A 67,697-nucleotide genomic window follows, 5' to 3' on the forward strand; every position below is an offset into this window, starting at 1 on the left:
TGTTTCTGTCTCTCAGGTTATATCTTAAAAGGGAGGGAGGGGGCCATTGTGGAGCATATGTTAAACATTCAATCCTGATCATTCAATCTCTATGCCTGAAAACATAGCCTCATTTGGTGGTAAATCTAAACTCTAATCTCTCCAAGAACGTGAGGCCCAGGCCCAAAGACCCTCTGGCTTCACGTCCTTTACACTCCCCCCTCTCCCATTTCCAGGTCTGTTGTATTCAGACAGACCTAGGCAGGGAGAACACCTGATTTTACTGAGGTTATTAGGGGGAAACCTACAAATTCCTGCTGAATAGTCCTTTCCACCTCACACACTAGTATAATCATTGAGAGACCACCACGGTACTTTATTTGTCTGGAGGGGCCAGGGCACAGGGTCTAAGGCCCTGGGCTTTGGAGCTGCTCCAGAGTTTGAATCCAGCTCGACTGCAGACAAGCTACTTTTTGTATCTGAGCTTCCATTTCCTCATCTATCAAACAGGGATAAAAGTGGCAGCTCCCTCATAGAGACATTGCTATGATTAAATAAAATAGCGCATTTAAAGTGCTTAGGGTAGTTCCTGGCACACAGAAGTGCTGAAATCATGTTAGTGCTGACTGCTGGCCCTGTGCGTAGGTCCAAGTGCAAAGCTAGGTGCACATGGCAGGCACCCCATGAAGATGATATTGACCCCTGGATTGAGGACGCTTGATTCTAGTTCTCATTCACGATAGAGGGAACCTGGAATGTCACTGGACCTCTCTGTGCTTCCCTTTTTCTCCTTTATAAAATGGAGATGTACCCTTCCTCTGACACAGACTGCTATGTGTTTGAAAATGCTTAGAAAAGTATGAAACAGCATAGAAATACAGAAGTGGTCATTTCCATTACTCTGACACTGCACTTTTACCAAGCTGACCACTCTCTACTGAGCTTACAAAGGTTCACGGTAGCTAAGAATTTGCGCTCTAATTGGCCATCACCTCCTAGGGCAGAATGTTTCCACCCCCATCCTGCATTGACGCCAGACACTTGCATCAAAGGCACAGTTCCACAGCTTCCAGGAAGTGTGCATGCAGAATTCCAAACTTTCATTCTTTTTTCTCTCTTCATTCTTTTTGCCTCTCAGGTACATTAGAAATGATTCAAATTTCTGTACTATGCATTTAGCATAATAAAGACGGAAATGGCTTTGAAGACTGTAAGCTGTCTGGGAACAGGGAACAGGCAGGTCTGTCTAGTTCATCGTTATACCCCAGCACCCAACACGGCCCTTTAGCACATAGGAGACACCCAATACGCTTTTGTTAGATGAGTGAATGTGGTAGAAATCAAGACTGTTTGCCCAACAGCCATTCTTAGTTTCTTCCATGCTGACTGATCCTAAGTTTCAGCTGAAAGGCAATGTGCACAGCCTCAGTTCCTCTTGCCTAAGGGTGGGCCTGTGACCCAGTGAAATATATGCGGAGGTCTTCTGGTAAACTCTCTGAAACATTTCCCTTTTTGACAAAAGATAAGTGTCCTATTAGGGGAAAAGTCCCATTTCCCAACTACCTCTTCCTTCCTGCTTGGGATGCGTTTGTGTGACGGCATAGTAGAGCTGCGGCAGCCATCTGCAACCGTGAAAGAAGAGTCAAGGAAAGTCACTAATATCTCACTGCCACCTAAAGAATGTCACTAACCACCTGGCTCTACGAGGACTGAGTGATGAGCCACCGTAGCTGCCGACCTTCAACACACCCTGAAAGAAGTTCAGGGTGGAGATCAGGAATGAGGCACTCTGTGCTCTGGGGAAAAAAGCAGAACAGGCCTTCAGATAGTTCGATATTTTCAGAAGAAAACTTTTATGAACCTGGATTCTTGCATCTTCACATACTTAGAAAAACACTAAAACCATTAACTATCTGTTCCTTGTGACTAGCAGCAAACTTCTACAGAGATGTGAATGTACTTCCTTGGTTGAACATATTCCCTTCACCAAATTCACATATATACAGCGTCTCCCATTATATTTAGGTACCGGAGGGCAGAGAGTTGCCTTTTGACCAAGTTCCTTGTTCTGCAACAAAGGTTTCCACTTAACCCATCCTCCATGTGTCTCTTTTCACCTTGGTACCATCTCCTCATTATGCCTCTGATACCTCTGAAGAGATTAATAGCACTACCCTGTCCCTCACCCAGACATTCCTTCTCTGTTTACCTTTTCTGTTTTCTCATTATCACTTTCCACAAACCAAATATTATATCTTGGTTTTTAATTACTTTAATGGGCCTCATGTCCACAGTAATTGGGACATTGAGGTCATTATCTTGTCTCCTCAGATCTTCTTGAGCAGTTTTATTGATCATTTCTTGGACTAGACTCACATAAACCTATAACTTAGGCCAAGAGTTAACCTGATTAATTAGCAACATTACTTTCTGGTGCAAAGCTGTCCTCCCTTTAAAATAGTGGTTTGCAAACATGGCCGTATATTAGAAGTACCTGAGGTGCTTTAAAATCTCCTGAAGCCCAGGTCTCCCCCATTCCAATTAAACCAAGAGTGCAGAGGGAAGTCCAGTTTCAGGACTTTTTTAAGCTCCCCACAAGATTCCAGCATACAGCCAAGTTTGAAAATCAGTGGTTTAGACAAGTACTTCCCAATCTTTAATGTGCATGTGAATCACACAGAGGCCTTATTTAAATGCAGATTCCGAGGGTCTGGGGTGGGACTGATATTCTGCATTACTAACTAGTTCCCAGGTGATGACAATATTTGTCTGAGGCCCACAGTTTGCACAGCAAGAGTCTAGAATCTAGATTTTGCAGTCTATTCTAATGCTGGATCTGAAATTAAATTCCCCTTGGGTCCAATTGCAAAGTCACAGAAAAAAAAATAATCCCTGCAATAAAGTCAACAGTAGGGGCAGTGAATGAAAGAACTCAGAGGGTTGTTGTTTTTGATCTCTAATTTAGTTATGGACTTGGGTTGACAAACCATCCCAGTTTGTCAGGGACCGAGGGAGGTTCTTGCATGCAAGGATTTTGAGTGTTAAAACTGGGACAAGTTGGTCACCCTAGTTAACGGCGGCGTCCCTAAGAGAGCAACAGCCAAGCTTTGCACTTCAGCGCTCCGATTCCTCTGAGATCAGGAGTCCGCTTCAGGGTCAAGTGTGTGCTGGGAAAGATAGCTTATGGAAAAGAAATGCGGAGTTGCATGCCCAGCAAGAACTTAAAGAATGTGACTTCAAAGGGTAACTAATCAGGCAGGTGAAGCTAGAAAATTCCAAGAACAAGGTTATAACAGGGCCATAGAGGTAAATCTAGGGTTACATGGTTTAGGTCTCTGCTCTAGCACTGGTTTCCTGTGTAGCCTGGTGGTAACTCATTCCCCCTCTCTGGGCCTCAGTTTCATCAGCTAAGAGATGAGAGTTGAATCCAAGGGTGTGTAGGGTCTTTCCTGCTCCCCCATCCCCCGACTGCTTATGCAACACGGATAAAGCTACAACTGCAGAAGTACACTTTTTCAGCGCAATTAGAAAGTGAACCCACCTTCTGTTTCGCGAGCAGCCATCTCCAGGTCTCCCCAGCCTCCTCCACAGCAGCGTGAGCATTCATCATATTCGGGAACACTTCCCTTTGCGGTCCTTTAGTGCTCAGAGAGCCCAGAACTCACGGTGCTTTTTTTTTTTTTTCTTAAGACTGCAACATGTTGACAAATCTAAATGAAACTCTATTTCAGATCCAGCCTTTTGGTTACAAGTGGTTTCTTCCCTCCAAGCTGGGAGACCACTTAACTTTTCGTTTTTCTTTAGATACAAAGAGCCTCAGCCAGCCACCCACTGCCGGATTCCTGTTAACCTTTCATTAAGCGCTGACAGCTGACTTCAGCTCTTCATGACTTCGTTCAACACATTCCCACTTCAGTGGGTCCACCTGGCTTCATTAAGGTTCCTGCCAGCTTCTCTACTAGCAGCTTCCTCTGCAAATGCAAATAAGATCCTGCATAACTAATATGGGGGGCAAGGGAAGATTGAGCTATAAAGGGGTTGGCATTGGAGAACCATCCCAACACTCAGGTTGACGTGGATCTGAGTAAACTAAAACCCATTTCGGACCAACACGGGTCAGCGTCTCAGTTTCAAATGCCTGAAGTGTTAAACGAGGCCCGTCCCTGTGAAGTATGGGGTAGTGGTGAAGAGTGTGGAGTCCTTCAGGCCTGGTTTCCAGACACGGCTCTGTCACAGAGGGTAGGACTATGTGACCTTGAGCAAATTTCTTCACCTCTCTCTGCTTCTGTTTTCTCGGGAGTAAATATACTGTTTCATGGGGCAGCTGTGAGGATTCAGTGAGAAACTGCCTTGACGCACTTGGTAGAGGAGCACCCAGAAAGTAGCAAATGCTCCTTAAGGATGGGATGTTATCCATTTCTTTTAGTCTAGAAAGGCCAAGGTCGAGGTTGCAGAATTAGGTTGCTTTAAAGCCTCAGGGTTTGACTGTGGTCCCACCATGTAAGCATCACCTGTAAGAGCCCTGTCTCCATCAAAGTCCTTCCTTGTGGAAATAAAAACACGACTCTGATTCCCTTCTACTGCATTTCCCTGGTGAGTTTTGTCTCATTTAGATTTTTAGGCTCCTTAAAGGGAAGTGATTCTCTCTTCTGGGCCCCCTACGCAATAGATACTAGGGAGTTGTTTGTAGACAGCTACCAATTCATCCTGATTGCACGGAGAGGGAAAGAGGAACAAGTGCCCCAGCAAACTCCTTGGATCAAGGAGTCTCAGTATAAGAATTATATATTTATTAATTCATCATTCTGTGACTTCCACTCCCCACCCCCTAAACCTGTGAGTCTCAAACTAGCTGCCTTGTTCTAGTTCCTGGCCATGTTCTGCTTGCCTAGGACATTATTTTAATACTACGTGTGAGTGTTAGTAGTGCCTGTAAGTGGACACACAAGCTTCCATTTCAGTAGAGGCCATGTCACTTCCCCCTGCCTCACTCCTCCGCATCAGCTGTCTGTCCTCTGAATTCGCCACCCTAGCCTTGGGCAGAGCCTAAGGGTGCTTATTCTATGCCCCCTTGGGTGCAAATCAGGAGATAGGAATCTCACATCTGCATTGGGAAGATTCCTCTGTCACAGCATGGAGAACAAATTGGAGACGGAAAGGAGTGAAGTTGGTGAGGATGGTTAGAAGCTACCGTAAGAGTCCAGGCAGAAAGTAATGCTAGCTTAACAGAGGGCTGACAAGGAGTCCACCCAGACCTTGGGCACTGGCTGCTGGAAACTCCCACTCCTCCCTCCACCCACCCCAACCCCCGCATGGCCACACCCACCACCACAGAGCCCTGGTCACAGGAGAGTATTTTCTTAAAATCTCCATCCTCCTCTTAGGGATTATTATGCTTCCATAGTTCTCAAACTCTAAGGTGCATCAAAATCACCTGGAAGACTTGTTCAACTACAGATCACGGGGCTGCACTGGGGAGTTTCTGAGTCACTAGGTGTGGTGTGGGGATGAGAATGTGTACGACTAACAAGGTCCAGGTGATGCTCAGGCTGCTGGTCTGAAGTGCCCCGTTGCTGTTTGCAGCAACAGCAGCGGTTCTCAACCCTGGCTGCACATTAGAACCACTTGGAGCATTAGAAAAAAAAAAAAAAAAAAAATCAGATGTCCAGGCCACACCCCAGACCAATTACAAAAGAATCTCCTAAAGGGTAGGACTCAGGAATTGACATTTAAAAAAATTCCCCAGATAATTGCAGCGTTCAGCTAAGGTTGAGAGCTACTAGGCTAGAGGGTCCTGGAGGCCATTACCAGTTGTAAAATACTACAACTACTCATTTAAATGTTTCTGAATCTGACCAAGGAGCTGCAGAAATATAGTTGGGAAAAGACTGAAGATGGCCCCTTGCAAAACACAAAGATACTCATTGAGCTGAGCTGTTCTGTTTAGGGGGCATGGGATTTGCAGTCGGCTTTTCTAGGCAGACCCGAGTTGGTCATGGCCCAGGTGGTGGTCGTTTGGGAAAGTGGGTAGGCAGCATGAGCTAAGTTAGGACGGGGAGTCTCAATGACCCATGAAATGTTAAAATCTTTTTGCACAAGGTCACCTAGTCCCACTCCATTTTCCAGATGGGGACACTGAAGCCCTGCACCTGACTATATTGCCCCACACCAACCCACCCCCAGTTTCTAAATTTAAATGTAACAGGCTGGTCAAGCCATTTCCAGGATTTTCAGTTAACACAGAGGAGAAAGTCAAGCCAAATAAAGAAGCAACCCGTGTGCTGCTAATTATTTCCTTCACTTAGAACAAAACTGCCACTCACCTTGGCACCAAAAGAGTGAGGCAGAAGGCATGCTGCCCTGGGCAGGTAGTTCTGCAAGTGCTCAGGTAAGAGGGAGATGTTTTTATTAACTGCTGGACCCGTGTGAACTCACAGTTCGTGGAATCTAGAGGCTGTAGCAGTCAAGTCGTAAGACTGCTTTTTTCCCCTCTCTTAAAAGTAGTGTCAAGAGAGTCGAAATATAAAGTATGGTTACCTGGAAAAACCGTGCACTTATTTCATTAAGGCGGTTACTGCCCCAAACGTACTACCAGGAAGTATTTCAGACAAATTTCTTTCAGCTCTGGCTGACTTTCCACATTTCTGCCCAGCCAGAGGCTTCTCACTCAGGTGCACATTCTTTCCATTCAGTCAACAACTGCTTGTTTTAACCTCTCTCCCATGGTTCCTTATGCTACTGGCTCTCAAAGTGTTTAAATAAACCTGTTCTTATTGAGGAGCCAATTCCCATGAACTTTATTTAGAGAAACTGATCTGGACCGGCTCACTGTCACATCCATGTGCCGGCCCTGCTTGGACATCCATGTCATTCACCACAATTTACTCTGATGAACTCTTGGCTGTTTCCAACATTAAATTCCCCAAGCAAGAATTAAGATGTGACACTATGGCCACCTCTAAAGATACTCAGGTGTGAACAGAAAATAATAGAAAACCTAGACGTTTTAGAGGTGAGTCAAAATGATGGTGGGATTCCATGTCGTTTCCTTCATTATTGATGACAATCAATACATAATATATCATCAATATGTTATTGATGACAATTAATAATGCAGGGATGCCCATACCATACCCAGAGCGGGGCACTGAATTCTTTTTTTTTTTTTATTTTTTATTTTTTATTTTTGGCTGTGTTGGGTCTTCGTTTCTGAGCGAGGGCTTTCTCCAGTTGCGGCGAGTGGGGGCCACTCTTCATCGCGGCGCGTGGGCCTCTCACTATCGCGGCCTCTCTTGTTGCGGAGCACAGGCTCCAGACGCGCAGGCTCAGTAGTTGTGGCTCACGGGCCCAGTTGCTCCGCGGCATGTGGGATCTTCCCAGACCAGGGCTCGAACCCGTGTCCCCTGCATTGGCAGGCGGATTCTCAACCACTGCGCCACCAGGGAAGCCCGGGCACTGAATTCTTAAAGCTGGGCATAAAAGGAGAGATACAAATGCATGCAAGGCAAAGGCAACTACGGTAGGGAAGGGACCAGAAATCATGTCCCAGAAACAAGGCAATTTAGAGAAACATGAGGTTCTCCTTTCGGTATCTGGAGCACTGCTACCAGGTAGAAGAGAGTTTAGACTTGTTCTGTGTAAGCACAAGGAGTTCAGCTAGGACCAGCAGGCAGATGCTATCTGGACACAGACTTTGTTCTAAATATTTCTAAGTCTCAGAAGTGCCCTGAGATTGAATGGACTTCCTTGGGTGTGACAGTAAGTTCACCATCACTGAAGGTGTTCAATTATACTGTGGAAGATCACTTAGCAGTGATGCTACAGAGATTAAACCATGAGAAGGTGTGGTCTCTAAGGTAACTTTCACTTGTGAAACTAAGGCAAGACTGGATCAGTGACACCAAGGCAACAGATGGTTTTTTAAAAAAAAAAACAACAACAAAACATTCTAAGACTTATTTTGATAATTCACACATCATATCCTCATCCTCAATCCTAAGAGAAAGGGGCACTTTAGAGTGTGAAAAGACCGTCTTCATCTTCTCTTCCGTCGAGGACATTTTTACCTTCTCCAACACTGTCTAGCCTGTAAAGAGAGAAGAGAGGCTGATGTGATGAGAAACACCAAGACCAGGAATGAATGGATGCTGCTAGATTATAAAACAACTAATCAAGGGCTGTTAGAGTTAAAAGGGCTCAGGGTCCATCCAGTCCAAACCTCACATTTCACAGATGGGAAAACTGAGGCCACAGGGGATAAAGGGCTTTTGCCAATCTATTATAATAAGGGGATTTAAAGTTTCTGTATTAGCAAAGTATAAAATCATGATCTAAATGTATTTATTTACCAAGAGGATCTCCAAGTATGACTTTGAAAAGTTACCTTGCTAACCTTCAGTTTCCCTACTTGTTAATATTTACTTGTTAATATAGATATTGTGGTATTGATGCAATTATTAAGTGAAAGCAAGGTCTTCATCACAGTTCACACCAAATCTTTTCATTTCTTTACCAAAAAGCTATCTAACAGGACAGATATCCAAAATCCCTTTCCAGAGACTTCAAATTATTTAAAAAACAAAACAAAAAACTGCTCCCATGGTCTAATTTGCCAGAGGAATTAAATCCCAGGAATGATACTATACATGTTTTCTCATTTTCCATACTGCCAACTCACCTCTCAGTGAACTCCAGTTTAACAATGACCTTTTAAAGTGAGTCACCCAGAGTGGAACAAATAATGGGTAGAATGACATATCACCTTCTTTCTTTTGCATGTCATACTTCTGTTAATGCAACCTGCCACTGTATTTGCATTTTGGACAAATATCACAGTGTTAACCAAGACGGAGGTTAACGTGAGCTGAATCGCCACATCTTTTCCACCTCTAATGCCACATTTCTCCAACCGTGTATTTAATCAGAATACAAACACAAGTCCTTAACCACTGAGTAGTATCTAATCATTTGTAACAGCTTGTACAATCATTACAACAGTCAGTCACGCAAGATGAATTACCTGGTGTGTTTCTGGACACAATTGGTTTCCATGACTTTCCCTGAAAAGACAAGGCCAGGTTAGAAGCAGAGTAGCTGTGTTTATGTGAAATGCTGGGGGAAGGACGGAGCAACATTATGAAGAGCACAGGTGGTCCAAAGGTGGGAACTTAGGAACTGGATTTGGCAGAGAAAGCCACTCCTTTCCCCAGATCAGATGATTGCTTCTTTAGGCCCCTAGTTACTGCTCATCAATCACAGCTGTTCCAACATCGTGGGCAATGGTGTGAAGCTGCTTTATCCTTTTTTTTTTGGCCGGGCTGTGAGGCTTGAGGAATCTTAGTTCCCTGACCAGGGATTGAACCCAGGCCCCGGCAGTGAAAGTCCTAACCACTGGAGTGCCAGGGAATTCCCTAAGCTGCTTTATTCTTGAGTTATTTGAATTCAAGTAATTCACTTGGGTTTTAAAACACTTCCTTAGGACACGTACCCATAATTTCCCAAGTTGTAATATGCCTTTGTATGAAGGTTAATGGCAAACTTCCACTAAGCTCCAAATTTCCTTTTGCAGTGTTCACTAGGGATAGATGTGGAGACACACGACTTTCACTGTTGCTCAAACAGGCTGAGATGGTTACTACTAGTCAGAGCTCCTCACTTACTACCAGTTTCTGTTAATGACTACAGAACAATTTTTTCCCCATTTTTACAGGACCAGGTGCTACGTGCCTGTACTTGGCATGAAAACTGTAAACCCTGGTTCATGATTTCTTTTTGCAATGTTTTAAAACTTTTTTTTTTTTTGAAGGCAGGGGAGGGCAGATACAAGGTCATGGACCAGCTCAAGAATCTAATGACAGCTATGGACCCTGTCCTCTGAAAACTGCAGATATGAATGTACAAGTGCTTTTGCACACGATTTTAAGGGATTCACTGGTCCCCTGAGGTCCATCTGTGGACCCTAGGTTAAGAAGTTTTACTTTAAGGGAACAAATAAGAAGACCGGGATGATTCACGGCTCTCTTCCTGGGGCATTCCTAGCCAGAGGAAGAGGCTGGGTCAGGGTTTCCTCCACCCGAAGACAGTGATGAGAATAGTACTTCCCACTTAAGGCAGTCAGGAGCATGAAACGAGTTAGATATGTCAAGAATATAGCATCATGGGACTTCACTGGTGGCGCAGTGGTTAAGAATCCACCTGCCAATGCAGGAGACACGGGTTCGATCCCTGGTCCGGGAAGATCCCACATGCCGCAGAGCAACTAAGCCCGTGTACCACAACTACTGAGTCTGTGCTCTAGAGCCTGTGAGCCACAACTACTGAGCCCGTGAGCCACAACTACTGAAGCCCGTGTGCCTACAGCCCGTGCTTTGCAACAAGAGAAGCCACTGCAATGAGAAGCCCGTGCACCGCAACAAAGAGTAGCCCCCGCTCACTGCAGATAGAGAATGCCCCCGCACAGCAGCAAAGACCCAACGCAGCCTAAATACATAAATAAATAAATAGATAAAATAAATTAAAAAAAAAAAGAATATAGCATCAGGACTGGCACAGAATAAGTGTCCAATAAATAAAGGTGCTCTTCTTTTACTTTTCTTTCCCCAAATATAAACCCTGTCAGGGGGATGACGCTCAAAGCCTTTAGCATCTTGGGGAGGATGAGCTTACCTCTAACCTCCTTGACGGGGATGATGAGGGCAATGACAGAAGTGGGACTCTAAGGAATGGGGAAAACGGGCAGGAAGCAGAATCCATCCACTCCCAGATCCCCCCTGGAGTTTCCAAAGCTCTGAAGGGCTTCATTCCACCTGGTCCTGCCCTCCTTACCTCGAAGGAAAAATGCCAGAAGCAATGCCAACAGCACAAATCCCAGGGAGGGAGCAATGATCTTGAGCAGGTTGTAGTTGTTGGTCATTTTTATCTGGTGAGACACAGGGAAGGCGACCGGGTCACTCATTTCCTAACAGCATCTTCCCGTGAGTTTCCCATCACTAGCACACCATCCAGTGACCGGCAGCTTCACTGCAGCTCACCACCTTGTGCCCAATGTGTCTCAAGATCAAAACAAAGCCAGCCTTACGAATTAGACTTAAAAAAAAAAAAAAAGTGGAAAATCTGAAACATTTTACCCAGACCCTTCCCTCACATTTTCCTAAGTCTTAAACACCAGGCAGCTGGGCTGTGGGGTGTGAAGATTAAAAAAAAATAACTCCTGTAAGCTGTGGCCTCCACTGTCAAATCTCTTTACTGGCCATCACCTAAATCCTTTCAGCTCTACCTACACCTGTGTGTTAGTTCTTTTCCTGGCTGACTTAGACTTCTAGAGGCAATAAGATGAAAGAGAAAGTGGAACTCAATTTCAAATTTTCTGCAGTGGTGGTTCTCAAAGTGTAGCCAGGGGACCCCCCCCCCATGAGATCAAAATGATCTTCAGGACACATTATTTGCCATTTTTACTGTCATTCTTTCACAAGACGTACAGTGAAGTTTCCCAGAGGTTACGGTTATGTGACATGTGATGTGAAGGTGTCAGTGCTCTGATAACATAATATGCAAGATATGAGAACCTCTATCTCCTATTGAGCCAGACATTAATGAGACTTGCAAAAATGTAAACCAATGCCACTTTTCTCACTTATATTTTTTCATTCAGGAAAATGTAGTTATTTTTCATAAAGTATTATTTATGTTAACATCTGATGGGTTTCTTATACTTTTTAAAATGAATTCATATTGTTTTTAACTTCTCAGTTTTAATTTTTATGAATATAAAGGGGTCCTGACACCAAATAGTCTGAGAATCACCGCTCTACAGGCAGCATCTTGTTCCCTGGGGGCTACGCCATCTCCCATTGGCCAGGCCAGGCTCTATCCCCTCAGCTTCCTATCCCTTCTCTTACAAGGCAGCAGAGGCAGGGCAATAATCTCTCTCTGAGGAGAGAGAAGGGGAAGAAGGAAGAATGAATGAGAGCTTCACTTTTCCCTTATACGTTGTCTATACTACCTGACGGTTTTACATGAAGCAACTTGAATCACTTTCATAATAATACAAATGAATGAAGGATAAGCTCAGGAAATAAGAGGAACGCTGGTGACAGGTGTTGATTCTGTAGAATGTCACTAATTCTGGGGCAGCAGAGGGACCACATAATAATTTCAATGTTTTTGTTTATCCTTCTTTTCTCTTTTCAAAGCGTCTGCACATATAGAAGTAACGATATCAACATTATTTCTGCCAAGAGTACAAGTCTACAAATTCCTTCACTGTTTCATAACAGTTGCAATGTATTTTGCCCTTAGATAGATCTGCTTCCCCAGTCTATTTCCACAAACCTTTATTGTGGATTTTAAAACTGTAGGTCACGTACTTCAAAATACTTCTTACCTGTTCTGATTCAAATCCATTTGGCACAAGAAATGGCGTCTCAGATGCTGGGAAGGAGAAAGAGAAGATAATGTTTATATTTCCTGTGGGAGAATAAAATGCCACATCCTGAAATAGACACTTCAGTTGATGTGTTTAATCTTTTAATCCCAACTTTCCTTTTTTTGCATAATTGATTTATGCACATTTGTTTTGGTATGTTTTTATCTAAAGCTCATCTGCTGTCCAGTATTATCCCACAGGAGCATCTCCATTTTACAGATGGGTAGAGTGAGGCATTAGGCCAGCAGGCAATTGAATCTAAATTTTCTTTAAACCCCAGTAATGCATTCAGGACTTTTCTCCAGCAAGAAAACCTGTCAGTCTATCAGTTAACAAATATTTATTAAGCATTTATTATAGGCCATGCACTATTCTAGCTGTACCATCGACCTTCTCGATGGAGTTTACAACTTAGTACAGAAAACCAAATTTAAACAAATAATGTAAATAGTTGAAAAAAAGCAATTGTGCAAAATTCGGGGAAGAAATAGTATAAGGTGTCAGAGGTACATCATAAGGATGGCTGACCGGTTCTAGAGGGTCACATCCTTGAGAATGTGAAATTTAAGCTGAGACACGGAGTCATGGATTTATAACTGATAGCTGAGTTCAACAAGGGAACCATACTGAGAATCTACCAAGTACTAAGCACGGTTCTGGGCACCAAGAATGCAGAGATGAATATGGCATGGTCCCACCCTCATGAAATTTACAGTACACTAGAGGAGGGAGACCAGAAGCTTATTTCAGCCTAACAGGCCAAAGGTAAGGGTGCAGGATGGACAGGCTGCTGGGGAGGGTGGGCAGAGGGAGAGGCACTTAGCCCCACGGTAGTTCAGTGAGTGCTATCAGAATTAAGATCCATGAAGACACTGTCCCTCCGTGCCCGCCCAACAGTGGGACTCCAATACTGCCTGGCACATACTTGGTGCTCAGTAAATGTTTGTTGAACGAGTTAACACCTGAACTGAGTTAAGGTTGTGTAACAATGAACAAAGCAAGATGGTAAAGGCATTTTAGGTAGAAGAACATCAGCAAAGCTATGGAAACATGAAACAGGGTGGGTCCCATTCAACTGGCAAGCGTCTGTGAAGGTGTAAAATGAGAAGTGGGGGGGTGGTAGGGGATGGCATGGAGATGGGCAGGAACTAGTCACCGAAGGCCTTTTGTTTCATGCTGCTAAGTCTCCCTTTAGTTCTGTAAGCAGTGGGAAACCACAGAAACGTTTCAAGCAGGTTATGATCCAGTTAGGAGGATAAGAGAACAGCCAAGAAGAGATTACTATCTATCTGATTCCAGGTCTGAAATTCAGAGCTGGAAGTGAAGGGAGAGAGACAGATTCCAGAAATGCTTCGGAGGGAGATCAAGAGGATACGGACATTGAAGGTGGGGTGAGAAAGAGCTGAGTCTTAGATAACTCGAAGTTTCCTCCTTGCGAAAGTGGGCCATTGCCTGAACTGTCCCCCTAGGACTGGGAAGAGCAGATGTAGCAAGGCAGGGGACAGAAAGGCAAGGAGCTCAGATTTAGAGTCACTGAGTGTCAGGTACCAGAGGGACACTGCAAACCCTATTTGCGTAATAAGCAGTTGACTGATTTGAATCTGAATCAAACTCGGGAAAAGGTTGGAGCTGGAGATACTGATTTGGGAGTCATCAGGATCCAGGCAGCAGACAAAAACCTCAGAGTGTGTAAGAAACCCAAGGGCTACATGTCCAGAGAAAGAGGGGAGCAGGAATCCTGAGAAACCCTAGCACTTAAAAGGTAGGCAGAGGAGGTGGAGGAGAAGGAAGAAGAAACAGGGCAGGGAGCAGCGAGTGAGAGCAGTGTCCCGGGGCCAGGGCGAATGTCCAGGAGGGATACAACGTCATATGTGCAATAAAACCTTCCCACAGAAGCAGAACACAAAGCCACACACAGAGGAGGCCCGAATGTAACAAATAGCTAGGGTAATAATTATTGAAATTGATCGCTGTTTCCCCCAAGCTACTCTGCACTCAAGGCAAAAGGAGAAAAGTGACAGGTTTTGTAAGGCTCATAATTTGGTACAAGAGAGCTTACTTGTTCTACAGGGAAAGTGACTTGTTGAATGCCTAGGAGCATAAAACTCAGAGGGGGAAATTCAGCATATTTTCATATCCTACAACTTAGTTAATGTTGTTTTTCTCTCAGCTATTATCCCCTAGAGCTGGAAACTGCAGGAAAGTATTCAAAATTCCTACCCTGTTCTGTCAAAATCCTGCTGTATCACAATCATTTGTGATGGGTAAGCCTGAAATTGAAACCATCAAAGAGAAAAGCCAGCCTGGGTCATTTCTGTCAGAGCTAATCTGTATTTTAAATGGGAGTCGTCTAAAGGGAGACACATTTTGCAAACACAAACCCTGCTGAGTGATACAAGACAGCACTTTTTCTTCTCCTTCTCCTCCTCCTTCTTCTGAAAATGCCAGAAGCCCAAATGGAAGTACTCATAGGGCTGTAGTGTTATACACCAAAGAGCAACAAGAAATACACATTGGTGGTTGGCTTTTCTTCCTTGTGAAAAGTAGCAATGCCTGCGGCCGGGGGATAGGAGTTAGACAAGTCCAGGCTATTGGTTTTTGTGTCCTCTGTGTTCTGCTGGCCATTACATTCTCAAGGCCCTGAACGCTGCCACGAGCACATTCAGGCAAAGGCAGAGCCTCCCAGAACTTGCAAGAAAAGCACTTCTGTGAGAGAGGAATTGTAGTGGGTTGAATATTGTCCCCACGCCCACCCCCCGCAAATCATGTCCAAGTAGAACCTCAGATTGCAACCTTATTTAGAAATAGGGTCTTTACAGACGTAATTAGTTAAGGATCTTAAGATGAAATCATCCTAGATTTAGGATGATCCTAAATCCAATGGCTGGTACCTTTACAGGAACAGAAGAGGACACACAGAGCCACACACAGAGAAGGTCATGTGAACACGGAGGCAGAGATGGGAGTGATGCTGCCATAAATCAAGGAATCCCTGCGGCACCAGAAGCTGGAAGAGACAAGGAAGTATTCTCCTCTAGAGCCTTCAGAGAGAGTAAGGCTCTGCTGACACCTGGATTTCAGACTGCTAGCCTCCAGAACTGTGAGAGAATAACTTTCTCTTGTTTTAAGCCACCTTGTTTGTGATAATTGTTACCGCAGCCCTGGGAAACAGATACAGGTATTAAAGGAAATTGACATATGAAGAATGAGAGTGGCCTTCCATGGGGGAAACCAGCCTAAGAAAGAATAAGGAAATGGGTGCTGAGCACACATAAGATGACTAAATGGAATCGAAAGGCCAGGCATTAAGCTCAAAGGAGCATTAATCTAATATATTATTACTAGCATTCCACTGAACATTTAATCCTCAGGAACAACCCTATGGGGCAGGCGTCAGCCCATATTGCCAGTGAAAAAACTAAGGTTCGGAGGGTTGAGCAATGTGATGAAGGTCAAATAGGTTGTAGGTGGTGGAGCTAGAATTTGAACCTGTCTGACTGACATCAACACCTATGCTCTTAACAACCTTATTATACTGGAGTTCGAGCATAATTGTACCACGTAAATAGCATGTCCCACTGAGGCAAGAAGGAATGCTCAGTATAATGATTTGCACTGAATCTAGAAAAGTGATGGTCCAGAGCCGTGGTCTCCAGAGAGGGCTCAGCGCTCACCTTGACTGTGCAAGGCCATCCACTGGGAGTGGGGAAAATGAGAGCTTCTGTTTACATTTAATTAAATTGAATCCTTGCAACATTTATTCTGGAGGGATATAGTCCAACATGTACATGTTAGTATGGAGGTGTATTTGAACAAATTATCAATAAGTGTTTTACCACTAATAATACATTTTTAGCCTGGTCAAGAGAGGAAGAATGAGTCACTTGGAGACTATGGTAGACAAAGTAATGAAACCCAAAGGTGTCCATGTCTAATCTTTAGAATTTGTGATATGTATATGTATGGCAGAAGAGACTTTGCAATGCGATCAAGTGAAGGCCCTTGAGATGGGAAGATTATCCTGCATTACCCAGTGGGCCCAATGCAATCACAAGGATTCTTATAAGAGGGAGGCCAAAATGTCAAAGCTGGGTAGGTGAGGATGGAAGAAGAGGTCAGAGAGAAAGAGAGAGTTGAAGATCCTACGTTGCTGACTTAAAGATGGAGGTAATGGGCTGAAAGCCAAAGAAAGCAAGTGACACCCCAAAGCTGGAAAAGGCAAGGAAATTGATCCCCCCCCCAGACAATTCAGAAGGAATACAGCCCCACCAACCCCTTGATTCTAGGACTTCTGACCTCCAGAACTGTAAGATTAATCTGTGCTATTTTAAGCCACTACCGTTCAGGTAATTTGTAATAACAGCAACAGAAAACTAACACAGAGACACTGGCCTCCAAGATCTTCCAAGACAAAAGTGGCTCTGGGGATGGGCACATGGGATGAAGGGAAGATTGCCTTTTTATTTTAAAGTTTTTTGTACGCTTTGTAGTTTTGTCATGTAGGTGTAGTATCTATCTTAAAAAAAATTAGTTAAATTGCAAGAACAACAACAAAAGAATCTTAAGATTAACCATGCTTTTCCCAGGTCCATGCACTCACAAATGCTTCTGATGAATATCAGATTTTCCTACAAGGTGAGAATGTATTTACATTAAAAAAAAAAACAAACCAAAATAGGGACCCCTTGGCAGCTAGAGTTCTCACTGTAAATTAGTAAATTGGCTTGCTGGTTTAATTTTAGGCTCTTGAGTTCTGGGTATACATGGGTACTCTGAAAAATGGAATTTTTGTAAAAAATTAACCCCAGACCTCAGAGCACAGTGAGTCTGCCAGTCTGCCTCCCTCATGCTTTACCCCACTAAGTATTTCCCCCCAGACTTCCTGGCTCTGTGACCTTGGGCAAGACATTTCCTCTCTCTGAGCCACAGTTTATTCATCTGAAAATGCTGCTATTTCACCAACTGATCTCCTATGTCTTTTTTAACCTTTATATCTCTGGATAACTTTTTACAAAGTATTTGAATGACCTGAGAAAATTATCATTACATAGTAATTTTTTTAAGGATATAAAGCTATACTTAGTGTAGGGAATGAACATGTAAATACTTCAAAATATATATACAAACACATGCATACCTCTTGTTCCCCAAAGAAAACTAAAAAGAAATCCAGGCTAAATACGCCTGACTTTGAGTGGAAATATTGTAGGCAATTCAATTTTTTTTATTAATACTTTTGTATGATTTCTAATTTTCTCAAATGTGAAAACTTTAAAATATTCCGTGTATCATGTGTTAATTACTGGAAACTCTGCAGGATGACTTAGTCAAGGGCAAACTGTTAGGGGTGTGTCATTTCTCTGAAGCAAGGCCACAGTGACATTCTAAGTGAAACTTTGAAGATAGCTGTTAGAAACTCATTCACCCGCAGCCAAAGAAGGGTTTTGTGGTGCTATTAGAAAAAGACACCTCCTAAGATCTAAGAGTACTGAGGTATGAAGATGTAACAGGATATATATATTAGTCATTTTTAAAGCTCAAAAATGGTTTGTTTTTTAAATAATGAGTGCATATAAAAACTGGTGAAATCCAAGTAGAATTTGTAGTCTAGTTAATTGTATTGTACTGATGTAAATTTCTTCATTTTGATAATGTACCGTAATAGTGTAAGATGTTGCCACTGAGGGAAGCTGGAGGAATGTGTAGCTCTCTCTGTACTATTTTTGCAAGTTTGTGGAAGTCTACAATTATTTCAAAATAGAAAGTTTTTAAAAATTAGTTTAAATATCAGCCATTTCATATAGTTCAATCTAATCTATGCATGACACGTAGTAGCTTTGCAGTAAAGACTTGTTGAACAAAAATGTTGAATGAACTTTAAAGCAAGTTTTAAAAGACTATAGAGAGAACGATTTTGTAAACAATTTGAACATTTTTATGAAAAATAATAATAGATGTGACTATGCTATTAAGAACAAAAAAATGACCTGACAGGATATAGCCCAAATTGTTACAGTATTATCTCTTCATCTCAATCATTTGGGGCGGGGGCTGGGTGGAATGTTTGGAATACAAGGAACTTCAACTTTATAGTGTTTTAACTTTTTATTTTACAAGAGCATGTATTTATTTCGTAACATGAAAAATAAAGTTTAAATGTTAACAGCACGGCATGAAAACACCATCTTTCCCTTCAGAGGACTTCTCATCTAGTAGGGTAGGGGGCAATGTTCAGTGTACACTCAGGAAAACAAACCTATCCAAATAAATTCACATCTGCCCTTTCTAAGGAACGCATCCGGTATCTGGATGGTATAGATCAAGGGCTGCAAATGACAGCCTAGGGGCCAAATCCAACCTTGGCCTGTTTTTGCACAACCTCAGAGCCAAGAATCCTTTTTAGATTTTTAAATGGTTGGGAAAAAATCAAAAGAAGCAGAAGAACTCATAACACATGAAAACTGCAGGTACTTTATATTTCATTGTCCATCAGTACAGTGTTATTGAAGCCTAGAGACACCATTTGCACGTGTGTTATCTCCAGCTGCTCCTGCAGTGTTAGGGCAGGGTTGAGTAGCTATGACAGAGACAGCACGGCTTGTAAGGACTGAAGATGTATTATCTGGCCCTTCACAGAAAACGTTTGCTAACTACTGGTAAGTGAGTCCACATGCAGAAACAATGCCCATGGAGTCAGGGAATTAAATGTGTTCTATCTGAGTATAATTTTGAAAACCTTCAGACCTTCACACCCTAGGGTGATGAGAGACTTCCCTTCAAGGTGATTTTATACCTGAGGGAGTAGACTGGACACCACTCTCTTACTCAAATAAAACCATGTGCTTTGTGCAATTCTGGAATGGCACTGAATTTTTAGGGTAGAAAATCTTTTAAGAATCTGTTTTGAATATTGCCCGTTTCCAGCCCATTAACAGAAATGTGCTTCAAAACTCCTAGAACCTCCCTCTCAGAATCAGTTTACTGAGCACTATCACAGGCCTGGCATAGTGATGAGCACGTCATGTAAATTATTTCACTTTAATGCTTACAAAACCCATTTTACGGATGTATAAACTGAGGCTGAAAGTTTAAATCACTCATCCAAGGTAACATGGACAATAAAAGGAAATTTGAACTCAACTCAGCTCGGAATGACTCAAAAAATCATGATGGTAACCTCTCTGAGAGAAAAGAAAAAGAGCATATTAAAATCCTATTTGAAAACGTGAACTCCCTAACCAATGGGTTTCATGCCAGAAATCACCTGGAAATAAGAGCACTATCTTCTCAGTGGGTACATTTTAAAACTCATATTACATATGTTGACTCATCACTAAATTCATAGACACTGGGACTCATCGGTCTCTACTTTTAAAACAAATTTAGTTTTGAAATAAGTCAATTCAATGATACAATCTTAACACAACCTAGAATTTTTAAAGTCAGAACTTCAAGCCTTCAGAGAAGTTTCTTTCCTTTCCTAGGTAGCAGCTGGCTTATGCTGTCCCCTTGTGGATTACTTGTGGTATGGTCTTAAAAATCCAAAGAACGGCAAAAGGATCCAAAAGTTTGAATGTTTTAGATTTGAAAGGAATTCAAAATTATCCCTTCTGATTCCCTTTTTTTAATCAAGAGAAAAATTAAAATCTGGAGAGACAGTTTCATTTGCTCAAGGTTTCACAGTAATAAGTAACAAAGGAAGTGGCCAGAACCCATACTTCCTGACCTCACCTGGCAGCGCTAAAGCAGTTCTGGAATTTCAAAATACCTTTTGAAAATAGAAACAGGCATTTACTGAATTCACATACTTCCTTTAAATTTTGGAGACCCCTGCATGTTTTTGATGTGGAATGATTAAAAAGAGTAGATGCACTTCAATCAATCAATCAAGAGAGCATTACATACATGAATCAGGTGTTCCTTAGCTCCAAGAGCATAATTGGGTAGGGTCCATTTAACTTTGAAAGGAACCAGAGAGCAAATTGTGTTGGCACCCAAAGTGGTTCATAAAGGGGGAGGAATGATGCGATGACTTCACGTCTTACACAGGTGAGGTAACAGAAGGAAACCAGAGACTCAGAACACCATTGTTTGAGAGTCACCCAGTTCTAAACTGTGTCTCAGCTTTCCACTGCCTCCAAGGATGCCCAGAAGCACAATGTCCTCATCATTGTGACAGCCCAGAGTCACCACCTCAGGCTACTTCTGCCGCGTGCCAATCTCTGCGTGTCTCGGTGAAGCACAGACAAGACCTCATCCCTAATCCTTCCCCACTGGACTCCTCTCTGAGGGGCAATGCCTAGCACTGCTCTGCACACACCAGCTGATCCCTATGTTTTAATTGAGGGAGGGGGCAAGGTGCACATTTCACAAAGAACCCTCTGGATTATCAACAACAATAATAAATGGATACCATGTACCAAGCACTTACTCCATGGCCAGCACAGTGCAAAGCGTTTTCCATGTTTGATCTCAGAGCATTCTGCACTAGGTACCATGACTGTCCTCATCTCACAGCGGGAGTCCTGTGGGCTAGAGACGTCAGGCAACTGGCTCAAGTGACATAGCTAGGAAGGGAGAGAGCAAACCTCAGAGGCAGGATTACCTACCTGTAGAGCCCAAGCTCTTATCCTCTGGGCTCTATGGCCTTTGGGAAGTGTACCAAGAGCTCACATACACTTGCTCTGAAAAGATCAGTGCTGGAGGGTGCATGACCATGCTATTTCATGGTACAGTGGGAAGTGGTCCTGTTGGAATGGAACCCTAGCCCTCCACTGCCTAGGTGAGTACAGTTTCTGAAAAGACATTCTAAAAATTATTATTATTGATGACAATTTTAAGCATAATGGAAGCAGCTAAAAACGCACAGAGTACTTTCACATTTATTATCACATTTGAACTTCAAAATGAATCTATGAGGTAAATAAACTTGGGCAGAATTATTGAAATGGGAGGAAACTGAAGCCCAGAGAGGTCTCGTATCTTGCCCAAGGCTGCAAAGCTAATGCTGATTGCTAGTAAATGGTAGAGCAATGATGTCTGATTCCAAGTTCCACTTCTGTTTCCCTCTTCTGCTTCTGGGTATCACAGGAGTCAATAGTCCACAAGTGTGGGTAGGTTCTTGCCAAAGGGCAATGGTACCTTTATTCATTGACTTGTTCGTAGTGGGGAGAACAGCTACCTCACCTCATCACAGAGCTCACTGAGGTTTATCTATTGATCCTACCCTCCTGTGAAACCGGAGATGTCTCCAGAGCCTGACTTGGTGTCCGAGGGACATTTTGGTCTGCAGAGCGGTCACCCAGCTCACCTGGGTAACCATCAGTGAGGACCCATCTTAGGGCCAGCTCCGAGTTCTATTTTCAGTGGATGGTACCTTACTTCACTTTCACTTTCTGTTCGCCTTACCATGGACATGCCTCTCCTAAAGCGTGGCAACTTTCTTTCGTCTTATTTGGTTGACCTTTCTGAAGGAGAGCTGTTAGATGCTAGAATTACACAGATTCAATCCCAACTTTATTAATGGAAAAAAAAAGCATTTGTACGGTTGATAGATGTAACACTATTGTGAGAAGCATCATGAGAATTCACTTTTTGTCCTTTTCCTTCATCCCCAGACTGCCAGCCTACCAACTGATTCCAGCCTCCGAACAGCACTGGGCACGAAAGATAAAACAAATAGGCTACTGCCTTGCGAAAGATGTTGACTTTGAAATCAACCGCATCCAATTTCTTTCCTCCTAACAACGGCATTTGTGAGTGAAAATGAGCTTTGCGTCATTCCCCTGCCTTCGTCTGTTCCTTCTGCTGAACTTGCACAGAGAATGGCGACTCCTCCTACAAGTTCTCTATGCCCTTGATCAACTGAGGACCCAGAAAGTGTCAAATTCTGACAGGACTCAATTTTGACTTTAATGAGATAGTGCAGTGCAGGGGAAAGAGCTCTGATTTGGGACCCAGAAGAGAGTCCTACGTAGGACTTACTTCCTCTTCTCTTTGAAATTTTTTCGTGCTTCTCTGCTTCAGTTTCCTTCCGTGTAGAATAAGGAGAGTCGACTACACCAGCAATTCCTAAATGCCTTCCTGGGGCTACGGCTGGGCTTCAGGTTCTTGGACCCACCCCAGAGGTCCTCATTCTGCAAGTCTTGGATACAGTAGGGCCATCTACGCTTTGACTAAGCTCTCTATGGTTCCAGCCCATGGCCAGGTCTGGCATAGACAGACTGGATGATCTCAGAGTTCAAGGTCTTGGTTCCCCAGTCTTCTCCTACCTCCCTGGGAGGTCAGTGTGAGATCTGATTGCTCTCCCACCTTCATTTATGCCAACCTAACTCCCTTGTCTCCTATCTCCATTTCTAGACCGAACCCTACCTCTCCCATTTTTGACGGCCCCCCCTCCTCCTATAACAGTACTAGCCTCCTCCTTCTACCCTGCCTCTCCTCTAAATATTCACCCTCCAACTCCTTGAAAGAACGCCTAGCATTTATTCTCTCACAATCGCTCAGAGTTGGACTTCAGGGTGTCCATCCACAGAGCTCACCCTGTTCGCTTAGCGGTCCTCCTGCCACAGTTCACAGACACCTGTCTAGATGCCACATCCTACCTGACCGGTATTTAGAATTCCCTCATATTTAAGTACACACTCCATAATCTTTGTCTCCTGGACCACTTCCTACCTCTGCTGTCTCTCTAACTGGCCCTCCGGGCCAGCTTTTCTGCCTCTACTACACCCTCTCCCAATGGAGTCGTTCCTGTAAGGAGGTGGGGTGTCTGCCTTCATCCCACCCTTCCTCTCCCACAATATCTTCAGACGATGCCACAGGAGCTTCAATGACACCCTCTGCTAATGAGACAATAGAATCAAGTGTTTAAGAGCTAATTTTCAAGAGCCAAGAGACCTGGGGTTCCAACTCTGGCAAATGTCTTAACCTCTGCAAACCTCAGTTTCTTCTCCTTTACAAAGAATGCAATAATTGAATCTTCCTCACAGATCTGGACGATGCCTCATGATGAGATAATGCACTGAAAGCATGGAGCCCAGCCCTGTCCTATAATAAGCACTCAGTAACTGTCATATTATATTGATAGGCCTGAACTCTCCCTCATGAGATAGTACGTGTGAAAGTTTTGGCATAGGGGCAACTCCTTATTCAGCACAGTAATGATTCTTTGATCACAGGAGGTGACAATCATCAGACACCCAATCCCCACCGAGGCATCCGTAAGTCCGCCCAGCCCCACATTTCCAACAGCCTGTTAGACATTTCCCAGGGGCACGTCAAAGTCAAGATCGCCCAAATAAATTTCACTCTTCCTCCTGGGATTCCTTTACCAGTGAATCCATCACATCGAGCTGATCTCCCAAGTGCGGAGAATCAGTCATCCTTCCTTATTACTCCAGTCACCAAGTCCTCTCAGTTCAAAGTCCTAAATGGCTCTGACTCTGTCCCTTCGCTGCTGTCACTGCTGCCATCATCCTAGTCGAGACACTCACCTCCTGCCTGAGTTATTGCAGGAGCCTCTCTGCCTCCAGCCTGACTCCCCTCGAATACATCTTCCACACTCTTGCCAGAGCAATTTTTCCTAAAACAGAGCTGAAAATGCCATTCCCGACTCCAAAAACATGACTGGATCCGTGTGACCCTGGAATGAAATCTAAATTCTTCAGCCCATCAATCAAGTCCTTTAAGAACCTAGGCCACTCCTAGCTTCCTGTCTCCATTAGATTAAACTAGACTCTTAAACAATCGCCAAAGATTTCATGCTATTATAAGTCCCCCTATTTCTGCTCATGCTGTTCTCCCTGCCTGTTCACCCTACTCTGCTCAATGAGATGTTCTCATCCATGAAGAACCAATTCAAGGATCATTGAGTGAAATCATCCTGGCCTTTCTTTACAGGTTAGAATCCTTCTCTCTCTTCTTTGGGCCCCCAGGGCACCTTTTCATACTTCTATCCCAAAACCAAGCTCACTGGATAATTGTTTGCTCTACACAAGCCTGTCTATCCCACCCCTTTAAGAACAGAGGTCAAGACTTCCTCATTTTTATATGTTCTGGGCCCTGCACAGGGAAGCACCCAGGTAAGCCATGTTTAATGAATGACAGATTTGAAAGGCCTTTACCAAATACCATGTGACCTATTTCCATGTATCCAAACCAAATGCCAAGGTAAGGATATAAAATCTCATCTCCAACCACTTTTCCCTCTGAGAATCCTTTGATTCCATGGCAAGGCCAGCTTGCTCTGGACCATGAAGCTTGGGCTGGTTTTGTAAAACAGAAAGATACAGTAAGAGAACAAGAACTCCTAAAAGCACCCCATCCCCACTCCCCCACCATCCAACCCTGGGATGGAGAAAATGCTACTGTAAGAATCTCAAAAAAGGAAATTATGACTATTACCAGAGCAATGTTCATTTTTTTTCTAGTTTTCTTGGGTTGACAGCCAAGTCCTCATGCATATTTGGGGGCATTAAATTTGAAATTATTTCACAGCTTGGACTTCATGCTGTTGATGAGTATAATGATCCACCTGGGGGTTGAAAAAAAGTGAATCCTAGTACTTGAGGAGCAAATAGGAAAATCTGCCCTCAGGGAAGCTCTGTTGAGAGATAGTGGCTGATAGTCTTGGGACAAAGGTTAACTGTACGTGGGATCAGGAGAACTGGCCTCTGGTCTCAGCAGCCTCCCTATCACTGCAAGCCCTCTCTCAACTTGCTGGCCTTTGCTGGGCCTCAATTTCCTATCAGTTTTCCACTGACAACACCTCCCCAAGAGTTCACAGGCCCAAATTTAAAACCTCTGAAACCCGTGTAAGAGTCTCAGCTCTGCCTCTGCCTCACTGTGTGATCTCAGAAAAGTCACTCCACATCTCTGAGCTCCATTTCTAGGCAGCCACAGAGTGGAGGTGAGGATTTGACACCCTTGCAAGGGCTTCTTCAGGTGATGTCTGCAGACCAAACACCTTCAAAGCAGAGAAGGGCACCGGAGCAGGAGATACATACTTGGAGGTGTCTAATCTTGCTCCCCAGCCAGCCTGGCCACAGAATGAAGATGTGTGAGTAGGAAGATCAGCAGAGATGCAGCGAGCAGAGGGGATCAGAATCTGTCACGAGGACTGTCATTTACTAGCCAGTAATTATGGACCAGACATTTTTCTAATGCATTGCCCCACTTAACAGCCCTATGAACCATGTACTATTATCTCCATTGTACATTTTGAGGAAACTGAGATTTCAAAAAGGCTAGAACAAGAACCTGAGATTCTGAAAGAAAAAAATAAAGCATAAAACGTTAGAGCTGGTATATAATCCTGAGCCTTCACATTCCCCAAATGAGGTCTTTTAACCCCCACCTGAGGCTACCGAGAAGAATGTGAGGAGAAAGGACTAGAAAAAAAGGATTTGGGATGTTACTGAGGCACTAAAAGTGAGGCTGAGACATAATCTGCAGAGGATTTAATCCCAACCCACCCAATTTTATTTGGGAAATGACATGGTGATGTGGGTCTCCTCACCCTAGCTTCAGAGTCCTTACCCAATAGAGATGTTGGGTCACTAGGGAGCAATTTGGGACCATTTTACACATTCCTGCGGCCAAGCAAGAAATGAAATTAATCCTCAGGCTAGAGGGACTGATTTGAGTTCCCAGCTACCTAGAGGCATAAGGGTTCGTATTCCCCTAACAGACTGCCTTTAGCTGGGGGGAAGAAACCTATGAGAATTTTTATTGTTGTTATTGTTGTTTATGTTTGAATTATGGTTCCTAATCATTTGGAGCTTTACAGAATTCTTGGAGAATCTAATAAAAGTTCTATACTTTTTCCCCAGGAAAATGTGTGTGCACATATACACACACAACTATATATATATATATATATATATATATATATATATATATATATATATATATATATGTATATATATGTATATAATTTCAGGGGGGTTCTTGTCCCCCCGCCAAGTTCATCCACAGACAACTCCATTTTAGGAGTCCATGTACACATTTTAATAATATCCCTGGAAACTGGGTGTGATCCCACGTCTCTCTCTGCACTGCTGTGTGATCTTGGGCAAATCACTCCACATCTCTGAACTCTGTTCCAGGCAGCCAAAGAGAGGAGGTAAAGAATTGCCATTCCAGGTAATGCTAGTTTTAGGGAACAATAATTGTAGCAAGATCCACTTGAACAATTAAAAGCAGCCCTCAACCATGGAAGCCTGGCCATCCAAAAATTACATGAAGACATGAGGAAGGAATTGGGAATATTTAGCCAAGGTAAGAAAAAGCCCACAGAAGCATGTAGGTTCTCTGAAATGGGTTGAAAGCATTTTTATGCAAATGAAGAAGTAGTTTTATTCTCTAAGTGCTTCCAGAGGGTAGATGGGGCGGGGGCAGCCTAGCAAGGGGTCAGAATGGCATCAGAGTTGAGCAGAGAAGGATTAAATCCAGGTCCATCATCTACCAGACAAGATATGTAACATTCATGGACTCTAAAATGGAGGTGATAATGGTATCTATCTCATAGGATTTTGTGAAAAATCAAATGAGGTAATTCATGTAAAATGAAGAGTGTTGAAACAAAGACAGACCTCAGTAGGTGTTAGCTTCTCTAATAAACTTCCTGACCCTCCATTTCTTTATCTGTAAAATGGGGATAATACCTATACCTGGCTAGAAGGTCACTGTTAGATTTAAATAAAACAATACAAGTTAAAACCCTTATGCAGCACCTAACACCTAGCTAAATCCTCAGTATGTATTATAAATGTTTCATTACAAAAACCGCCCATGCTCCGCAACAAGAGAAGCCACCGCAATGAGATGACTGCGCACCACTACAAAGAGTAGCCCCTGCTCACCGCAACTAGAGAAAGCTCATGCGCAGCAATGAAGACCCAACGCAGCCAAAAATAAAATATAAATAAATTTATAAAAAAATAAAAGCACACATTTCTTTGAACCTAGCATTTCTCCTTCTTGGTCACCACCCTAGCTAAAGAAACACTTGCATGAACACTAAGGAGACACCTATAAGGATCCTCACTGCAGAATATTTATGATGTGAAGCTTTGGAACAACCTTAGTGCCCCTCAATGGGGAATGGATACTATAAGTACCCATAGTAGAAAATACTATACAGCAATTTAACACAGTGATGGAGATCTACATGGACCAAAAAAGAAAGTGGTCCAATGTATAATGTTAGGTGAATAAAAATGCAGAAGGCTGCACACAATATGATAGCATTTAAAAAAAATCTACACACAAAACACAACTGTATATTTCTATATCTATACCCACTCATAAGGGAATAGAAAAAGATCTGAAGAATGATCAACTTCAACTAATATCAGTGATTAACTCAGGGGAGGAACTGGGGTTAAAGACAAGGAGTCAAAGAGAATGTTTTTTCTACTTTTTAAAAATGTATCCCTAGGGACTTCCCTGGTGGCACAGTGGTTAAGACTCCACGGTCCCAATGCAGAGAGCGCGGGTTCCATCCCTGGTCAGGGAACTAGATCCTACATGCATGCCACAACTAAGGAGCCGGTGAGCTGCAACTAAGGAGTATACCCGCTGCACCTAAGACCCAGAGCAACCAAATAAATAAAAATAAATAAATAGCTTTAAAAAAATGTATCCCTAACAAAAATACACTGGTGTACTATTTGCATAATTTAAAATAAATTAGTAACGTTTTGAAAGATGAATGGTTGCTTTTCCTACTAGCATTCCTAGCTTCAGATCCCAACAGCGGGTTTTCAGAAATGAGGCAGAGAAGGGCTGGAGCCAACACTGATGGCTTCACTTTCATCTCAGCTGGCGGGAGGATAGCAGGCTTCACTTTCATCTCAGCTGGCGGGAGGATGTAGGATGTGACCACAGTGCAACCAAAAGAGCAGAATTCCAAGAAAAGCAGGCAGTTGACAGATTGTTCCCAAGTCCAAAGGCAAACCACTCACAGGAGCACACCCCCCCTACCTCTTGGATGAGAAATCACCGAGTCACTCGCTTCCTGCATCAATGCCTGGTGTGTTGACTGGAGAACCCAACTTTTAGACCCTGGAAAAAATACAAAGGAAAGGAGAAAACAAACTTAGGTAGATGCCTGTCTTCCTATTTTGCAGGGAGGTGGAGGGGTGGGGGGGGCACTCTTCCCCTAAACTGACTTCTGTCATTAAAAAAAAAGGCTAATGTTTACTGAGCATTTAGTACATGCCAGACGCTGTTCTAAGTCATCTACCTGCATTCTCTCACTTAATCCTCAGAAAGAGACACAGGGTAAGTGCTTCATTATTCCCATTTGACCAGTTAGGAAGCCAAGACCCAGAGAGATTAAGGAACTTTCCCGAAGTCACACAGCAGAGAAGAGGCACAATTTGTACCCAGGCAGTGTGACACCAGAACGCACACATGAACCACTCTATCTTACTGCCCCCCTATACTCTACTATCACAAGCATTGATTTATTTACCTCATAGATGTCTGTTTTCCTCTGCTTGATTATAAGCTCCACTAAGGTAACAGCTACCTTTTGCACGCTTACTAACGTGCCAGGCACTCATCCAAATTTCATATGCATGAAGTTACACAATGGAGGGCAGAGACCCCCAGGGGAAAGTAGTACAACTGATAACCAAGCCCAGGCAGGCCCCTCTAGCACCTGCAAGGCTGTGAATTATTTTCAGGGTGTTCTCTGCCCCTGGGCACTAGTAAATACCTAAAGAAGTCTGGCTGGATGGATGAAAGGACAAATGAATGAAAGAACTCTCTCTCCACTATAAAGAGCCAAGGAGTCAAGTGAACACACCTTCTGGGGTTTCAACACAGAAGACCGGTATGCTTGGAATTGGGGGATGAGATAGCCAAGCACCACCCAGCCTAGAGTGGAGAGGCAGATATTCTAGAGATGTGCTACCGTGGAGAACTGCACAAACAAATCAAGGTCAATGGGTCTCTCTCCCTCTCTCAAATCCATAGGGAGGAATGAGCCACAAATGAAGTATTGATACCAATTTGTCCCAGGTGGGCTTCATGGAACACAGGACCCAACAGTCATCTCTAGCCATCTGACTTGGTGACACTCTATTCAGTGTTTCCCTCAGTCTAAGGGGTGAGGAAAGAAAAAGAGAGAATCCCGGCCACATACCCTTGGATGTGAGCAAGGCAGTGTCTGCAGAAGTCGCCTCAGTGCTTCTCTGAGAGGTCCTAGGGAGAAGGACGGTTTCTGATTCTGGAAGAGAAAAAAAGTTTGATAAAAGGCAGCTAAAAATAGGTGTTTGTGCTGAGTGGTGGGATTTGGGGCTATTTTTATAGTTGTCTTTCTACTTTTCTAAGTTTATTTCAGTGTTTCTTCCAAGGATTGTAAGTAAGTTTTAGAATCTAGGGGAAAAACTGCAAATGTAGTATTCTAAGATGATTATTTTAAAGACCAAGGGAATAAAAAAATACATATAAAAATTGGCTTAGGGTTCATGGACCTTAGGCGACTACACAGAGTATAATGGAATTAGCCAATTCGATACTGTAAAGTGGTTTAAATTAATCCAGGCCTTATTGAGGCAGCTGAAATGCCTAAGCTTTCAAGCTATCTCATGATTCTTTTCTAATATTCTTACCTCAGAATCAGAGGGTGAAACGTGGTGGGAGCTTTGATAAGCCCCCATAATTAATGGAGCTAGTAATTCAGTGAGAGTTCCAAGATGTAGGATGAAAAAGGATTCAGGATGAAAGAAGGAAGGAAAGTAGGGAGGGAGCTAGAGAGAGAGAGAAAGAGAGAGAAAGAAAGAGAGGAAGGAAGGAAGGAAGGAAGGAAGGAAGGAAGGAAGGAAGGGAGGAAGGAAGAAAGGGAGGAAGGAAGGAAGGAAGAAAGAAAGAAAGAAAGAAAAAAAGAAAGAAAGAAAGAAAGAAAGAAAGAAAGGAAAGAAAGAAAGAAAGAAAAAGAAAGAAAGAATGAAAGAAAAGGTAGAACCAGTTCATCAAGGGATATTTTAAGGCATCTGGAGGCCTTTCCTCAACCAATCTCTAACGCCTGACTAGGGACTTAAGCCCTGGCAGGATGGAACTGGTGTCTGACCCAGGGTGACATTTCCTGGTTCTTTACTAAGTGTCCCCAAGACTCCTGGGAGGTCAACTGGAGAACCAAAAATGCTGACTTTTCAAAAGCACAAAGGGAAAAAAAAAGCAACAAAAAAGGAAATCATAAAACAATGAAAAGGAACAATTTAATGAAACTATACACACACACACACACACAGTTATGGGATGAATTGTGTGGTCCCCTCCCACCCCCGCCCCAGCCCTACCCGAAAATTCATACATTGAAGCCCTAACCCCAAGTAGCTTGGAATGTGACTGTATTTGGAGATAGTGCCTTTAAAGAGGTAATTAAGGTAAAAAAGATGTTAAATGGATGGGCCCTGATCGAATATCACTCGTGTTCTTACAAAAAGAGGAGATTGAAACACAAACACACAAAGGAGGAAGACCATGTGAGGACACAGGGAGAGGACGGCCATCTAGAAGTCAAGGAGAAAGGCCTCGGAAGAAACCAACCCTGCTGACACCTTGATCTCAGACTTCTAGCCTCCAGAATTGTGAGAAAGTAAACTTTTGTTGTTTAAGCCACCCAGTCTGTGGAATTTGTTATGACAGACCTGGCAAACTCATACACAGACACACACACACACACACACATAGACCTAAGAGCAAATTGCTGGGCTGCCCCATTCAGCAGGAGAACCCTCTTCCAAGGGATCCAGGGTGCATCTGACCAGCAGAAGGGAAAGAATGGCCCGTTGAACCAGGCACCTGCAGTGAGGATGGGCCCTTCTGTGGAAGGCTCAAGGGTCAGAAGTATCGTGTCTTCCTCATGAAGGGAGCCCCGTGTTGTCAGAGGGCATGCGGCTGCCGTGGTGGGGAGTGCAGCAGTGGTTCTCATCTGAAGCGGTGGTGTGTCTGGCAGGTCAGGTGTAGGCACGACTGTGGTTGTTGGAAGCACAGCTGTGGTTGTCGTCACGGCGGTGGTGGTGGTGGTGGTTGGGCGACGGGTGGTTGTTGAGCGCGTGGTCGTGGGACCTGTACCCAATAGAAGATACGTCTGGTGCCAAGTGGAGATGGAGGAAGAGGGAAACACTACAGATATAGCCGGCATCAGTCCATTTCTCTGCCTTTCTGCTACCTCACCCAGCCCACGAGCCTGGACCACTAAAATGCCCATGAGAAGTGGGTTTCTTAACTCTAGTCCTGGCCTTTCCAACCTGTTCTTCACACACTGGCCAGAGTAATCTTTGAAAATGACAAATCTAATTATGTCAGTCCCCTACCTAAACTTTTTTACTGGGTTCTCCTTGCCCTTAAGATGAAGACACAACCCCCAACCTCACCCTCAGGGCCCCACCTGATCTGCTCTTTCTTTCCCATCTCGGGCCTCCACTCTATTCTCCTCACTTTTCCCCAGCCTACTGGCCTTTCTTCAGTTCTTCCACAGTATTAGTGACCTTCCATCTGAGGGACTTTGTACCTACTGCTTCCTAGACTCTCTCTTCCTTAGATGGACTCCTCCTTAACCCTCATGTCTCAGCTAAAAGGACACTTCTGCAAGGAGGTCATCTGCATTCGACAATAACAATGTTTTTTGCACACTCATACTTGACCTTCATAGCGTTTGTTGCATTTCCTAACTACACATTTATTTGTTGATTATTATGGAATGTCTGTTTCTCCTAGTACACTGTAAGCTCCACGAGGGAATGGCTGGTATTTATTTTGTTCTCTGCTACAAATCTAATACCTACGACAGTGTCTGGTACATAGTAGGTGTTCCAAAAACATGGCATGAATGAGTAAATGAATGATCCCATCAAAAGTGAGCCCAAACGTAACATTTCAGTCAAGCAAGATGAATAAGCTCTAGAAATTTGCTGCACACATTGTACCCATAGTTAACAATAGTATGTTGTACACTTGAAAATTCATGAAGAGGGTAGAACTCATGCTAGGTGTTCTTTCTACAATAAAAATTAAAATCTAAAGAGAGCGAGTCCAAAGAGTGTAACATAGGGTGAAAATGTAAGTCTCTTTCAGATATTAAAGATGGGTTCATACCAAAACCACTCACCCCCTAAACATTTGAATCTGAGTTCATTAGCAACAGTTATTCTACAGATACCACCCTCTCTTAAATATGTCAAATTTCCACTAACTCTAATGGACCAGAAAGACATCATTAGTTTCAAGTGAACTTAGAAATGTCCTCATAGAGTACTGATGTCAACAAATATTTTATAGCATAAGAGCTGGTTATATCAGGCTTGAAAAGCAAAGACTTGGATTGGCATCATTTAACTTCCACAAATCCTAATGATACCTCTATCTCACAAAGTTGCTTTGAGAGAAAAATATACTAAATATATATATATTTAGTATATAAAAAATATACATTCATATATGCTTGTGAAAGTTCTCTAATTAGAAGCAACCACATCAGTTGTTCTCAAATTTTACAGCACATGAGAGTCACTGGAGAAGCTTATTACTTGCATGGCTAGCCAGAACCTGCCTTCCGAGATGTCAGTCCAGTTACAACAGAGCCCAGGAATCCTCAGTCCTCGGTGCAGGCTGAGCACAGAGCTGAAGTGGAGACCATTCCAGACCAGCAGGAACAGTGGTTATTGTTCACATAATTCAACCACAGGCTGCACTCCATGCAGCTCAAATCTTTATGAGTTCCACCATATTTCAAATTTCATCAAAAGCAACTGATAGTAACAGAAGGAAAGATCACCTGAAAACTGCTATGACTATCTCCAAATCCCCTGCCCTTTCCCCTCTGCTGGAAGTTGGGCTTATGGGCTAAAGCCGATCCATGAACAACACATTCTATCTCATTCATCCAATGTTTTTTAAAATTTTGAAATCTTTGCCAACATGCAAAAATCAATATACTTCACATAATAACTGGGAGATCTGAAAGCACTGGGCCCAAATTTCTGCAATTCCCTAGAGAAGAAGCAGCTGCCCTCTTCAGAGTGACCCTGAATTTCACTGGTTCCCTTCCCTACCCCCCACCCTCTACCCCTCACTCATTTCTGTGGGATTTTTGGCTCCCACAGGCATCTGCTCCAGACTGTCGCTCCTCTAGTCGTCAACATGTCTCAGATTTAATCTGCCCACTCATTGCTTAAGCAGCTTCAGCCTCTCCACATACCACCCACTGACTCTAGGACCCGTGACTCGTGAACCTCTCCATCCACAGACACAGCCCCTGTGTGCTCACCTCTCCTCAGCTCCAGGCGGATGTTCTTCTTCACATCGTTGAACCAGCCAGGCACCTCTATGCGGCAGCAGTACACACCACTGTCACCTTCGTTGGTGTTGAAGATGGTCAAGGAGATATCCCCTCTCCGGATATTCCCCAGAAGTTGGTATTTTGGCGACTTCCTCGAGACCACCCTTGTCCCATCGGTGTAGAGAAGCTCGTCATTGCATTTGGAGTTGGGACACTGGCCTTTGCCCCAGCACATGATGTTGCTGTTAGGAGACCAGGATGAGTACATACAGGGCAAAGTCACCGACTGACCCAAAAACGCTCTCACGACAATCTCTGATGCAGCTGGAGCTGTGAGGAAAGATGAGAAAACTAGGTTGTGAGGTACTGAAATCTCTCAAATGTGCTCTACAGGGATTGTGCAGATAGATGCTTCCAGGAAGATGAAGAGGGTCGTAGTGTATATGTTTCTTTAGCCCAGATTCTGGCCTGCCCTTCGCTGCTGCTAAGCTCCTTACTCCACACCCCTCCATCCCTCAAGTGGAAACAGCTGACCGCCTGAGTCTCTGAACACATCTCCACAGCAGATTTGCTGATTAAAAAAACTCTGACCTTGAGTACCATTCAAAAAAACAATAAATTCTCCATGGAAAATCCTGACCCTTTAATCCAATTCCACTAACTCATATAAACAGGTCCAAAACAGCACTCTACCCAGTGTATCTTAATAGGCAGTGATCACCTACTACTGACTTGAATGCCTCCAATGGGTCTCTGTCTGTCTTCCACCCCAGAGTGTTGCTATGGCAGGGAGACAGGCTGTTGAACAATATCCCATTGTCCTCGTCTCCTTTTAGTACTGGAGATAGAAATTAACTGCTCTGGACCATTTGTTTGTGGTTAGAGAATGTGAACTTAGGTGGAGTTTGTGGATTTTTTTTTTTTAATGTTAGAACTGGAAAGGAATCACAGGAATTCTTTGGAATGGCAGCTGTGACATAAAGATACTGGTGATTAGGTTGACCATGTTAGCTATACGAAATAGAACATAGCACCATTTTTAAAATGAAGTATCTGTGTTTCCCAACTTCAGCAGCTCATCAGCATGGCCTGGGGAGCTTGCTAAAAATACCTATTTTCTTGCCCAACCCTGAGTCAGAATCTCAGAGGCCAAGGCCCATGGAAATGTACATAACCAAGGTCTCCAGGTCATTCTGAGGTCACTGACCACCCACTCTGTTTGAGGACCACTGGACAGCCTCTTCTAAGATAACTTCCATCTCTGAGAATCCGTGAAAGTTTTTCACTGCTGCAAATGTTAAGCCCTCTGATTTAATTGAGCATCAGTGATTGTTCTCAATCAAACCATGCTATTGAGAGGAGAGCCAGGCAGGCTATAGCTCCAGAGTGTCAGGATGACATCCTGCTCCTTCTTGAGTACCTAGATCCTTTTTTTTATTATTATTTTTTTAAACATCTTCATTGGAGTATAATTGCTTTACAATGGTGTGTTAGTTTCTGCTTTATAACAAGTGAATCGGGTATACATATACATATATCCCCATATCTCTTTGCTCATTGTTTTCTTCAAGATACCCTCCTGTAAGACTCTCCGTTCACTAACTCTGTTAACACCGTTGGCTAAGTTGTGTAAGACATGGCCAGTAGCACCGTGTTCCTCCCTGACCCTAGGCGTCAGCAACTTCCAGCTATCCTTCTCTGGGAGAAGGTGAGCATGAGCCCTAGTAGTTGCCCAAGTAGTAAGCCAAATGATGTACTCGCTGGGTTTTGCAAAGTTTGCTCTCATGATGAAAGGTCATTCCAAACTCGGACCCGCCTGGAGCCTTCCCTAAACTCATCGTCTCTTTACTTTGCCACAATGGAGATGTTTCACAGATTGTACATGCTGCGGAAGCCCATTTTGCCCCCCATGAAACCAGGGAAAAAAATAATTGTCTTCAACCTCATCTGTGATAGCAATGCAGAACACATGCACCAAAAACCAATGACTTCTAAAATATGAGCTTGTTCTTATGAATATTTGGTAAATTAATAAAAAATGTGGGACACAATTATTTCTACTGGAGATCCAACAGTCTATTATCCCAAGTATCACAGTATAGAAAGAGGCATCCTACTACTCAATAAGGAAAGACTCGATAGAAAAACTGGCAAAGGCAACAAACACATGGAAGAATGCTCAACATCATTAATCATTAGAGAAATGCAAATCAAAACTACAATATGATATCGTCTCACACAGGTCAGAATGGCCATCATTACAAACAATAAATGCTGGAGAGGGTGTGGAGAAAAGGGAACCCTCATACACTGTTGGTGGGAATGTAAATTGATACAGTCCCTATGGAGAACAGTATGGAGGCTCCTTAAAAAACTAAAAATAGAACTACCATATGACCCAGCAATCCCACTACTGGGCATGTATCCTGAGAAAACCATAATTCAAAAAGAGTCGTGTACCACAATGTTCATTGCAGCTCTATTTACAACAGCCAGGACACGGAAGCAACCTAAGTGTCCATCGACAGATGAATGGATAAAGATGTGGCACATATATACAATGGAATATTACTCAGCCATAAAAAGAAACGAAATTGAGTTATTTGTAGTGAGGTGGATGGACCTAGAGTCTGTCAAACAGAGTGAAGTAAGTCAGAAAGAGAAAAACAAATACTGTATGCTAACACATATATATGGAATCTAAAAAAAAAAAAAAAAGGTCATGAAGAACCTAGGGGCAAGACAGGAATAAAGATGCAGACCTACTAGAGAATGGACTTGAGGACACGGGAGGGGGAAGGGGAAGCTGGGACGAAGTGAGAGAGTGGCATGGACATATATACACTACCAAACGTAAGATAGATAGCTAGTGGGAAGCAGTCGCATAGCACAGGGAGATCAGCTCGGTGCTTTGTGACCAGCTAGAAGGGTGGGATAGGGAGGGTGGGAGGGAGGGAGACGCAAGAGGGAAGAGATATGGGGACATATGTATATGTATAACTGATTCACTTTGTTATAAAACAGAAACTAACACACCATTGTAAAGCAATTATACTCCAACAAAAACGTTAAAAAAAAAAAAAAAGAAAAACTGACAAAGGACAAAACAGGCAATTCATAGACAAGGAAATATGAGTGATCAGTAAATTTCAACTATTAGAATGGCAAAAAATTAGAATGCTGATGATATGACGTGTTGGCTAGACTGGGAGCTGGGCAATGACTTAGCCTACTGGAGTAAACTGGAGTGAAATGGGGTGTGAATTGGTACAGCCACACTCTGGGGAAATGTGGCAGTTTTGGTTAACACTCAACAGGCAAGTGACCTAGCTAAGCCTGGGCAATTTCATGGTTTGTTATTTGCTCTAGAAAAGCACAGGCGCTCAAAGAAGCCTATTGGCAAATGTTTACCGCAGTGTCGTGCGCGTGTGAATGAAATGAAGAGTGTGTATATGGGGAGCGGCTAACCTACGGCACAGTCCTTCTGTGGAACCACCATGTACAAGATTGATAGAATTAGACAGATTTATATCCATCGGCATGAAAACTGCAAGCCTTATTAATGTATGAAAAAGAGAAATTTCAAAACGACACATAAAATACACAACCATTTAAAAAAAAAAATAAACCAGTTTGCAGGTTTTTGTGGGCACAGACATATGAAAGTGAACGTAGGGAAAAGTGGCTGGTGGGACATACACCCAACTCACTGTGTCAGCAGCTCCATGATCAGAGGAAAGGGACTGGGGTTGACGGCAGTAGTCAAAAGGGATTTAACTTGATAACATTTTAATTGCTCCACCAAGGGTGTCTCTGTATTACTCATCAGATTAAAAATTAATGTTAAAAAAAAGGAAGCAGGTGTGGCAGAAAAACACCCATCAGGCTTACATTGAGAACCTCATTCTGCCAGTTACTGCTTTTGTCTTTGGAGGAAAGCCACACTAATCCTGACCTCATTATCCTCATAAGGCAGAGGGGGAAGATAATGCTCGCCTCAGAAATAGTTCTCAAGTTCACAAGAGATGGAGTATTAAATGCCACATGAAATTAATAAATTATTAGTACAAATAACCAAGCATTTCTGGTCTTAGAGATAGGATAGGAAACTGTTTCTTTCCAGCTGCAAAATTATCTGAAGCAAAGGAATCATTGGTATTAAATCAATTTCTCTTTTGGGGAATTACCCAGGATGGTGGGTACGACCTAGGTTCTGGTGCCAGCTTGGTTCCTTCTCTAGCTGGTGACCTTAAGCAAGGCCTTTCTCGAGTCTGGGTCTCAATTTCCTCATCTACAGAGTGAAGGGTTTGATCTGGCATCTTTTAAGAGCACGTTCAGTTCTGATCACCAGTGAGTCTGAGCAGTCACTGCCTTCTAAAATGGTCATTTTAGAAAAGGCACAAATGAAAAACAAACAGATCATCCACCAGGTGCTGCCTTCTTCAAGTAGGGTTGGAGAAGCCCACTCCGTCAGTGTCCAGCCAGTAGCCGGAAAGGTGGCCAGAGCAACTTTCAGCATCACCAAACCCTCCACACCTCCAGGTCCCAGGACAAGGTAAAGACCAGGCAAAAACAATGATAAAGAAAGGGACAGGAACTGCTTTCATTCCACTAACTCCCACAGGGTATCTGGGGAGAGAGACAGTTAAATGAGCAACTACTACAAGGCGACAAGTTCTCTAATGGGGGGACTCCAGGGAGGACAGGAACTCATAGCAGAAACACTTAAACCAGTTTGGAGGCTATGGGTAGTCAGGAAAAGCTTGACTTAGGTGGAGACCTGAGGATGTATGGAGTTCTAGAGGAAAGAAAGGCACAAAGAACAGTATGACAAAGGCTTGTTTTTCGTGGAATGTAGGTGTTTTCTCACGCAGCACATTTGAAAGATTCATGTGCAGAAACTATGAACTGTTAAAACTGCAAGGGACATTAGATATTGTCTAGTTCTAGAATCATGGATTATTAAAACTGGTCTTTTCCAGGTCCCTCATTTCTTCCATGGAAGGGCCATAGTCGCCAGTGTCAAAAGTTAATGACCAAGGGCTTCCCTGGTGGGGCAGTGGTTGAGAGTCCACCTGCCAATGCAGGGGACACGGGTTCGAGCCCTGGTCCGGGAGGATCCCACATGCCGCAGAGCAACTAATCCCGTGAGCCACAACTACTGAGCCCATGTGCCACAACTACTGAAGCCCGCATGCCTACAGCCCGTGCTCCGCAACAAGAGAAGCCACCGCAATGAGAAGCCTGCGCACCACAATGAAAGAGTAGCTCCCGCTTGCTGCAACTAGAGAAAGCCCGCGCACAGCAACAAAGACCCAAAGAAGCCAAAAATAAATTAATTAATTAATTTTAAAAAAAAAGTTAATGACCAAGATGCAACTTCAGCTCAGCCCAGAGCATTCCACCTGTATAGCAGCAGGATGTGAAGGTCTATACTGGTCCACACCTAGTGTGTGTACATTTGTATCATCTGAAACCTGGAAACAATATGCAGAAAAGGTAAACCTCACCTGGACGCCTGACCCCCAGCAAAATAAAACAAACCAAGAAGCAAACAAAAACTCCTAAAAATAAAGAGAAAAATAAGGATTATAATAAGGGGTCTTAGCAGAACAAATTCCCCTGGCTCTGACTGTGCTAGTAAAACCTGCAAAGGACATTTCTTTTCCCCATGTTATCTGACCCCTTATCTCTGTGTCTTTCCTTAAATTACCATTCCTGGTATGAACATAAATATCCCCACCCTAAAACTCCCAAACCAGTCTCAAGATAAACCCTGTATCACAAAGGAAGGGAGAGACCTTCCAAACAAGAGAAGCTGAGTGGATGCAGGAGTGAAATGGATCAGCCATGGAAATCCGGGAGGTGCCAAGCCTCCAAGGATACCTGGATGGAAGGTCTGAGAACACTTACTCAGATAAAGCCGCCCGAGCTCAATCACCAGCCAGAGAATCAGAGGCCCTTTGGACATTTTGGTTGTTGGCAGGCCCCAGGAGTCTGTCTGTCTGTCCAAATTCCATTTCTTATACACCAGTTAATGCTGACAGGGCGGGACCTTTAGGTTTCACTTCTCTTTTTGCCTCATAATCTTCCCTTTCCCCCTCCTGAATGGCCTCCCTCAATCTGGGATGTATGATAAAATGTGCTGAGCACTTTTCTCCTGGCCATTAGTGTGGGTGCAAACATGTGGAGTGATGGTGTGGGCGTGCATGTACTCCGTTGTCCACTCACATAGGGGGATTTCTTACATGTACATGAGCATCTATGCTTGTGTGTATGTGCACTCATAAACTGTGCATCAGCCATGGTCCTCCTGGCTACCATGCAGCTTACAATAAAATGCAATTAACTCTCCCCTCTGGCAGTGGTTTACACACAGATTCCGCATGTGAGCCAAAGGCAAGTTAGATGGGACTTTGGCTCTGCTCCCATTCTGGGTTCTCCTTCACCCAGCCCCTTGTGCCCCTTGCCCTGATAATAGAGAAATAAAAGCAGGGTTGCCATCAACCATCACATAAGCCAAAAACACCATTAGAGTTTACCGGGCAAGGAAAGAGGTTCACTAGAGGAAGCATATGGTGATAGTTACCAGACAGGCGCAGGTAACAAACAAGCTCAAGGTCTGGGCCCAATTCTACCACTTGTTAGTGAAACCACTTGATGGGGAGGAACACAAGACAATTCATGAACTAGATTTCAGGGCTTGAACTAGATGATATTTAAGGCCCTTCTGCACTCTATGGATTCAACAGTATATCCAGGCCCACAGAATCATTTAGAGGAGGAATCAAATCAATGCTCACCAACCAGATGTGTTTTCTAAAACAGATTTATCTCATCATCATTAGCTATTGAATGCTTAATTATATGCCAGGCACTCTGCTACATGATATAGCTGTATTACTGAATTCTCACAACCCTAAGAAATAGAAATTTTTTTTCTATTTTAACAGATGAGGAAACTGAAGCTTAAGGGAGCTAAGTAAATGACATTCACAGCAAAAATATTGTAGAAACAGAACTTAAGCCAAGACTTTCTGATTGATCCCAAAGTCCGTGATCTTAATCACTACACCCTCCTTTGATCTGTGACTCTTATGGCATTGCACCATGAGACCAAGCATACCAGTGGCCAACTCCTACCTAGCCCCAGAGACGGAATTTAAGGATGCACAAATGTTCTAGATTTTTTTTTTTAATTTCATTTGATTGTCACCAGCCAAATGAGCCTTAAACCTTCAAATTTCTCACACTGAAGGATTAGTGAAAATACAAATCTTGGGCGAGGCTCTGGAATCAGAGAAACCAGAAAACAGGGGGAAAGGGATGAAAATAGAGGGATTCAAAGAAAGTCTTTCCACTGTATGTTCACTAAACTGTGAATCCTTTTCCCACCCTATTCCCAGGAAACTGGGTGATTTAATCTCTCAATAAACTGATGGCCCAAATAAAACACTCAAAGATACTGATATTTGGGTGCCCCCCAACAATATCACCCAATCCCCCTTCAATAAAGTCACCAGTGCATGAGTCTTAGTCATGCATGCAGCACTGCTAATCAGTTTTTAGGGTGTCACTTTAAGATATGAATAGACAACCAAGAATCTCCAGACATTTCAGGAAAGTCTTCTGCACGAGAAAGATGTAAAGACAACAGAGAGAGCAGAATAAAACAAGCAGACAAGTAAACAAACAAACAAAAAAACGCAAAACTAGTATCTTCCAAGAAAAAAAGAAACAGAGAAACTATAAAAAAGAAAAATCAGGGAAAAAAGAAAGAACTCCTAGAAATTCAAAAGATTATACTTACCCCCAAATTTTATGGAAGATTTGAAAAATAAAGTTAAGGAAATTTTCTAGAAAATATAACCTATCTATGAAGTCTAATAGCTAGGGGTGTTTCAGAATATTAAAACAGAGAATTGAGGGGAGGAAATTATTAAAGAAATATTTTTCTAAATTCTCATAACTAAAAAACATGAGTCTCCAGATTGGGAGGGCCAATCAAACGCTAAACTTCATGAATAAAAAGATCCCCACAAAAATAGTATATTATCATGAAATATAAGAATATTAGACATAAGGAGAAGATATTAAAAAGCTCCAGAGGGAAAAAAAACAAAAACACATTGCATTGAAAGGATTTAGAATCAGAATTGCATTGGTCTTCTAAATAGCCAAGCTAGAAAATAATGCAGGAATGCTTTCAAAACTCACAGGGGAAAATGATGGTCATATCATAATAATAGAAACTCTGGTTACTGGTTTAACACAAAATTGTAATATGACTTCCTTGGGAAGATGGGCAGACAGAAAGTAGGGTGGTAGCACTAGAGTCATACCCTATTTGCCATTACAGGAGGTCAATAGCGAATGTTCAAACTGATCAAACAATACCAGCAGAAGCCCATTATTAGTAGTATGGATGTAAAAAACTGAAGAAAAACCCAAGGAGTTCAAATTTTATGGAAAGGAGTAGGAAAGGAATTCACTATATTTTTAGTAATAAGCTTTTTAAAATAACTAGATTATTTTAAATAATTTAGAAGAATTTATTTGTTATTTACAATACATTTATTTTTCAAAATGCACATATTGAGCACACCTAGCACTCAGATCTTAGTTTCCAACACTACTCTCCAACAAAAGGAACTACAGCTCCTTGGGAAAATGGCTGATTCTAGGACTGAGGCAGGAAATATTTAAGATTAGTCTGGAGCATCTTGCAGTGCTAGGAAGTAGGGAAGTGCTGGGGGGTGGGGGGAAAGATCTACAATTTAAAGTTGTTAAAGGGACAAAGGAGACAACTGAAAGAGTTCCTAATGACCAGAGCTAGAACAATCTTAACAACAAAATAAATAAAGTAGTACTGGATTATAACCCAAAGTAGATAAGATATCTATGAGTCCATACTGATATAATACATAATTGAATCAGTACATATGTGGGGGAGAAGAGACAAATCTTCTTCACCAAAGAATTCCAAGTAATTTATGTAGATACTCCCTCCTCAAGGAGGTGAAGCAAAACTCCCTTCCTCAAGTGTGGGCTGGACACAGTGATTTTCTTCCAAAAAAAATACAGTATGGAGAGGGAGAAAAAAAGACTACAGTGGATAACCCTGGCAAACACTGCCTCAGGCAGGCAATCAAGATCAGCATCAGCAGAGATAAGTCATGTTGATAGTATGAGAGATGTGAGGTAAATGGCACTTTACCTCTGCAGTCTCCTCCCAAGAACCCACAACCTAAGTCTAGTTATGAGAAAAACATCAGACACAGCCCAACTGAGGGGCCTTCTACAAAGTATCTGGCAAGTGTTTCTCAAAACTTCAAGATCATCAAAAATAAGAAAGAAATAAGAAATAATAAAAAACTTACAGCTAAGAGGAGCTTATGGAGACATGGTAACTAAATGCAATGTGGTATCCTGAATGGGATCCTGGAAGACAAAAAGGCCATTAGGTGAAAACTAAGGAAACTTTTGGACTTTGGTTAATAATAATTATCAATGTTCATTCACTAATTGTAACAAATACACCACACTAATGGAAGACGTTAACAATAGGGAAAACTAGGTATTGGTTATATGGGAACTCTCTGTATTATCATCACAATTTTTCTATAAATCTAAGGCTGTTCTAAGATACATAAAGTTTATTATTAAAGAAGTACATATACCTTTATTTTAGAAATGAAAATGCTAATAGTAATTTGGTATCTGGAAGGGGTCACACACTGGAAAAAAGAGACTAAGCTTGGTTGTCTTCTCTTCCTAAGATGGGATCAGTGGACAGGCTTCAGGGAATTCACAAACATCCTAATATTGGATGGTTAATTTGTATCATTGTATTAAAGCATACTATTCTTCGGAGAGGGGCGATAGCAGTCCTAGATACTCCATGTGTTTGCCACCTTCTTTTTCTATGCATGGAGTTTGCCTCTGGAGAACCTGTTCTCCCTCTATCTCAGTCAACAAAGTGCAGTTGGCGTTGATTTTATTTGTGGTGATTGGCTCAAGGATGGACAGGTGACCCAAACAAAGCCAAGGATACACAGTCTTGTCACATTTACTAGAGCTTTTGAGAAATAGGGACTCTCCCTGTTTTCCACTGGTCTTTGAACTGTGAGGACATGAGCCTGAAGCCAATGTTAGTCATCGTACAGCCAATGGGTGAAGGCTGCCTGATAAGAGAACCAATCAGGCAGAAGGCAAGTGGAGACATAGAGAAACCCTGGATCTCTGACATGGTTTGAGTCCCTGAATCAAGACACATCAATGTGCCAGTAAATTCCCTTTAGGGCTTCAGCAATTTGTGTTGAGTCTTTTGTCATTTGGAATCAAAAGACCCCAAGTCTAAACCTAGAAGGACCTCTACATAGTGGTAATTTGGCTGGATGACTAAAGTTTTCCCAGTCTTAAGAGTTTACACTATTATCTGGTCCAACTACGTGCCTCACCAAACACATACTTCACCCCAGCTAGTGTCTGCCACCTATTATACCCTAGGTATGTGGGAACTCTGCGAGGCTCTGGGCTCTGGGAGCAAAGACAAAAAAGACATAGATTTTATCCTTAAGGACCTGATAGGTTCATCTTTAAGCAGAAGCGCTATTGTCAGATCCCATTCTAAAGATAAGGCCACAGAGGATAAAAGTCTTTTAAGTAATAGAAAGAAAATAGAATCCAAGTTTTCTGATAAATGGCTCTTTGTGTTAGCCAGTAATTCCTCTCTGGTTAAATGTAATCCCACTCATTCATTTTTATTTCTTCATTTCTTCATCATTATAGCAGGGGTCAGCAAACTATGGCTCATTATCCCTTTTTATAAATAAAGTTTTATGGCAACACAGCCATGCCCATTTGTTTACTTCTTGTCTATGGCTGCTTTCACACTGCAATGGCAGAGTTGAGTAAATGCAACAGATACTGTATGGTCCACACAGCCAAAAATGTCTACTATCTGATCTTAACAATAAAATATTGTCAGCCTCTGAACTATATACTGAGTTCTTGCAATGTGCCAGGCTGCAATGTTACACCAGCCATTCTTGTCCTCAATAAGCGCACGGGCTAGTGTTTCCTAGTGAGAGACAAGCAAGTTAACAGACAATAAAGCACATTTTGATAAGATGTGACAGGGAAAGGATGGAACACTATGGGAGTGTTAGGAAAAGATTCCTAGCTCAGTCTTAAATGTGGAAGAAAAGAGTCAAGGACACTTTCTAAGTCTAGACCTAAAGGACATTGGAGAGGATTGGGGTGGGGTAGAAAGAATTTCAGGCAGAGGGAGGAGCCTGTAAAAGTTCAGTGGTGATAGCCGCAAGGCATTTCAGACTAACTGAAGAATTTCAGCTTTTCAGGTGTTTATTACATTATTAAAACTATTTAAAGGTATATATTATAGTATTTGAAAATAAAAGCAGAACTTAAATGTTCTCTCCAAAAAAAAAGTTAAAAAAGTAAAACAGGGCTATGTGTAGACTAACAATGAGACCATGTAGGGATCCAAGGATTATGATTGGTGTGTGTGTATGTGCGTGTGTGTGTGTGTGTGTGTGTGTGTGTGGATTTCAATATGGCTGGACTTGAAATCAGGAGGAAGAAATGGAAGTGCCAAGTGAGGAGGCTGGAACACAGGCTGGGGTCAGATCACCAAGGGCCTGAAAAGCCACCTGAAGGAGTATGGGCACCGTCCTGAGGGCAAAAAGGAACCCATCTTTTTTTTTTTTTTTTTTTTAATTGAAGTATAGTTGATTGCTATCTTTTGTGTAGGATCATTGAATCTGAAAGTAAAACTTATTGAAAAAAAAAGAATTTCACAATTGGGAGCATTTTCAAGAACTGACTAGTTGTAAGATCTCTAAATCTCCTCCAGCTTGTACAGCTTATGATTCTTGAGATCAGGAAATGGCTTTAACCCAAGAAAGTGACTATTTTATGGGTTCTCTTAGTAGGAGGAGAAGGGTAGGCTCTCCTGCTTATTGTCAACTATGAGGATCCACTCAGCAAGCTTCCTCTCACCCAGTGACCCTTGCATCAGCTTCCTTACTATCTATGATTTCCTGTGAGATGGGAAATCAGACTGCCTGGATTCCATCTTGACCACATACCAGCTGTGTGGCTATGAGCAATTTACTTAACCTCTCTGTGCACAATTACCCCTTTATAAAATGGAGTTAATAGTACCTACATCTTGGGTTGCTGTTGAGTACTAAATGAGATGGTCCATGGAAAGCATTTAGCAGAGTACCAGGCAAATAATGAACACCCAACAAATGTTAATTATTCAAGTAGCTGCTATTCAGGTAGTGTTGAAGGAGCACAGAAGGCAGAATGACCTGTTGCAGTGGATATCTTGTCATTGCCTGCTCAACATCCTTTCCTTTGTAGAACCATCCCTTCCTTTGTAGAACCATCCCTTCCTCTGTGGAACCAACCCTTCCTTTGTGGAACCAACCCTTCCTTTGTGGAACCAACAATTCCTCAATTTGTGTGGATCCAGTCCAGCATCTGAGTGGGTGGGTATAGCCAATCATTTTAACCCACTCCTTTGTAGGGATGGGTACAAGGCAAAGAAAATAGACCAGTTTACTTGGAGAAGCTAGTTCAATCAGAGATGTGGAGAATCATGAATCTTGGAAAAGAAAGGCAAGCGAAAGATCACTAATTTACCATCCTTTCAAAGCCTGATACATGTGGTCAAGCATCTGCTTGCATACTTTCTTCCAAGTAGTCCATTCTACCTCCATACAGTCCTAGTTATTAGGAAAATGGAAAGGAATTAACATTCACTAAACTGAAGCTATGTGCTAAGTACTGCGTTGTTTACATATATTCCCAACCACAAACCTGTAAAGACGTATTATCTTTTACACTATTTATGCAAGGAAAGAGAAATAGGAAATGTTAAAAATTTAACTCACAATATAGCTTTTGTTGTCTAGTATATTAGCTAGAGCTTCTTTGAGGACAAGGACAGAGGGTCACTCATATTACCCCAGGGAAGAGGGGACTCCTGACAAGGTGGTCTGGAATGCCTACCCCATCAGGAACCTCCAAGGCATCACTTGCTCTGCTCTTCTCTCAGGTGTCTCTTTCTGCTCAACTCTGAACCTCTCCCCATGACCAGTTTCCTCATGACTTCAGCTTGTTCCTGGTCCACATCACACACCCCAGACCCAAGCCCTCTCTGCGACCCTCAATTCAGCTCTCTGAGTTGGTTGACTCATTCTCTCCATTATAAATTCCATAGCCCTGAAAGAGAACTCCAGTTCCTCCATTTCTCATTTCCCATGGCAGGCCTTAGGTTGTAGTTCACTGGCAGGTCTGTGGTTGGCACCCTAGGATCATGAGAAGAAAGACCCCACTGTGCAGAATACAATAATTCCATTTGCAATTTGAGCGATGAGGGCTATGAATGGGGTACAGTCCCTCAGAACTGGCTGGGGTGAAGCAGCAATGACTAAGAACTCTAACACAAATAAGAATTCGTATGTTTGTCACCAAAATAGTCAGCTGAATCACTTAGGAATTCATTCAAATGTGAGCAACAGAGAATCCAATTCACAGAAGCCTAAACATAAAGGGTTTGTTTTTTCCTCTCATAACAAGACATCTGGATGTAGGCAACCCACAGATTCAAAATTATCAAGGACCCAGGCTCTTTTCTTTCTGTTCTCTCTTATTCATTTGTCACAACATGGTCACAGTAGGGTTGACATACTTCTGAACGTCAGGTTCATCTTTGGGAAGGGGAAAGGAGAGTCAAAGCGTTCTCACATCATCGTTCCATGACTTTCATTGGGGAAGGAAAGACCTTCTAAGCAGACTTCCTCTTATAACTTATTATCCAGAACAAGGCTACCAGCCATTTCTCAGATCCAACCTATGAGATGTCTATGACTGGTTTAGACAAATCAGGGACATCCCCTGAGCCTGGGGTAGGGACTAAGGGTCTCTGAGATCAAGGGACGCAGTATGCTCGTTTCCTGGAAAAGTAGTAGAGTTCTATTAGGAAAAGGGAAGGCTGTTAGTTGAGCAACGAACAGCAACTTCTCTAACAGAACACTCCTCCATGACAAGAGACCTGTATATGCACCCCCTGCAGCTGGCCCATTGCTTCCAGTAGATAACACGTTCTTGTTGAGTCAATGAATAAATGAATGAATGAATGAATATTTTGACTCACGAAAGAGAGAAACTAATACAAAGTAGAAAGAAGACCATAGTGGCTGTCAGGAGATACAAATATTTCAGAAATCTCTGTGAGACCTTGTCTCACCTCTCTGAACCTCAATTTCTTCATCTGTAAAATAAGATTGAATAATCCATTCACCATAAAGTTGATTTGGGGATGAAATGAGACTACTTATGGGTAAGTTGTTTGAAATCATAAAGAATTAGGAAATATTGTTTCAACTTACAAGCAATGGAAACAAAGATAGGAGGAAACTGGCCCGAGTCAATAGGCCTTAGAAATCATTCTTACAAGGGAGACGTCCACAAAGAGAAAAGGAGAAATGGAGCCTGGGTGGATACTCATTCTGATTAGTTCAAAAAGTCATTGTGACGTTGATTTTACCCTCTGAAGATGAAAGGTGGTTTCCATCTGAATAATATGGGAAGTGCTGATATGTTGGAAACCCAAAGCTTATTTTCTGGCAAATCCAGAACTTGGGTTAAGAAATTGAAAGTGGGCACATTAGACGTAAGAAAGGAAAAGTACAGCATTCACCCCCCCCCCCCAGGGATTTCCTAGTTGCTCCAAATATAGTGAAATCACTACTTCCAGGTTACACTGTATTGTGGAACCACAGATGCATATAGTTGGCTGCCTGTGGCAACTGAGCTCCATTTGATTCCATAGAGCTTAGAGGTAGTTGTTTTTGCAAATATTTCAGCTAACTTCAGGCACATGGTGAAGGAGCATGCCCCACCTCATGGTGTCAGATTCCGCCAGACTTGATTTGGCCAGTGCGTGTGGGCATAAGTGTCATGGGTCACCTGCAGGTGGAAGCCTATAAGAATTGGTATACAATTCACTACTTTCCCTCCCCTGACAGGGCAACTGGCTCCGAACAGTGAAAGCTCCACAAGCCTGAGTCCCAGGGTGAGAATCACATCAAGCAGGAACCCCTCCCCCGATGACCCTCCATGGAAGCAAGCAGAAACAAGACTGTACTGTTCTAAACCACTAAATTGTTCCACTGCAGCATAACGTCATGTACCCTAATACCACCGCAGTGGTGTGGAAACAGCAACAAGGAGGGGTTAAAAACATTCTTTGAAGTGAGCCAGTCCAGGATTGGAGGCTCTGACACTTACTAGTCCCATAGCCTACCGCTCTACACCCCCTTAGCCTTGCTCATGTTCGTCTATCAGCCTAGATCTGTGGTTCTTAGATCTGGCTGCACCTTCAAATCACAGGAGGAATTTCAAATACATGCCCAGGTTCTACACCAGACATTGTGATTTCATTGGTCTTGGTGGGGGGCCTAGGCATTGGTATTTTTTTAAGCCAAATGCACAGCTAGGTTAGAGAGCTACTTGTCTAGAATTCCTTAACATTATATAACTGGTTCACCCTTTAACACTCTGAATCTTCTCCAAAAAGTCTTCCTGAGTCCAAAGTTCCCACTTGAGCTCCAGTAGCAACCTGGGCACATGTGATCTCTTTAATTAGAACATCACATAAGATTATCCATTTCCACATCTACTTTCCAAACAGAGTGTGATCTCTCAGAACACAGGGACTGTACTAAAATCTTCCTGTAGCCCCAACACCTAGATCCTGGCATCATGCTATATATCAAGGTATATATGCAATAAATGCTTATTTATTTAAACAGAGGAAATACCGCTTGATTAAAACTAAGAAACCAATGGCAACCTCTGAGAAAACAGCTTTAATAGAACTTGGAAGAAATGACAACCGTTCTAAATTGAGAAGTGAATGTGAAAGTAAGTTATTTGAAGATGTTGTCTTGTCAAGAGAAATAGAAAGGCAGATGATGGTGGTCAAGAGAATGGGTCATTTTTAGGAAGGGAAGAAAGCCAATTTTGTAGTATTGGGAATGATACCTTTCAAAAGGAAAAGTGTGTTTCAACAGAAAAGTATAATTTTTGTTAGTCAAGGATTCAGAAATAGAAGAAGGAGGTGGAGAAAAGAGCACAGGTCTACAAAATGGCAAAAACGGTTATTTCTCTGTGGTGAGGTTTGGGTGATACTTTTTTCTCTTCCAGCAGGTGCTCAGTAGGTACTTCTCTGTGTGAGTGAATATGTATATTTTTTCACAGGTGCAGAATTGAGTTCATTGTACAGTTTAAGGCACAATATCATCTCAGATCTGTTAAGCCTTCTCATATTTTCCCTTATATCTCTACATCTACCCCAATTTTTCTTTAATGTATTGTGTGTCATTGGATATATAAGTATCCTTGAAAGATGCATAGTATTGCTTTGTATACTTTGTTTCAAACTCACAAAATGTTTTGTTATAGATCTCATTCTGCTTCCTTGTTTACTCAACCCTGTATTCTTGAGCTCTGTGTCACCATATGTACATTTATCTTACAGTTTCTAACTGCTGCATAATATACCATTATAGGCATATCCCCTATTATAGTCATCCGTTCTCTTAATGATGAACACCTAGTTTACCTCCAACTCCCGGCTAACACTAAAAACATTTCAATGAACAACCTTATACATGTCCTGACATGGACCTGAGAAAGAGTTTCTTAGGGGTAGGTATCCAGACAAGGGATTGTTAAATTATAGGCTAGTCGCACACTTAATTTCAACACGTACTGCCAAATCTCTCTCCAGCACATCTGCACAGTTTTACTCCTACCAGATGTGCACGTGAATTTTGTTTCCCCATATCCGTGCTAACAATATGATCCTTCTATAATTTTTGCCATGCTGATAGATGTAATGTGCTACTTTGTTCCCTTTGGATTTCTTTGATTACTAGTGAGTTTAAGCATCTCTTCACTTACTGTAACTGTTTCTGTTTCCCCTTCAGTGTGCTGACTTCTCTTATCTTTGCCCATTTTTCTAATTGTTTCCTTTCTCTCTCTCAGTGTGTGTGTGTTTGTGTGTGTATTGTCATCTCTGAACATTACAAGTGAGTCCTTCTGCTCCATCATCCCTCTGCCAACTTTGTCCACTGAATACATCATTGAACTGAAAACCTTAATAATGATATATTAAAATCCATCAAGCTTTATCCTCATGGCTTCTACCTTGAAGGTCTTATTTAAGAGTTCTTTTTCCACTCTAAAATTACTATAATATTTGCCTATATTTTTTTTCTATTAAGTGTATAGTTTTACGTTTGAAATTGGTCTTTAATTCCTCTGGAGTTTACCATATATATGGTATGAGGTAGGGATTCAACATTATTTTTTCTATATAGTAAGCTAGTTTTCTCACTACTTTCTGCTAAATGTCCATTCTTTCTTCAGTGATTGGTGATGCCATCTCTAGCATAAGCTATGTAGAATATTAGACAAGTAAGTAAATATGTGTGAATGTGTTTGTGTTCTATGCTGTTTAATCTGATGCACTGGGGTTTCTTGTTCTTGTTGGTGTTGTACATTCTTTATTATATCAGCTTTGTATCAGGACTTAATATTAAGAAGGGTGACTCTAAACTCTCCCACTTCCTTTGGTCTTATTAAAAAAATTTTTTTAACTATTTTATATTTTATACTTCCATGAAAATTCCAGATTCAATGGTTGAGTACTTAAAAAGATCCTGTTAAGATGGGAGGTGGGCAAAATGGGTAAAGGTGGTCAGAAGTCCAAACTTCCAGGTATAAGATAAATCAGTTCTGAGGATGTAATGTACAACATGGTGACAAAAGTTAACAATATTGTATAGCTGAAAGTTGCTAAAAGAGTAAATCTTAAGAGTTCTCATCACAAGAAATAAATTCTAACAATGTAAGGTGATGAATATTAACTAAACTTATTGTGGTAATCATTTCATGATATATACAAATATCTAATCATCATGTTGTACATTTAAAACTAATACAATACTATCTGTTAATTATATCCCAATAAAATTGGAGGAAAAAAAGATCCTGTTAGAGTTTTATTGAATAAGCTTGAATGACCTGATTAAGGAAGAAATGATATCTTTATAAATATTAAGTCATTCAGTCCATGAACGTAGTACATCAGGTTTTCTTGTGTTCCATGACAGAGTTTAACATTTTTCTTCATAAAGCTTTTGTGCATCCTTGATTAGGTTAATGACTACATTATACTTTCTATAGCTAATGTGGTTTATATCTTATATTTTCTAGACAATTATTGCTGAGATAGCAATTGCTGTTGGCATCTTAGCTACTTTCTATTTTGCATTCAATTGACATGGATTACTTTTTAAAAAAATTTATGAAACAAAAGGGGGAAAAAGAACACACATGAAAAGTTTGCCTTTGTAGGAATAAGGCTACTTCTTCTTCTATATCAGGAAGAGTGACACAAGAAAGGTCAAAGAAACAGAGAAATGTAGTGGATTAATTGAGGGAAGTTGATTAGTTCATTCCTCAAATAGAAATAATCCTGATGGGTTCAAACTTCACCCCTTGAAGAAAGAAAATACCTTTCCGTTAGAAAAACCCAGGTCAGTCATTGTGTATCAAGGAGTTACTGGGGCAACAACCCTTTTCAAGAAGAGTTACATAATACAAAAACTGAACAACTGAAACTTTAGAGCAAAAAAGAAAACTAAGATCAGAATGAAACCTAAACAAGACATCTCCACCTAATTCCCTATCTATAAAACGAGGAGACTGTACTAAATGATATCTAAACTTCCTTCTACTTCAAGTCTCTGAAAACATTCCTTTTAGAAAATGAAAAATGGGAGTGAAAAAATAATTTTAAGTGCAAATTAATCTTCTCCATTGACTTTCCTATTCTATTGGTTTTTCTGGCAAAGAGGCTTTGAGAAGAGTTGTTCTTTCTTTTTTTTTTAATTTTTGAATTTTATTTTATTTTTTTATACAGCAGGTTCTCATTAGTCATCAATTTTATGCACATCAGTGTATACATGTCAATCCCAATCGCCCAATTCATCACACCACCATGCCCATCCCCCCACCACTTTTCCCCCTTGGTGTCCATACGTTTGTTCTCTACATCTGTGTCTCAATTTCTGCCCTGCAAACCGGTTCCTCTGTACCATTTTTCTAGGTTCTACATATATGCGTTAATATACGATATTTGTTTTTCTCTTTCTGACTTACTTCATTCCGTATGACAGTCTCTAGATCCATCCATGTCTCAACAAATGACCCAATTTCGTTCCTTTTTATGGCTGAGTAGTATTCCATTGTATATATGTACCACATCTTCTTTATCCATTCATCTGTCGATGGGCATTTAGGTTGCTTCCATGACCTGGCTATTGTAAACAGTGCTGCAATGAACATTGGGGTGCATGTGTCTTTTTTTTTTTTTTAATTTATTTTATTTATTTATTTTTGGCTGTGTTGGGTCTTCGTTGTGGTGCACGGGCTTCTCATTGCAGTGGTTTCTCTTGTTGCGGAGCATGGGCTCTAGGCACGTGGGCTTCAGTAGTTGTGGCACACAGGCCCAGTAGTTGTGGCTTGCAGGCTCTAGAGCACAGGCTCAGTAGTTGTGGCACATGGGCTTAGTTGCTCCGTGGCATGTGGGATCTTCCCAGACTAGGGCTCGAACCCGTGTCTCCTGCATTAGCAGGCAAATCCTTAACCCCTGGGCCACCAGGGAAGTCCCAACATGTGTCTTTTTGAATTATGGTTTTCTCTGGGTATATACCCAGTAGTGGGATTGCTGGATCATATGGTAATTTTATTTTTAGTTTTTTAAGGAACCTCTATACTGTTCCCCATAGTGGCTGTATCAATTTACATTCCCACCAACAGTGCAAGAGGGCTCCCTTTGAGAAGAGTTATTCTTTATGGGAAACTCAAGAGGAGTAAGTTTAGTGCATGTGACTGCACAGAGACAATTTGAGAATGGACGCTTGGGGAGAGAACTGGATTATTTTTATCGCTGTCATTGAGGCTGGTTACTGAACTGGCTCCTTCCCTTTCATCAGCTCTACCCCCACTCTAATACTGAAGCACTTTTCAACAGGGTCCATGTATTTTAAGAGTTTTCTAGCTTGGGAAGAGAAGAGGAAGACGGAGAAGTGAAACCTCTGGAGTTGCATTGTTAAAGAAAGCTTGTTCTTTCAGACCCTTTCCTGCCAAAATTTTACTCAAAGTTCCTCTTTTGTGAGGTAAGACTTTTTTTTTCTTCGTATTCAAATAAAAAAAATATTTGTGACAAGCTACAAAACCCATCACTGGAGTATCTTGAATAACAGGCATATTTTTTCATTTAGATGAGCTCCATGCCTCCACCAATACAGCAGGTCCAATCCCCTTACCAACATCTCCAGTGTAACTTGGAAAGAAACCAAAGTTATGCTTTTGAAGAACAGTAAATCTTAAATCAAATGACCATCTCAAAATGCAAAAATATGGTTTAGAAATAGGTGGAGATACAAATAAATTATTAAAAACAAATGCAAGACTATTGCTAATAATAACACAAAACTGAAAATAACCTGAGTGGCACATGCCATCGAAATGAAGAGTTAGACTGAATCATCCATATAAAGATTCAGCAACCATTTACAAGTATGTTACAGGTGTAGCCTTATTGATGTAAAATGATCTCCATGATAGAAGTGAGGAAAATGACTCATGATTGAGTGTGACAATCAAGATACAAATGATTATGCACAATCTTAACCCATTTTCTAAGAAGAAACACACACATACACAGACACAAGCCTGAAGTGATATAAAAGATGTTAATAATGTCCTCCTCTGAGTAGAGGAAACAGGCAATTTTTGGTTCCTTTTTCCTTCATAATCTATATTTTAAAATTTTGTGTAACAATTAGCTCATATTCTTGTATTAAAGCAAAAGATTAAAGAAGAAAGAAAACAGAAAACAAACAAAAGACAAGTGAGTACTGGAGACACATGGCCCAGTCTCAGCATGTCACAAGCCTAATAGAAAAGTCAGAGTAAATCACCAAACTTTATTCGTGCCTCAGTTTTCTTACCTGTAAAGTAGGCAGAGCTGTCTTCTTCTGGCACAGAGTTTTTGTGATATTAAAACATCCTCCCACAAACAATTAGTAATAAGTTAAACATACGTTTGCTGTGAGGCTCAGCAATTCCACTCAGGTATTTACCCAAGAGAAATGAAAACACGTCCACACAAACACTTATACATAAATGCCCACAGCATTATTCTCAGTAGCCAAAAACTGGAATATTCATATATTCTAAAATTCTAAAATGCTAATCAGCAATAAAATAAGAAAGAACAAACTACCAATACGTGTAACATGAATCTCAAAAATATTATGCCCGGTGAAAAATCTAGAGTGAAAAAAAAAAAAGAAAAGAAAAACCATGTGACAGACAGCAGAGACAGCAGATCAGTAGATCAGTAATTGATCAGTTGAGGCTGGAAATATGGGGAGGGGACAGGTATTGCCTGCACAGAGGTAGAGGGGAACTCACTGGTGTGATGGAAATGTCTGCATCTTGAATGTGGTGGCGTTTACATAATTGTACGCAGTTGCCAATATGATATATGCTTAAAATGAGTGAATCTTATTGTATGTAAATTATACCTCAATAAAGCACACAGCAGAACTTAAGAAAAAACACTATCCAATAAAGTATGTGAAAATATATTATAAAATGTAAACCTCTATAGAAACAAAGGAATTTTTCTTAACAACACTTCTTTTAAAACTAAACAAAGTACAAAGAAACAATGTGGAATGCATTCAGCTAATGACAGTTTCCCTTTGATAAACGGGGGAGTGTGTATAAGCAAAGAGAAAAAAGAATTGCTATCTGTTTCTTTGACTTCTTTTAGCTGTGTTAAACTTTACATAACAGTTCAAGGGAAAACATATATCCTATAAATTACTTTAATACTGTTCTCTGCTAAATACTTAGTTGGAAAGTAGAGGGAAGACAGGAGAGTAGGAAAAATCTTCCTCAGCTTCAGCCCCTAATCCTGCCATTGGAAACCTAGAAAAACAGCTATATTAAATATTTGGAAAACCTTCAAGTCCACACTTTGCGTTTCTAATGATGCTTTGGAGAAACTAAGTCTGAGAATTGTTCATTCCTTGCCTGAAGACACATGCCAACAGGTGGTAGAGCTAGACTTTACTGGCAGGTTAGAGCCTGGACACCAGGTCACCACCTCACCTCAAACAAACGCTCCCAATAAAAATACAGTAAGAGCCAATGCGGGGATGGTGAGAGGTCTGGGAGGAGGAAGTCCTTTGGAAATAAGAAGTGGGAAAGGTGGGGTGGCTACACAAGGACAAGGAGCCCAAAGGGGAAATGGCAAGGTGCTGGAAGTCACGTCCTCTTTCACAGCTGTGGCCTGGCTGGCCTCTGGTGCCCCTTACCATGGCATGGGGGAGGGGTACCCTCATGACACAGTCTGGACTGTGCCTAGGGTGACCGTCCAGTGTGTCTCAGTCACGGGGTGGGCATTCATGTGCTGAAGGCTCCCTGAATCTCTGGGTTGAAAAGAAGCAGACACACGCTGTTTTACATGTTGTATCTAATTTGCCTTTTGCCTCCTTCCCCAGGTTTCTGGGCTTCTAATATAAACACACACTGGAACCCAGCCAGGCGTTCCATCTTTGAAGAAGGTGGTTTGAAGGAGCTGAGGAACCTGCAGGAAGCCACAGAGATTTACACCCTCTTTACACCATTCTATTTCTGGGATGCTTTTTAAAGATAATTTGCATTAATTTAATATTAGCATTATTACAAAGCAATGCATGATCATTAGGTATCTCTCTTTTCTTTATTTCCTACAAAGGAAAACAGGACAAGTAGCTTATGATCCCACCACTAACTGATCGTGTTGTGCTGGAGATCCCGCCAGTCAAAATCACCCAGAGCATATATATGCCTTGGTGACCAGCTTTTATCATTCACTGCACCATGAACATGTTTCATAGTCTCAAATTTTAATTTAAACCCTCTTTTATGCATATTTTTTAATGTCTTCAGGATTGGCTGCACACTGTAAGGATATGTCATAATTCATTTAAATAAGTCTCCTTTACTGGATGGTTAGGTAAACCCTCCAAATTTTTAGCTATGAGAAATAGCACTTTAAGAACGTGACTTATGAAGTATATTTTTTACTTTAATAAACAGAATTATTATTTGTACTATTTACATACATAGTCTTCCATGGTAATGTTAAAGTTACCATTTTATTCAAATGCCCCTCAAAATAACACAATTTGCCTTCCTATTTTTTAACAAAAATATTGAAATTGGATCTAATCAAGCATTTGGCTCTAACTTCCAGTCTATAGGGAATGAAACAACCTGAAAAGCCCACAATGTGGGACATCTCACAGAACAAGCCATCTAGTTTTTCAACAGGTCAGAGGCATGAAAAAAGGGAGAAATCACTGTTCTAGATGACAAGAAACTTAAAAGACAAAACAACAAAATGTAACCTAAGGGTCTTATTTGAATATTGATTTGAATCACTCAATTATAAACAGATACTTGAGAGAAATCATTAAAGAAATATGCACTGATTTTAAAGAGTTGCCACTAATATCTTAGGTGCAATAATGGTAATCACACACAAAGTTTATTTTATATTTTAGAGATGTATACTGAAATAATAAGTAAATGGCCATCATTTTAAAAAGTATCCTTGTCCCTAAAAATGTCTAGAACTAAGAGCAAAGAAATGGAAATTACAAAAATGAGCCAAATGGCAAACAGGGGATTGAAAAATATGACAAATAAAATAACTGAAATAAAAGCTGGATGGATGGGCTCAGTATTAGAGTAGAAATAATAGAGGAGAGAAGGAGAGAACTTGATGACAGATTAATTTACCCAATCTGAGTAACAGAGAGAAAATAGATTGAAAAATAATTCTCTAAGAATCTGAGAAAGCCTCAAACAAGGGAAATTAAAAAATAATTCCACACCAAGAAAAATCATAGTCAAATTTCTGAAATTACAAAGAAAAAATCTTGAAAGCAGCTAGAGAGATATGATGTTTATTTATGGAGAAACACCAATTTTAGTGACAGAATTTCTCATCTGACAGCATGGAGGCCCAAAAAAGTGGTACAATATTTTGAAGTGATAAAAGAAAACAACTGTCAAACATGAATTCTGTGTCTGGCAAAAATACTTCCAGGAGCAAGGGGGAAAATAAAGATAGTCTCAGATGAAAGAGAATCTGTTGCTAGGAGACCTACCCTAACAGAATAACTTACAAAGTTGTCTAAATAAAAGGAAATAATAAATGAAGGAATCTTAGAATATCAGAGAAAGGAAAGATGATAAGCAAAAATATTTGTGAATACAACAGGCTTCACTTCTTCTGTTGTTTCACAAATCATGTTTAAGGTTGAACAAAATTTATAACACTATCTGCTGTTGTTCTTAATTTACGTAGAGGAAATATTTCAGACAATCATATTAGAAATAGAAGAGGGTTAAGGAAGTTCAAGTTTGTACACTTCACTCAAACTGGTAAAATAATGACACACGTAGACTGTGATAAGTTATGCACGCATAATGCAATACATAGAGAAACCACTAAAACGCTATACAAAGAGACACACTCAAAAACACTATAGAGAATTATCACTACTGTACCTCTCCCTCCCCACGGCCTGAGAGAGCAAGAGTGCCCAAATCAGCCACTGCTTTAACCCCTTCTTGTCTAGGTGGGGAACAGACGCCTGTGGGAGACCTACACACAGAGGTGGGGCCAAAACCAAAGCTGAACCTCAGAAGCTGTGTGAACAAAGAAGAGGAAGGGAAATCTCTCCCAGCAGCCTCAGGAGCAGCAGATTAAATCTCACGATCAACTTGATGTACCCTGCATCTGAGGAATACCTGAATAGACAACGAATCATCCCAATATCGAGGCAGTGGACTTTGGGAGCAACAGTAGACTTGGGGTTTGCTCTCTGTGACTGATTTCTTTCTGATTTTTATGTTTCTCATAGTTTAGTTTTTAGCGTGTGTTATCATTGGTGGATTTGTTTATTGGTTTGGTTGCTCTCTTTTTTATTTTTTTAATAAATAAAAAAATTTTTTTTTCTAACTCATTTTTTTCCTTCTTTTTTCTCCCTTTCCTTCTGAGCTGTGTGGCTGACAGGGTCTTGGTGCTCCAGCCTGAGCCTCCAAGGTGGGAGAGCTGAGTTCAGGACATTGGATCACCAGACACCCGCTGGCCCCACGTAATATCAATCAGTGAGAGCTCTCCCAGAGATCTCCATCTAAACGCTAAGACCCAGCTCCACCCAATGGCCAGCAAGCTCCAGTGCTGCATGCCCCATGCTGAACAATTAGCGAGACAGGAGCACAACCCCACTCATTAGCAGAGAGGCTGCCTAAAATCATACTAAGTTCACAGACACCCCAAAAGACACCACCAGATGCAGCCCTGCCCACCAGAAAGACAAGATTCAGCCCCACCCACCAGAACACAGGCACCAGTCCCCTCCACCAGGAAGCCTACACAAGCCACTGAACCAACCTCACCCACTGGGGGCAGACACCAAAAACAATGGGAACTAGGAACCTGCAGCCTGCTTAAAGGAGACACCAAACACACCAAGTTAAACAGAATGAGAAGACAGAGAATTATGCAGCAGATGAAGGAGCAAGGTAAAAACCCACCAGACCAAACAAATGAAGCGGAAATAGGCAGTCGACCTGAAACAAAATTCAGAGTAATGATAGTAAAGATGAACCAAAATCTTGGAAATAGAATGGAGAAATACAAGAAAGGTTTAACAAGGACCTAGAAGAAATAAAGAGCAAACAAATAATGATGAACAACAATAAATGAGATTAAAAATTCTCTAGAAGGAATCAATAGCAGAATAACTGAAGCAGAAGAATGGATAAGTGACCTGGAAGATAAAAGAGTGGAAATAACTACTGCAGAGCAGAATAAAGAAAAAAGAAAGAAAAGAATTGAGGAGAATCTCAGAGACTTCTGGGACAACATTAAACATATCAACGTTCGAATTATATGGGTCCCAGAAGAAGAAGAGAAAAAGAAAGTGCCTGAGAAAATATTTGAACAGATTACAGCTGAAATTTCCCTAACATGGGAAAGGAAATAGTCAGGCAAGTCCAGGAAGCACAGAGAGTCCCAGGTAGGATAAACCCAAGGAGCAACATGACAAGACACGTATCAGTCAAACTATCAAAAATTAAATACAAAGAAAAAATATTAAAAGCAGCAAGGGAAAACCAACAAATAACATGCAAGGGAATCCTCATAAGGTTAACAGCTGAACTTTCAGCAGAAACTCTGCAAACCAGAAGGGAGTGGCAGGACATATTTAAAGTGATGAAAGGGAAAACCTACAACCAATATTACTGTACCCAGCAAGGATCTCATTCACATTCGATGGAGAAATTAAAAGCTTTACAGACAAGCAAAAGCTAAGAGAATTCAGCAACACCAAACCAGCTTTACAACAAATGCTAAAGGAACTTCTCTAGGCAGGAAACACAAGAGAAGGAAAAGACCTACAATAACACACCAAAAACATTTAGGAAAATGGTAATAGGAACATACATATCAATAATTACCTTAAATGTAAATGGATTAAATTTTCCAACAAAAGACATAGACTGGCTGAATGGATCCCAAAGCAAGACCTGTATATATGCTGTCTACAAGAGACCTACTTCAGACCTAGGGACACATACAGACTGAAAGTGAGGGGGTGGAAAAAGATATTCCATGCAAATGGAAATCAAAAGAAAGCTGGAGTAGCAATACTCATATCAGATAAAATAGACTTTAAAATAAAGAATGTTACAAGAGACAAGGAAGGACACTACCTAATGATCAAGGGATCAATCCAAGAAGAAGATATAACAATTATAAATATATATGCACCCAACATAGGAGCATCTCAATATATAAGGCAAATGCTAACAGCTATAAAAGAGGAAATTGACAGGAACACAATAATAGTGGGGGACTTTAACACCTCACTTACACCAATGGACAGAGCATCCAGACAGAAAATTAATAAGGAAACACAAGCTTTAAATGACACAACAGACCAGATAGATTTAATTGATATTTATAGGACATTCCATCCAAAAACACCATATTACACTTTCTCCTCAAGTGCACACGGAACATTCTCCAGGATAGATCACATCTTGGGTCACAAATCAAGCCTCGGTAAATTTAAAGAAATTGAAATTGTATCAAGCATCTTTTCCAACCACAACACTATGAGATTACAAATAAATTACAGGGAAAAAATGTATAAAACACAAACATATGGAGGCTAAACAATATGCTACTAAATAACCAAGAGATCACTGAAGAAATCAAAGAGGAAATCAAAAAATATCTAGAGACAAATGACAATGAAAACACGACAATCCAAAACCTATGGGATGAAGCAAAAACAGTTCTAAGAGGGAAAATTATAGCAATACTATCCTACCTCAAGAAACAAGAAAAATCCCAAATAAACAATCTAACCTTACACCTAAAGGAACTAGAGAAAGAAGAACAAACAAAACCCAAAGTTAGTAGAAGGAAAGAAATCATAAAAATCAGAGCAGAAATAAATGAAATAGAAACAAAGAAAACAATAACAAAGATCAATAAAACTAAAACCTGGTTCTTTGAGAAGATAAGCAAAATTGATAAACCTTTAGCCAGACTCATCAAGAAAAAGAGGGGGAGGACTCAAATCAATAAAATCAGAAATGAAAAAGGAGAAGTTACAGCAGACATGGCAGAATTACAAAGCATCATAAGAGTATACTACAAGCAACTCTATGCCAATAAAATGGACAACCTGGAAGAAATGGACAAATTCTTAGAAAGGTATAACCTTCCAAGACTGAGCCAGGAAGAAATAGAAAATATGAACACACCAATCACAAGCACTGGAATTGAAACTGTGATTTAAAATCTTCCAACAAACAAAAGTCCAGGACCAGATGGCTTCACAGGTTAATTCTATCAAACATTTAGAGAAGAGCTAACACCCATCCTTCTCAAACTCTTCCAAAAAAATTGCAGAGGAAGGGACACTCACAAACTCATTCCATGAAGCCACCATCACCCTGATACCAAAACCAGACAAAGATACTACAAAAAAAGAAAATTACAGACCAATATCACTGATGAATATAGATGCAAAAATCCTCAAAAAATACTAGCAAACAGAATCCAACAACACGTTAAAAGGATCATACACCATGATCAAGTGTATGGTTTATCACAGGGATGCAAGGATTCTACAATATATGAAAATCAATCAGTGTGACACACCATATTAACAAACTGAAAAATAAAAACCATATGATCATCTCAATAGATGCAGAAAGAGCTTTTGACAAAATTCAACACCCATTTATAATAAAAACTCTCCAGAAAGTGGGCATAGAGGGAACCTTTCCTCTGGATAAGGAAGAAGACAAGGATGTCCACTCTCGCCACTATTATTCAACATAATTTTGGAAGTCCTAGCCACGACAATCAGAGAAGAAAAAGAAATAAAAGGAATACAAATTGGAAAAGAAGAAGTAAAACTGTCACTGTTTGCAGATGACATGATACTATACATAGAGAATCCTAAAAATGCCACCAGAAAACTACTAGAGCTAATCAATGTATTTGGTAAAGTTGCAGGATACAAAATTAATGCACAGAAATCTCTTGCATTCCTATACACTAACAGCAAAAGATCAGAAAGAGAAATTAAGGAAACAATCCCATTCACCACTGCAACAAAAAGAATAAAATACCTTGGAATAAACCTACCTAAGGAGGTTAAAGACCTGTACTCAGAAAATTATAAGACACATGAAAGAAATCAAAGATGACACAAACAGATGGAGAGGATATAGCATGTTCTTGGATTGGAAGAATCAATATTGTAAAAATGACTATTCTACCCAAGCAATCTACAGATTCAATGCAATCCCTATCAAATTACCAGTGGCATTTTTGTACAGAACTAGAAAAAAAATCTTAAAATTTGTATGGCAAAAAAAAGACCCTGAATAGCCAAAGCAGTCTTGAGGGAAAAAAATGGAGCTGGAGGAATCAGACTCCCTGACTTCAGACTATACTACAAAGCTGTAGTAATCAAGACAATATGGTACTAGCACCAAAACAGAAATATAGATCAATGGAACAGGATAGAAAGCCCAGAGATAAACCCACGCACCTATGGTCACCTTATATATTTGACAAAGGAGGCAAGGATATACAATGGAGAAAAGACAGTCTCTTCAGTAAGTGGTGTTGGGAAAACTGGACAGCTACATGTAAAAGAATGAAATTAGAACACTCCCTAACACCATACACAAAAATAAACTCAAAATGGATTCAAGACCTAAATGTAAGACCAGACACTATAAGACTCTTAGAGGAAAACATAGGGAGAATACTCTTTGACATAAAGCACAGCAAGATCTTTTTTGATCCACCTCCTAGAGTAATGGAAATAAAAACATAAATAAATGGGACCTAATGAAACTTAAAACTTTTGCAAAGCAAAGGAAACTACAATCAAGACAAGAAGACAACCCTCAGAATGGGAGAAAATATTTGCAAACGAATCAATGGACAAAGGATTAATCTCCAAAATATATAAACAGCTCATGCAGCTCAATATTAAAAAACAAACAACCCAATCCAAAAATGGGCAGAAGACCTGAATAGATATTTCTCCAAAGAAGACATACAGATGGCCAAGAAGCACATGAAAAGCTGCTCAACATCATTAATTATTAGAGAAATGCAAATCAAAACTACAATGGGGTATCACCTCACACCAGTTAGAACAGCCATCATCAGAAAATCTACAAACAATAAATGCTGGAGAGGGTGTGGAGAAAGGGGAACCTTCTTACACTGTTGGTGGGAATGTAAATTGATACAGCCACTATGGAGAACAGTATGGAGGTTCCTTAAAAAATTAAAAATAGAATTACCATATGACCCAGCAATCCCACTACTGGGCATATATCCAGAGAAAACTATCATTCAAAAAGACACCTGCACCCCAATGTTCATTGCAGCACTATTTACAATATCCAGGTCTCGGAAGCAACCTAAATGCCCATTGACAGACGAATGGATAAAGAAGATGTGGTACATATATAGAATGAAATATTACTCAGCCATAAAAAGGAACAAAATTGGGTCATTTGTTGAGATGTGGATGGATCTAGAGACTGTCATACAGAGTGAAGTAAGTCAGAAAGAGAAAAACAAATATCGTATATTAATGCGTATGTGTGGAACCTAAAAAAATGGTAGAGATGAACCGGTTTGCAGGGCAGAAATAGAGACACAGATGTAGAGAACAAACGTATGGACACCAATGGGGGGAAAGTGGTTGGGGGGTTGGTGGTGTGATGAATTGGGAGATTGGGATTGACATGTATACACTAATATGTATAAAATAGATAACTAATAAGAACTTGCTGTATAAAAAATAAATAAAATAAAATTTGAAAAAAAAGGGAGACAGGCTTTAACGTATCAATAATTACATTAAGTGAAAATGGTCTAAATACATATTTTTAAAAAGCAAGATGGGAAGAGCGGATGAAAAAGCATGACCAATTTATACGTTGTCTATGCTTCAAATATACAAATATAAGCAGGTTGAAAATAAAAGGATAGAAAAATACACTGTTATGGGCTAAATTGTATTGCCCCAAGTTAATGCTGATGTTCTAATCTGCAGTATCTCATAATGTCACAGTACTTGGAGATAGGGCCTTTAAAAAGAAAACTAAGTCAAGAGGATCATTAGGATTGGCCGTAATCCAATATGGCTGCTGTGCCTAAAGAAGAGTGAATTAGAACACAAAAATACATGGATGACCAAGTGAAGACACAGTGAGACTTTGCAGCCATCTATAATCAAAAGAGAGAGGCCTCAGAAATAAACAAACATGCTACTACCAGGTCCCAGACTTCTAGCCTCCAGGATTGTGAGAAAATAAAGTTCTATTTTTTTAGCTACCCAGTCTATGATATTTTGTTATAGCAGCGCTAGCCAATGAATATATATACCAAGCAAATACCAATCTAAACATTAATCAAAGAAAGCATGAGTTGTTTTAATACCATCACATAAAGTAGACTTCAGACCAAAGAATATTACCAGACACAAAAAAGGACATTATATAAAGATAAAAGGCCCAGCCCTGAAAGACACAGTAATCCTAAATGCATATGCATCAAACAGCAGAGCTGCAAAATATGTGAAGCAAAAACTGACTGAACATAAAGAAGTAGAATATTTCACAATTATTTTTGGAGACTTCAACACCACCTCTCAATAACTGAAAGAATAACTAGACATAAACTCATCAAGGATACAGAAGAATTCAACAACACTATCAGCCAACAGGATATAATCAACATTTATAAAACCCATAAATAGCAGAATACACATTCTCATCAAGTTACCACAAAACACATTTCAAGACAGACTATATCCTAAGCCATAAAACAAACTTCAACACATTTAAAATAATGGAAATCATATAGAGTATGTTCTCTACTCATAGTGGAATCAAACCAGAAATCAATAATAAAAAGATAACGGGAAAATCTTCAACCACTTAGAAACTAAACAACAGACTTCTAAATAAACCATGGATCAAAGAAGAAGTCTCAAAGAAATTTAAAAATATATTGAGCTGAATAAAAATTATGTCAGAATTTGTGGGACACAGCTAAAGCAACATGAAAAGGGAAATTTATAGAAATTTTATGCATATGTTAGAAAACAGGAAAAAACTCAAATTAGTAATCTAAGCTCTAAACTCAAGAACGTAGAAAAAGATGAGAAAAGGAAACCCAAAGGAAGCAAAAGAAACCCAAGCCAAAATAAGGAAGACAATAATAAAGATAGGAATTGAAATCAATGAAATTTAAAACAGAAAAACAATAGAGGAGATCAAGGAAACAAAGAGCTGGTTTTCTGAAAGGTCAACAAAATTGAAAAACCTCTAGCAAGACTGACCAAAAAAATAACAGAAAAGAAACAAATTACCAATAACATTAGTGAAACAAGGGCTATCACTACAGGCCCTGTAGCCATGAAAATGATAATAAGAACAAACTAAGAATAACTTTACACAGATAAACTTGACATTAGATGAAATGGACAAATTCCTGAAAAAACACAAACTATCACAACTCACACACTTTGGAATAGACAATTTGAATAACTCTACAACTATTATGGAAATTGAATTCATAATTTTAAAATGCCTCCAAGGGACTTCCCTGGTGGCTTAGTGGTTAAGAATCTGCCTGCCAATGCAGAGGACATGGGTTCGATCCCTGGTCTGGGAAGATCCCTCATGCCGCAGAGCAACTAAGCCCGAGCACCACAACTACTGAGCCCATGTGAGACAACTACTGAAGCCCATGCCCCTACAGCCTGTGCTCTGCAACAAGAGAAGCCACCACAATGAGAAGCCTGCGTACTGCTATGAAGAGTAGCCCCTGCTCGCCACAACTAGAGAAAGCCTGCATGCAGCAACGAAGACCCAACGCAGCCAAAAATAAATAAATAAATATTTATTTATTTATTTTTAAAAAATGCCTACAAAAGATTTCCAGGCACAAATGATTTCATTGGAGAATTCTACCAAACACTTAGAAGAGAATTAACATCAATTCTACACGATCTCTTCCAAAAAATGAAAGAGGAGGGAACATTCCCAATTCATTTCATGAAACTGGTATTACCCTGATACCAAAACCATGTAATGACTACAAAAAGAAAACCACACTCAAGAGTACAGATACACAAATCCTTCATAAAATATTAGAAAATACAATTCAGCAACATATAAAAGGAATTATACATTATCACCAAATGGGGTTAATTTCAAGGGTGCAAGGCTGATTCAACATTAAAAAATCAATGAATGTAACCTACCATATCAATAGGCTAAAGAAGAAAACTCATAAAATCACATCAATTGATCCAGAAAAAGCACTGGATAAAATTCAACACCCATGTGTGAATAAAGCTCTCAGACACGTAGGAACAGAGGAGAAATTTCTCAACTAATAAAAAGCATGGACAAAAGAAAAAAATATCCCTACAAATAGAATCATACTAAAGGGAAAAGACTGAATTGTTCCCACTAAGATTGGGAAGGAGGGAAGAATGCCTACTCTCTCCACACTCATGCTACATAGACCTAAAGTTCTATCCAGGTCAATAAGGCAAGACAAGGAAACAAATGATATACAGATCAGAAAGGAAGAATTAAAACTGTCCCTGAGAACGCTCTTGCACTGTTGGTGGGAATGTAAATTGATACAACCACTATAGAGAACAGTATGGAGGTTCCTTTAAAAACTAAAAATAGAACTACCATACAACCCAGCAATCCCACTACTGGGCATATACCCTGAGAAACCCATAATTCAAAAAGAGTCATGTACCACAATGTTCACTGCAGCTCTATTTACAATAGCCAGGACATGCAAGGAACCTAAGTGTCCATCAACAGATGAATGGATGAAGAAGATGTGGCACATATATACAATGGAATATTACTCAGCCATAAAAAGAAACAAAATTGAGTTATTTGTAGTGAGGTGGATGGACCTAGAGTCTGTCATACAGAGTGAAGTAAGTCAGAAAGAGAAAAACAAATACTGTATGCTAACACATATATATGGAATCAAAAAAAAAAAGGTCATGAAGAGCCTAGGCACAGGATGGGAATAAAGACACAGACCTACTAGAGAATGGACTTGAGGACACAGGGAGGGAGAAGGGTAAGCTGAGACAAAGTGAGAGAGTGGCATGTACATATATACACTACCAAATGTAAAACCAATAGCTAGTGGGA

At 41.0% G+C, this 67,697-nt stretch overlaps 1 protein-coding gene across 1 annotated transcript; it reads right to left on the reverse strand.

Annotated features, from left to right (window-relative positions):
* Positions 1-7,269: 7,269 nt before the first annotated feature.
* Positions 7,270-39,692, reverse strand: TIMD4 (T cell immunoglobulin and mucin domain containing 4). Its single transcript, XM_007165516.2, has 9 exons — positions 39,612-39,692; positions 33,687-34,028; positions 31,220-31,486; positions 29,559-29,642; positions 28,391-28,471; positions 12,362-12,408; positions 10,804-10,897; positions 8,999-9,038; positions 7,270-8,065 (listed from the first exon to the last, which is right to left on the reverse strand). The coding sequence occupies exons 1-9, from the start codon at positions 39,667-39,669 to the stop codon at positions 7,993-7,995; spliced, it is 1,086 nt and encodes a 361-aa protein (XP_007165578.1). The 5' UTR covers positions 39,670-39,692; the 3' UTR covers positions 7,270-7,992.
* Between the last annotated feature and the right edge of the window lie 28,005 nt (positions 39,693-67,697).

Source organism: Balaenoptera acutorostrata, chromosome 2 (assembly GCF_949987535.1).
Source record: "Balaenoptera acutorostrata chromosome 2, mBalAcu1.1, whole genome shotgun sequence".
NCBI lineage: Eukaryota > Metazoa > Chordata > Mammalia > Artiodactyla > Balaenopteridae > Balaenoptera > Balaenoptera acutorostrata.

Coding starts and splice junctions, on each gene's coding strand:
- TIMD4 (XM_007165516.2), bottom strand. CDS start 39,669: ATGTCCAAAGGGCCTCTGATTCTCTGGCTGGTGATTGAGCTCGGGCGG. Junction 28,472..29,558: donor TGCCTTGCTCACATCCAAGG/GTATGTGGCCGG, acceptor TATTTTTTCCAG/GGTCTAAAAGTTGGGTTCTC. Junction 10,898..12,361: donor ATGGATTTGAATCAGAACAG/GTAAGAAGTATT, acceptor GTGTCTCACCAG/ATAAAAATGACCAACAACTA.